Raw genomic sequence first — 61,251 nt, 5'->3', positions numbered from 1 at the left:
CTGTCTGTCCCCTGGGAAGGGGGGCATATTCTGATCCTTAGCTCCTCTTCCCCCTCACACCTCCACTCTCCCCCCTGTCCCCTTGATAATTTAGAAATTATTCTATTTTTTTCATGTCTTACACCGACTGCTGTCTCATATCACCCACTTTTCTGCTATCCATCCCCCTGGGATGAGGGCCATACGTCAATCATTGTGATTGGTTCCCCTTACCCTTACCCTCCTAGTATCTCTGCTCCTCTTATTGGTCCTGAGGGGTTATCTGTTCTGGATTCCCTGTGTTGGGAGCTCTTATCTGTACCAGTGTACATGCTCTGGTCTAGCCAGATGTGTAAGATGGAATTGGGGTCATGGTAGTGGGGGGGGTGAGCATTAAAGAACTAGAGGAAGGTTGTGTGTTTCATCGGTGCTATACTACACCCTGACTGGCTCTTCTCTTCCTTGTGACCGTTCTGACAGGGGGTATCCAACTTACTAGTGATGGGCTTTAGGTCTCCATCTGCCCTCTCCTTCATTCCCATTGATATGCTTTTTGTTTGTGTGTTTGTTTGTTTTGTTTGGGGTCTTTGATGCCTGATACTTGATCCCATTGACACCTCATGATTACATGGGCTGGTGTGCTTCTTCGATGTGGACTTTGTTGCTTCTCAGCTAGATGATGGTTGCTTGTTTATCTTCAATCCTTTAAGACCCCAGGTGCTATATATTTTGATAGTCAGGCACCATCAACTTTCTTCACCACATTTGCTTATGCACTCATTTTGTCTTCAGCGATCGTGTCAGGGAAGGTGAACATCATAAAGTGTCGTGCTAGTAGAACAAATTGTTCTTGCATTGAGGGAGTACTTGAGTGGATGTCCATATGCTACTGTAATACTTTATAAATAAATATATGTACATAACTCTATTCCCATCCTTGTATATAAATATATTTACGTATATTCATGCCTGCATTTAGACCTCTATAAATGTCCTATGCCTCCCAGTTCTTTCCCCTATTTCTGCTTACTTTCCTCCTGTCCCACTATCATGTTCAGCCTTCATTTGGGTTTTGGTAATTCCTCTCAGCTACATTGCCCTTAATCAAGCCCCACCCCACCAAGCATCCTATACCCTCCTTGCCATCAATTTTAGACCACTTATTCTTCCTTTGTCCCTGGCTTTGTTGGCACCTCCCTCCATTCCCCTCATCTTTCCCTCTCCCGTGTCCCCCCGGAACCGTCAATCCCATTGTTCTCTCCTCCAGATTTTTCATCACGCCTATCTTGTCCAGATAGACATGCATAGACAATAATACTCACAAAAACAAAACAGAGCAAATCATAAAAAAAGAAGACAAAAAATAAATCAACAACAGCTAATACAACAAAAAAGAAATAAAGAGAAAAGGAAAAACCAGCAACCAAAACTGAAAATCCCTCAAGCAGTTCCAGGTCTGTCCGTTGACCTTTATGATTGTTTTCCAGTTGAGTCCGCTGGGGTGCCACATCCTGGGCCCCAAGGCCACCTTTGGCATTCCTCGGGGACTTCGTTGCTTTGCTCCCCTTGCTGCTCCTCGGTACACCCTTCGTGTCCACCCTGGCGTGGTGGGGTCAGATCAGGCACATCTCCCACACTGTGTCCCCAGTGCTGTCCCCCTCAGCGCTATGTGTCAGTGAGGGACATGCCGTCTTGTCTCTTACTTGTGATGTGGCCGACCCTGTGATCCTTTCTCTGCATTGGCTGCTCTGAGCTGGAGTATTGTCCTCAGGGCTTGGTGGGCCGGGGTGTGTTCCACTCTCTCCTTCCCTCTTCGTTTGCTCCTGATCAGACACATCCCACTTCCTGAGCTGCAGCTTCAGTGCTGTCCTCTGAAGTGCATTCCTATGAGATGGTGGTGGTGGTGGGGTGCCCACATATCCCTGGGTTGGGATTGGCACCTGCCAGTACCTGGACCTCACCCCGGACATGGATGTATTTAGTAGCTTTCCCTGTATGTCCTTTTTTGCATTGTTGAACTTACGTCACTGGACTCATGTTGTACTTGTCCTTTTGTGCTTGGCTTACTTCGATTAGCATAATTTCCTCCAGTTCTTCCCATGGGGTGGTGTGCTTCATGCATTCATCGCTGCTTTTTAGGGATGCGTAGTACTCCATTGTATGTATGTACCATTTTTTAATCCATTCTTCCATTGATGGAAATCTGGGTTGTTTCCAACTCCTTGTGATTGTGAACTGTGCCATGATGAGCATTGGAGCACAGACGTCTGAGCATGGTTTGTTTCTTGCCTCTTTTGGGTATATGCCCAGTAGGGGATTGCTGGGTCGTATGGTAGCTCAATTTCCATCTGTTTTAGAAATCACCAAATCACTTTTCATAGTGGCTCTACATACCTACAGGTCCATCAGCATTGGATGAGAGTTCCTATCTCTCCACAGCCCCTCTAACACTTGTTAGTTTCTGATTTTTTGAATTGGGCTATCTTTGAGGTTGTTAGGTGATATCTCTCGGTTGTTTTAATTTGCATTTCTCTTATGGATAGGGGTCTAGAACATTTTACCATATGTTTATTGGCCATTTGGATTTCTGCCTTTGAGAAACTTCTTTTCAGGTCCTTTGCCCATCTCCTCAGTGGGCAATTGGTTTTTTTCTTGTTGTAGGTTAGCAGAGTATTGTAAATTTTAGTAATAAGGCCTTTGTCGGATGTGTCATTGCTAAAGATGTTTTCCCAGTCTGTGGTCCCTCTTATTACTCTTGGTGAATTTTTTCGATGTACACAAGTGTTTTATCTTCAGTATACCCCACTTGTCAATTTGTGCCTCCTCTGTGTTTATGTCCTTCCCTATTTCAGATAGCCTATGTATTCACTGAGTCAAAGTTCTTGGGTTTGTCCCAATTCTCTCATTGGTGGCCCTAAGAATTATTTGGGTTTTTACCTCGAAGTCTGTGATCCACCTGGAGTTTATTCTTGTGCACGGAGAGGTAAGGGTCTTGCTTTATTTTTCTGCAGGTAGATATCCATTTTTTTTCCAGCATCACTTAAGGAAGAGGGCATTCGCTTCCCATTTGATATATTTTGGGCCCTTATGGAAGATCAGTTGTCTATATGCTGATGACTTTATTTTCGGGTTTCGATCCTTTTCCATTGGTCTGAGTACCTGTCATTATACCAATACCACACTGTATTGACCACTGTGGCTGTATAATAGGTGCTGAAGTCAGGTAAAGCAAGCCCTCCCACACTGTCCTTCTTCTTGAGGAGTTCTCTGCTAATTCTGGGTTTCTTCCCTTTCCACATGAAGTTGGTAAACAGTTTTTCCAATTCTTTGAAGAAAGATGATGGTATTTGTATCGGGATAGCATTGAACTTATCTAGTGAGTGCCTTGGGCCACATAACATTTCTTGCACGAAGCTCTTCCTTAGTCATCCCAACACGTATTCAGTGTCACATTATCCATTAAGAAAGGTAAGCATGAGCTGATGTGCTTACTTACTAATCTGTAGTGAGCAATTTCACGTTTTTTCACTGGTCTGCTTCCAGGTCTGGCTGGCACTTGTCTCTCTGATCCCACCACACCTACCTACAGAATCAAAGCCTCTTCAAATTTATAGTCCCTAACAGGGTACCCTGCCTCAGCCTATATGCCTTATTTGCTCTAGCAGTCTATCAGATGCGATGTCAAATTTAAATAAGCAGTACAGTGGACCCTCGTTTATCGCGGTTAATCGGTTCTAGACCCTACCGTGATAAATGAAATTCCGCGAAGTAGGATTCCTTATTTGTAAATCAAATATTTTCGTAGTTAGAGCATAGAGGACATGAAAAAACACCCTTTAGTCACCATTACACTCGTATTACCCAATTTATTAAACAAAAAAGGGAAAATACAGTAAAAATTTTGGACGTTACAATTATCATTTATTATTTATTATATTATTTATGGCATCTAGTTTACAGTATTACATATTTCACATACAGTATTATTATACATAGTTCTTACAAATACTGTAATCAATAGCCTATGAAATGACTTAAGGGATGTACTCTACAGGTGGGTCGCCGTCTTTTTCCTCTGAAGGAGCGGGTGCTGTTACGCAAAAACCGCGATAGAGTGAAGCCGCAGAAGTCGAAGCGCGAAGTGGCGAGGGTTCACTGTACATGTCATCTCCCTAACTAGACAGTCACCAATTCACCACTTTCAACTTTCCTAGCACCCAAAGCCCTTTGCAATACAGTTCAAGTGACAAGTGCTCAATAAATACATGTTAAATCAACATGTAACCTAACCTAAATCTTCAGGGGGAAAAAGCATGTTTGGCACGGAGTTGCTCATTGGCATAAAGGGTTAATGCACTGGGATGCTAACTGAAAATGTGGTGGCTTGAGCCTATGCAGAGTGCCTCATAAGAAAGGCCTGGCAATCCACTTCCATTAAAAACCCAAAGAATCACAGTTCTATTTTGACACACATGCACGAGTCACCACGTGTTGAAACTGATTCCATAGCAACTGGCTGTATCTTTTGCATACAGCCAAAAAATCATTTCCAATCTAACCTACATTTTAGATGTGAAAACAAAATAAAAAACTACTCCCCACGTCATGAAACGCTGCATAAGATTTCTCTTAAGCACAGAAACCACAATAGGAGACGGACTTCAGCAACTGGCACAACATCCAGGGGACAGACCTGCACAATATAAAAGTAATATCAAGAAAAATTGAGACCTGAGTGACTTCTTGTTCTAAATAGGGGTTGGGTGGGGCAAGTGGCAGCAATGTGTATAAAAACTAAGGTTTATTCCGGATCTGGACTCCGACCTATGGAAAGATTGGAAGTGGACTAAATCCTATAGGCTTAGTCTTTAGCTAGTGGCTAAAACGGAAAAAAAATTAAGTGTGGTGTTCTATCCTTGCTGTGTGAGGTGCCGTTAAGAGTTCCTATCATGAAAACAACGACTGAACTAGCCCTAACAGCCAACCCAAACCGATCCATCAGTCGCTGTTTGGACAGCTTTCCAAGCTCTCTCAAGTCAGAGAGCTGTCAACGCCAGAATCTGCTGTCCTGGGCCGGGGTCCCAGCAAACCTGCAGCTCGCGCATGCGTAAATCGATCCAGGTCCTCCTTAGAGCATTTCATTGTGCGGTCCAATCACAAGGCGGCATTGATTGCGACGCCTGCGCAGTCAGCCTGCGATCGGGGTTTTTGGCTCTTTGCTAAAACACGCTGTCAGGATCTGGCCAATGCCGACGCAGAGCCTGGAGGCGGGGCCTGCGTAATGTACGTAGGAAGGGGGGGTGGCGCGAGTAGGCGCCCATGGTGTTTGACCCGGCGGCTGGTGAGTGAGAAGAAAGGGAAGGAGGAAAAGATCGGAGGAGCTGTAGCCGAAATGTTCCGGTGTGGAGGCTTGGCGGCGGGTGCCTTAAGGCAGAAACTTGCTCCCTTGGTGACATCAGGCTGCATCAGAAGCCCGAGGCAGAGGAATCAGCTCCCAGGTGACTGACCCATTGCGGGCACCCCCACCTCTGGCGATCCAGGCCTGGGTGTCCTGGGCTCCCCTGTCTCTCAGCCCTCCCCCGCCTCCTCCCCATTCACCTCCCCCCCCCTCCCAAAGAAAGACCCTCACAGCTTGAACACACCTACAGTTGCAGAAATCCTAACTTGAGATCCAAGCTATAGATTTCAGAAAGCAGAAGGATCCGCTGGCCCTGCGGAGTTGACCTTCATGGGAATTGTATGCCAAGTAGTTGGCGTGCGGAAGGCGCAGGACCCGGTGATGTTGCCTTGTGTTGTCCAGAGTCAGTTTGAGTCGGAACCAACTCAAAGGCACCTGGCCACCAGGCAGTGGGCGTCAGGCCCCTTCTGGGAGGGTTTAGTGCTCAGGGATGATAGAACAGCTGGTTATCTTGTCTTGTCCAATGCTGCCCCTCCCTTTGAGAGCCCTGATCAAGTCGAAAGAATTTCTGGTGCAGTGGCCAGGAGACCTGAAACCGGACATTTAAGCCCTGTGCCTCTGTTCTGCTCTGCCTTCCAAACCCCAGCAGATCCCTAGATCTGAGTGGCCTTTGACACAGACACAAGTCAGTTGTGACTTCAGAGTGGGTTGGCTCAGGATCAATTGAAGGTGCCTTGTTGGTGTAACTCTTGGTGGCCTTTCATACTTTTTAAATATAAAAATCATTTTATTGGGGGCTCTTACAGCTCTTATAACAGTCCGTATGTCCAGCACATTTGTACATAGTTGCCATCATCATTTTCAAAGCATTTTTTTCTACTTGAGCCCTTGGTATCAGCTCCTCTTTTCTCCCTCCCTCCCCCATCCTCCCACTCTCCTGACGTCTTGATACATTATAAATTATTATTGTTTTCATATCTTACACTCACCGCTGTCTCCCTTCACCCACGTTTCTGTTGTTCATCCCCGGGGGTGGGGAGCGGGGGATATACATCAATCATTGTGATCAGTTCCCCCTTTCTCCCCCTTCTGCCCCCACCTGCCCCCTACCCTCATGGTATCACTACTCCCATTATTGTTCCTAAGGGTTTTATCTGTCCTGGATTCCATGTGTCAAGAGCTCTTATCTGTACCAGTGCACATGCTCTGGTCTAGCCAGATTTGTAAGGTAGAACTAGGATCCTGATAGTGGGGGTGGGGTGGATTAAAGAACTGGAGGAATGTTGTGTGTTTCATCGGTGCTATATTGCACCCTGGCTGGCTTGTCCCTTCTGTGTGACTCTTTTGTGAGGGGATGTACAATTGTCTACAGATGGGCTTTGGGTCTGCACTCCACCACCCCCCACCCCCCGCCCTCGTTCACATTGACATGATCGTTTATTTTGAATCTTCTGATGCTTTATACCTGATCCCTTCGACACCTCGTGATCATGCAGGCTGGTGTGCTTTTCCCATATGGACTTTGTTGCTTCCCTGCTAGATGGCAGCTTGTTTAACTTCAAGCCTTTAAGACCCCAGACACTATATCTTGTAATAAACAGGCACTATCAGCTTTCTTCATCACATTTGCTTATGTACCCTTTTTGACTTCAGCGATTGTGTTGGGGAGGTGAGCATCACAGAAAATCAAGTTATTGGAATAAGGTGTTCTTCCATTGAGGGAGCACTTGAGTAGAGGCCCAATGTCTGTCTGCTACCTTGACGCTTAACATATGTGCATAGACCTCTAATCCTATCATTAGATATTAATATATTTACCTATATACATGCCTATATTGATACCTCTATGAATGCCTTTTGCCTCTTAGTTCTTTCCTTTATTTCCTTTTACTTCACTCCTGTCCCACTACCCTGTTCAACCTTTATTCAGCTCTCAGTAATTCCTCTTGGCTACAATGCATTTGATGGAACCCCACCCAGTGGCCTTTTATACTTTAAAGGAATGAATTGCAGAATGAATTGTGTTCGCCCTCCCTAAATTGTATCAGTGGTGTAGTGGTTATGGGTTGGGCTGCCACAATTCAGAACCACTAGCAGCTCCATAGGAGAAAGACTGGGCTCTCTACTCCCTCAAACAGTTACAGTCTCCGAGACCCGCAAGTGGGTTGCTTTGAGTCAGTTTTGGTTGGATGGCAGTGAGTCAAGTTGTCTCATCCAACTTTATAGCTGGAAGTGTTCTGCTTCTCACTCATTTTATAGATAATAATTCAAGGCACAGCAGACTAAACTTTTTTGCCTGAGGACACCTAACTAATTAGTAGGTGGAGCAAAGGTTAGTTTGCCAGCCTCTAGGTTCATGAATTCCCATGCCACAACTCCACACTGCTAGCTAACGTTTGACATCAAAGGATAAGAAGAATTTCTTGGTGCCGCTTCTTGGTAATCAGCCGCAGGTACATCAGCTATCCATGAATTTATCTGAGCGTGGCTTGAACTGACTGATATTTTTCAACTCCACAACTTCATAATGTAGTGAATTATCCACTTAGAAGAGGCATATTTTTTTCCCTAAATTTAAATTTTCTGTTGAAACTATGTACAACAAAACATAGACCCATCCAGCAGTTTCTACATGTACAATGTAGTGAGGTTGATTACATTCTTGGCGTTGTACAACCATTCTCACCCTACGTTTGAGTTGTTCCTGCCTCATCAGCTGAACTCACTGCCCACCTACGGTTCCCATCCAATCCTCCTTGTTATGGTTCATTTGATCCTGTATAGGTTGATCTTCAAAGAGCATAAGACTCTAGGCCAACCTTTTTTACTACTTAAGCTAAACTATTGGTTTTAAGATGACTCCAGTAGATGATTCTGGCTTAAGGTTTAAAGTTGATCTCCAGGCAACAGTTTCAGGGCTTCATCCACCCTCAACGACTCCATGATGCCTGGAGTCTACTCGAATTTGAAACTCTGTTTTGCATTTCTACACTTTGATCAGGATTCTTCCATGTAATCTTTGATCAGAATTTTCAGTTGTGGTATGCTTCCATAAAAGGTTTCCCAGTGGATGTGTCTGAAGTACATCCTAAGACAGATGACTGCTGGAGATTACAATTCTATGTTGGCTTTCTTACTCATGACACAGCCTATGGATGTCACCTGTATGGGCTTTGTGCATTGAATGGAAGGTGCTCTGTGCACATTGCCCAGAAATTTGAGAAGTATCCATGAATGAGAAGATCTTCATTCACGCTGCTCTTTCACATTTTGTATACTTGTTTTGTTTAAGACTCATAACTTTTTACTAGCATTGTGAGGTCCGACCCTAAGTTCTCATAAGTGAAACATGGATTTGCAAAGCTCCGTTGATTTAGGTGGTTGGTGCTATTAAAAACCAAAGCACCATTTGTCAGTCAGCTCCAACTTATGGTAATCCGCTACATGCAAAGTTGAACTGCACTCCATAGAGATTGTTTTTTGCGAACAACAGGTTTCAACCTGTCTTTGCCAACAGTGGTTGCCCCCCCCCAAAAAAAAATTATATCTTGGACATAAACTTGTTAGTCCCATTAGAGTACCTTCAAAAATTGTTTTAAAGTGGGATACCTTTGTGCCAGTGTGGGAGAAATACCAGGTTTTCTACTCCCTGAAAGAGTTACCGTCTGGGAAACCGAAAGGGGCAGTTTCAGCCTGTCCCATAGGGTCACTGTGAATTGGCAGTGAGGGTTTGTGTGTGTGTGTGTGTGTGTGTGCCTGTAGAAGAAAGATGTTGACGCCAGGGCTAATACCACATTTTTAACAAGACTCAGGTGACCATGGACATGTCCCCAAATAATTGAAGCTTTGTAATAAGTGTATGGAAATGCCGCCTCCCATAAAACAACAGTTCTTAGATGGCTCCAAGTGTTGGAGGCAGGTCGGGAAGATCTCAAAGATGACCCAAGAGAGGGAAGACCGGCAGCCTTCACGGACAAAGACACTGTGACTAAATTCGGGAAAGCGGTGGAAGGAGACCACACTGTTAGCACTGACAGGATAACTACAGAAGTCGGGATCTTAAACGGTGTGGTTCCGCATTTAAATTTGTGTACATGAGAGGTGCCTAGGTGTTTCCTATCACATTTCAAATGCAAAACATCTCAGAAGGTCTGTCTGAATGTCTCAGAAGGTCTGTCTGAATGTTTTGTTGTCCCTTTGAGAAGAGCTTTTCTATTGTGAACGGGGTGAAGGTTTACAGAGCAGGTGGAGCTTTCTGTTCAAGGATTCATGGTTTCCGCTAGTTGATTGCAGCCCCCACCAGGGAGCATAACATAACGGTCCTGTCTCCAACCTTCCTGGTCTCCTAGCCTTCCTGTACGGCAAAGCAAACCTCTCTAAAGTGCCTGTACTGACTGCTAGCTCCCAATAAAGGCTCTACTTCGTTTCAAGAGCCATAGCCGTCAATTAGTGGCCACAATCACCTTTTCTTTGAGAACTGAAACAGGGCCTTGGGACCATGATTCAGAACCTGAGTTTCTCTTGGCCGAGATGCTGGAAGGCGGGAAGGCCAGAGAGGAGGCTGCTGAGTAGGTGTTGACCCCAGAGCCTCTCCAGGGAGTGGTTTCTTTGGAGATGTTGCTGCTAGCAGCTTTTCGGTCCTCCTAGCCTGGCCTTTCTCCCCCAAGCTGTGATGCACACGGAAATGCAGCCAGCCAGCAACAGTACCTCTTCCAAACCAGTGAAATGCCCTTAGCCATTGAGCGCAAAGGTGCGACGTGAACACCAGCTTGCGCTCTTTTCTCTAGAATGAGATGTAAACAAAACAAAGCCAAAAATAAAGGCACGCATGCTCGCCGCAGAAAAAGAATGAAACTGTCGGGCAGTGTAGCAGAAAACCAATGTCGTGTGCGGTGGGCTCGCCTCCTAGAAATAGCCATTGGTGTGCTGGGGAAAATGCTTGCGGTCTCTTTCCTCTGTGCTTGCTACGGTTCCTGCATTGTCAGAGTGGAGACCCCGCCCTGGGACATTGCGTGTGTCCTGCGTTTTTCCTCTTGTCTTTTGTGAGCCTCTGCCTTTGATTTTTCCTCCCACACGGTCTGCCTGGGAAGTGGGTGAAAGCTCGCTGGGTGGCTAATCAGTTTTCCACCCCGCAGTGGAGACACAGTTTGTCTCTTCCCGTGTATCATTGCTTATCTCAGTGTCTTCTCGGTGCTTCCTGTCTCTGGTCTTCCTCCGCTCTTCCCCTGCTGAAGGTCACCCTTGAGTAGATTCTGTTCCAGTGCTGGACTGCTGTGAGGTGTGCCTCCCTCCCTCCCTTCCTCCCTCCCTCCCTCGGGTCAGCGGTCCCTGAACAGACCTGCCTGTGGTTTGGCTGAAAGCCGAGCCTTGGGGCTGAGTTCCAGTCCAGGCCGGAAGGGTGACTGTGGCCCATAGTCTCAGGAGTTCCACCAGTCTCTCTCCAACCAGTAAGCCTGGTCTTGGGATGATTTTGAATTTTATTCCACTCTTCCCCCCGCCCCCCACCCTATGCAGGACCTTCTACTGTGATCCCTTCCAGAGCGGTCAGTAGCGGTGGCCAGGCACCATCTAGTTCTTCTGGTCTCAGGGTCCTGGAGACTGATGTGGGTATGGCCCGTTGGACTGATTGTTTCTGTGTGTGTGATTTTCTTCACAGTTTGTTCCTCCAGGCACAGAGAGGCCAATGGCTGCCCCTCAGGCGGGCGGCCGCTCTCAAGCTTTGACGACCCCAGTTGCTGCTCACCAAAGTAGGATGTCGAGCCTAGTCTTTGTGTGCACTGCCGTGCCAGTTGACCTGGGTACCCCCTGAGCCTAGCATCCTGATCCCCCTAAGTATTTGGCTATGTTTCATCAGTTTTTAATAATGTTGCTTCCTGTATGCTCCACCACATTCAGAGAAAGAAAGACCCATGTTTTGTCAAACCTATATAAAAAAAATTTTAAGATTACATTTTATTGGGGGTTTGTGCATCTCTTATTACAATCCATGCATACATCCATTGTGTCAAGCACATTTGTCCATTTGTTGCCATCATCTTTCTCAAAATATTTGCTTTCTACTTGAGCCCTTGATATCAGCTCCTCATTTTTCGCCCTCCCTCCCCACTCCCCACTCTCTAATGAACCTTTGATAATTTATAAATTATTATTATTTTGTCCTATCCTACACTGTCTGACATCTCCTTTCACCCACTTTTCTGTTGTCCATCCCCTAGGGAGGAGGTTATATGTAGATCCTTGTCATCGGTTCCCCTTTTCTACCCCACCTTCCCTCCACCCTCCTGGTATCGCCACTCTCACCACTGGTCCTGAAGGGGTCATCTGTCCTGGATTCCCTGTGTTTCCAGTTCCTATCTGTACCAGTGTATATCCGCTGGTCTAGCCAGATTTGTAAAGTAGAATTGGGATCATGATAGCGGGTACAGGGGAAACATTTAAGAACTAGCTGAAAGTTGTATGTTTCATCGTTGCTACACTTCACCCTGACTGGCTCATCAACTCCCCACGACCCTTCTGTGAGGGATGTCCAATTGCCTACAGATAGGCTTTGGGTCCCCACTCTGCACTGCCCCTCATTCACAATGATATGATTTTATGTTCTTTGATGCTTGATACCTGATCCCTTCGGCAACTCGTGATCACACAGGCTGGTGTGCTTCTTCCATGTGGCCTTTGGCCTTTGTTGTTTCTCTGTTAGATGGCTGCTTGTTTATCTTCAAGCCTTAAAGACCCAGACCCTATATCTTTTGCTAGCCGGGCACCATCAGTGTTCTTCACCACATTTGCTTATGCACACATTTGTTTTCTGCAATCATGTCAGGAAGGTGAGCATATCAGCGTGCCAGATTATGTGAACAAAGTGTTCTTGTGTTGATGGAATACTTGAGTGGAGGCCCAATGTCCATCTGCTACCTTAATACTAAACCTATAAATATATGCACATAGATCTATTTCCCCATCATCATATATAAATATATTTACATATGTATATGCCTCTGTTTAGATCTCTATAAATGTCCTTTTCCTTGTAGTTCTTTCCTCTATTTCTTTTTACTTTCCTTTTGTCCCACTATCATGTTTAGCTTCCATTTGGGTTTCAGGAATTTTCTCTGTTACATTGTCCTTGATCTAGCCCTGCCAGACATCCTACACCTTCCTTGCCATCGATTTTCGGTCATTTGTTGTTCCCTTGTCCCTGGGTTTGTTAACACCCACTTCCTTTCCCCTACCTCCCACTCTCTGATGTCCCCCTGGAACTGTCATCCCATTGTTTTCTCCTCTGGCTTGTTTATCCCACCTATCTCATCCAGATAGACGCACAGCGACAATATGCACAAACACAAGACCGAGCACAACAAAGCAACAATAGAAAACAATAGCTACAACAACAGCAAAAACCTATAAATAGTTCAAGGTCTATTTGTTGTCCTTAAAGAGTGCTTTCCAGTGGAATCTGATGGGGCACCATGCCCTGGCCCCACAGTCTATTTTTGATATTCCCTGAGGACTTCATTGCTCTGCTCCTCTTGCTGCTCTGTTGCATGCCCCCAGTGTCTGACTTCGGCGTGGTGGGCTCACGGAGGGCACAATGCCTGCCATGTGTCTCCATTGTTGTCCCCCCTGGTGCTAAGGGTCAGTGAGGAACGTTTTCTCTCCTGGTGGGCCCAGCCCTATGGTTCCCTCTGTGCACTGGCTGCTCTGAGCAGAAATAGTGTCCTTAGAGCTTGGTGGGCCAGGATGTGCTTCACTCTTTTGTCTCTCCCCCCTCGTTCGCTCCTGTGTGCTCTGATCAGACAAGTCCCTCTCCTTGACCTGTAGCTTCAGTGCTGCCCTCTGAAGTGAATTCTTCTGGGGGGGGGTACTGCCCACTTAATTGGTAATGTTGCCAGCCTCTCTATTGGTTCCCTGCTTCATGTCAGTGTGTTGTGTTCTTGTCTTGGAGCACCGGGTTGAAATCTGGTCGGTCTCTCTTTCCCTTGCTTGCTTACTCTCTTGGTTTTTGTTTTCTTTTTAAATGGTTTTATTGGCATGTGATTCACATATCATAAAATAATTCAATCTTATTAAGCAGGGTTATGCAGTCCTCGCCCCAATCAGTTTCAGAACATTTTCTTGGTTCTCCTACTCATTGTTGTTAGCCCCCCACTTCCCCCCTTTCCTTTCCTTTCCATAGTCGTGCTTGGTTAATTTCCCTCAGCCAACTGTTCTTCAGGTTCACCCAGGCTATACAGTGTTTTGCACCTTCTTTGTAATGGTTGGAGTAATCCATTGTGTGTAAAGACCATGGTTTGCTTGCCCACTCTTCCAATGATGGGCATTGAGGTTGTTTCCATCTTTTTGCGACTGTGAGTTCTTCTGCGATGAGCATGGGTGGGTGGGGGTAGTGGGTGCATATGAATGTGTTCCAGGCGTTTTCCAATTTATTGAACATCTTGGCCCCAGCAAGCTTTCATCTACAGTTCGCATCAAAACTGTTGTGTGAAGATCAGCTTGCCGATCTTTCCATGAGGCTCAGAATCAAGATCGCAGCTAATGAAGATGATTTTATAGAAGGAATAGTCACTGAGGACAAGTCTCAGATTTACCAAAATGACCCAGCGAACCAACCAAGCGGTGGCTTCTGAGAGGGTCTGCTGGGCCACTTACTTTCCAGGCAGAGAGGTCAGCTCAGAAGTTTATGGTGAGTGTTTGTGGGCATTCCAAACTCTGGATCAATTTTCTCCAAGGACACAGGATGATTTCGTGAAGGCTCGCTTAGGAATTCTTTCTCATTGTGCCAATGTACTTGCTTTTTACTTCAAAGGTAGCAAGGGCTGTCCTATGGAAATTTCGTTGGGAAGTAAATATTGTCCATTCTTTCGTATTTTATTTGGTCACCATACATTGCACTGCTGCCCATGTGATCAAACTGATCACCAATCCCTACAGTTCAAATATTTGCGCATTTTTCTTGACTTGGGATCTCTTCTATCCTTCTAACCTCTTTGAAAAGAAAGCTCGCCTCCTTGTGGGCAAGGATCCAGACTTCCTGGATACTGCCAAAGGAGGCGGGTTTTTTTTTCTTGCTTTTTTTTTTTTTGAAGCTTAGAATGTCAGCCTGCCCTCACTCTTTCTGCTGAGGCCAAGCTTTCCTGAAGAAAATATTTGGCAAGTCAGCTTTTTGTTTCCGTCACTGGCTAATAAATTATATTTTCTAGAAACAGTTTAACGTTTTGAGGAAATGTATGCGTAGCTGAACGTTCTTCTAGATTGCCTTTCCCAAGGTTGCCTAGTCACAGCAATCAAGGGGTGGGCCGCCCCTGACCCTCCTGAATGCGCATCTCCAGGAGAAGGCCCCAAGATCAGTCTTATTTTATAATGTGGCTAGTCAGGCGAATTTGGGAAATATCTGAGGGCATCCAAAAGTTCATGGACAACTGGAATGAAAAGCTAACAGAACCTCACCCACACTCTGTTGGATCCTCCAGTTCTGTCTCAGATGCATAGTGATTCTTCCCCCTCAGTTCCACTGGCTGGCGAATCACAAAACCGAACTGAAGGCCCTGTGCTCTTGTCCAAGCCGCTTTTCTGATATTCAAAGGAGTAGCAGCCATTCGCTACTGCCCCCACCCCCCAGCCCCAACGCTACACAGAGGGGACAAGAATTGTGTCCTTAGCATCTTGTACCACATACTCTCTGGGAACGCTTACAGAAGCCAACAGAAGGCCAGTGCTTGGATGGACAACTTTGCAAACCATAGCACTTTCTTGACATGTGAATCGGCTTTCCTGCAGTGGTGTTCAGCCGAGTGGTCCATACTGTACTTGGCTCTGCTCCAACTATTCCCAAGAAGAGTTGTGGGATTCCTTGGAGACACAGGCGACAGCAGCTGGCCCTCCGAGGCTGGTCATCCTGTGGGGAAAAACAAGCTGACAGCCAGGAAACCAATCTCAGGAGCACATAGACCTTACCACACCAGCAAAAAAAAAAAGAAAAGAAATAAAACGTTTCAAACAAACAAAACTGAAAACAGCCCTTGGGACTCCTAGGTGCCTCCGTTGTGTGGCTACGTACAGTTCTGAAAAAGGCCTTTCAGGGTAATGTCGCACCCAGAGATTATGGGATCTACCGAGATGAGCTTGCTAGCTCAGTACTGTTCTAGTGGCAGCCTGTGGTAGTGGGGGTTACCAGCTTCTTGTCCAGCAACCAGCCTCCAACGGGAACTGGCTAGACCTTGTCAAAGGATTCAGGACATGCAGTCCTTTTCAGGAGAATTGGGAAGACTTTGTTTCCTTCCGTCAACAAATTACCTTTTGGCAGCGAGTCAGCGCTGAGCGCTGTTACACACGGCAAGTTGACAGATAAGGATTCGAATCCCAAGATTGAGGACAGACTGCTTGCCTTTGCTGTGTGCAGCCTGGTACTCTATTGAGGTCAGGAGCATGGTTGGTGGCCCCATGTGAGGCAGACAAGTGTTGCCATCCTTATAGAATAACCTCGAATCTTGGAGCTGTGAGAAGGGTAGGCAAGAGTATAAACAGGGAGGGACTTCTGAAGGTTCGTAGGGAAAAGTTATGGAAAGATAATGGAATTTTTCTAAGAAAATTTTAAGCCCCCCCTCCAAAAGTATATCCACAAGAGCCCTGGTGGTGTAGTGGTTATGCATTGGGCTGTGATCCTCAAGGTCAGCAGTTCAAAACTACCAGCCGCTCTGTGGGAGAAAAACAAGCTTTTCTATTCCCATAAAGAGTTCCAGTCTCAGAAACCCCAGGGGCAGTTTTATCCTGCCCCAGAGGATCACTATGAGTAGGCATTGACTCAATGACAGTGAGTTTGGGTTTGGAAAGTAGGCCCACATAACACACTGCGACCACCAAACAAACAACAACTTGAGTTTGAACTTAAAGCAATTTAAAAAAATCATTTTATTGGGGGCTCGTACAACCCTTATCACAATCCATACATCCATCCATTCTGTCAAGCACATTTATACATGGGTTGCCGTCATCATTCTCAAAATGCTTTCTTTCTACTTGAGCCCTTGGTATCAGCTCTTCATTCCCCCCTTCCCCGCTCCCCCCTCCCTCATGAACACTTGATAATTTAGAAATGATTATTATTTAATTTTTTTAACATTGTGTGAAGCAAAATATCTCTGCTGGAGGACTCACTGCTCCAGCAGGGCAGGAAAAAGTGATCCCCCATGGTTGTGGAGTTTTCTTGCTGTTGCATGCGATGCCTTAAATCACACCACCAGACTCAAAGCACCCCCCCCCCCAACCCAAAGGCAGAGAAAAGTGACGTGTGACCAGCAACATGAAGTTGCTTGATGTGCACCGTAGACAGCTCTGCTGCGGTTGCTGCCATTTCCAGATCAGTAGATCCAGCCCAAGGACCATTGTTTAAAAAAGAAAAGGAAATTTGTGAAGCTGCTGCTGCAGCTACACCACTAGACACAAAAAGCTTGCACTTTGTGCAAAATACCTTGTCGTCACATTCAAAGATGCAGATTTATGTGGAGGCAGTATATAATCACTCCTTGCCATCGAGTCAATGCTGACTCCTAGCGACCCTATAGGATAGGGTAGAACTGCCCCTGTGGGTTTCTGAGGCTATAACGCTTTACAGGAGGAGAAATCCTCATCTTTCTCCTGAGGAGCAGCTGGTGGTTTTGAACTGCCAATCTTGAGGTTAACCCAGTGCATAACCAGTACACCACCAAGGCCCTAGCAGTATATAATACACGTGGCAAACTATATGTTCATAGACGGTTTATGTTATTGGTAAGGTCAACAGTTTGTTATTATTAGCTTAGGGGGAGTCAAAAGTTATACATTGAATTTTTACTTTGTTGGGGTATGGTCAGTACCCTTAACCACCAAGTTGTTCAAGGATCAACTATACTTTTAACTACCTTTGAGGAGTGGGGGCAAATTAAGCCAAAAACTACTGAACTTTTCTAAACATATACCATACCTCCCAAATTGATTTGACCTACCACCCCCTTTTCAAAAAAAATAGTAACTCAGCACCTTCCTGGCAATGAAACAATTTTTGTACCATAGCCTATAATCCAGGATAAAGCATAGGTATCTGCTTTTGTAGTCCTCTTGGGTTTTTGTCCAGTACCCATGAGGGGGCAGTAACCTTTACTTTGGGAAATACTCATCTACACTTGGTTTTCTCAGTCTGAAAAGCAGGCCAAAATAGAACAAACATTATCCGTGTTATGTATTTTAAAAATCATGTTATGATGTCTGGATTTAGGATCTCTTGGCACCCTGATGGTGTGGTGGGTTATTCACTGGGCTGCTAACCACCAGTCAACCCCTCCATAGGGGAAAGACGAGGCTTTCTCCTCCCGTGAAACCCACAGGGGTAGTTCGACTTTGTCCTATGAGTCGGAATCGACTCACTGGATGGCAAGGAGTTGGGTTTGGGGAGTGGGATAGCCAGAAGTTTTTGAAACATTATGTTCTGGGAATTCATTTGGGATGGAAGTGGGGCACAAAACCCACTTAACTAAATGAACACAGGCAGTGACCTAAACAAAAATACAAAACAAAACTCCTAGTATTCAACCTCATGGAACTTTTTCTGACCAGCTTAATTTTTCTGTGTTCTGCCACTTGCGCGTTTCTGCTGCTCCTTCATCACATATGTGGACTTCTGGAAATCCAAGGCTTGCCCAGATTGAGGTCAACTTCTCCTTCCTTCTGCATTGTCTTTGCGTGCCCTTTGGTGCTTCCCATTATAAACCATTGTCTTTCATGTGGTGCAGAAGGGTTCTTTCTATAGCAGGTAGGAGAAGAGAACAGTCAGGGAAATAACTTTTCCTGCTCTAAAAGTGTATAGGTCTCTCGTTATGATCTGTGTTCCAGAAATCCAAATATGCCTCGAGTGAACTTTTGCTAACTCACTTGGCCATAAAACCTGACTTTATCCCACAGAGTGGGGTGGGTCATAGAAGTAGTGACGAATTTGCCCCTTCATGTGACCGGTGTTACTCAACCATCAGCCACTCTTGGAGAAAGATAATGCTCTCTACTCTCATAAACAGAGCCAGTCTTGGAAACCCGCTGGGCCGGGTCTACCTTGCCCTATAGGGTCACTGTGAGTCAGAATTGACTTGACGACAGTGAGTTTGAGGTAGGTGGTTTTTTGGGGTTTTTTGAGGCACTATATACTTAGATTGGCCAGACTGTTATGAACGCTCTTAACACACAGATTCTCGGTAAGAAGATTGCATACCTGTGTTGGGGGGCTCATGTTTACCCCTCTGCTCAGTGCACTTGTGAAATCTCCCTCCATGCACATGGGCTGCCCTTCCCAGTGCCCAACCTATCAGTCCCGACTGAAAGGGATCTATCAACCTCGAGCCCATTGGGTCTCTGAGTGTGAGCCCCAGGCCAGCAGCAGCACCACCTGAGAAATTGTGCGAGCTGCACATGCTTGAGCTCCACCCCAAATCAATGGAGCCACTGGGAGGTGGGACCTGGCTGGGTGGGTTTTACCAGGCCCTCCAGGTGATTTAAGCTCAAGTCTGAGAACTGCTTTAGATTGGGTTGACAAGCGAGCTGTGGCCAACAAGTCGAGTAGTGAGGGTGCTATCCAGTATGAAAGGGAGCTGCTGGTGAGTATGTAAGCACAGCAAAGTCCCTGTGTACCAGTACCCCTGAGTCCACTGCGTTTTTGTATCCCCAGTAAGTTGAGAGTGGTTTTTCTTCTTTTTCTTTTAAGAATGGAAAGAAATCAAAAATAGTATTTTGTGACACACAGCCATTATATAAAGTTCAGCTTTCAATATTTGTGAGTAAAGTTACATTGGCATACAAACACGCTCATTCATTGATAGCATCTTTATGGTTGCTTTAGGCAGCCTGGTGGTGCATTGGCTACAGCACTTGTCTGCTGATCAAAAGGGCAATGATTTGAACCCACCAAATGGCACTGTGGTTACACATTGGGCTGCTGGTTACACATGGTCAGCCGTTTGAAACCACCAGCCACTCCTCAGGAGAAAGATGGGACTTTCTACTCCCATAGAGAGGTACAGTCTTGGAAAGGTACCCGTTCTACTTTGCTCTCTAAGGTCACTATGAGTCGGCAGCGACTCATTGGCAGTGAGAATAAGTGACTCCCCGGGAGAAAGGTGGGGTAGTCTGCTTCCCTAAAGATTGCAGCCTAGGAAACGCTACAGGGCAGTTCTGCTCAGGGCTCCGTGCATTAGCACACGTTTACTTTTGCTCAACAGCACAGCAGCAAAAGCTGTAGGGCTACAAAGCTGAGCACTATGTACCCTCTGGCTCTGGGCCCTCTCCTCCCACCCCCCAATCCTAGGTCAATGAGGACTACTAGGGGCAGAGAAGGTCCACAGACTTTCCTGCTTCTGAACATGCCTGCCTCCCTTGAAGAAAGAAGCCTATAACACTTCCATTTCGGTGTGCGAAACTTACTGTGCTCATTAGATCACAGCTGCCGTGGGTTGGTGGCAGAACCATCTCTGTGCTGTTGGGGAGGAGTAAGAGCCAGTGGTTGGGAGACATTAAACATTTTGTGATTCGGAAATACTTCGTAGTCTTATAGTTTTCCCTCTTTGGGAGTGAAGGGAAGTCCATGTTTGATGGGTTTGAATTTTTCTGAACCCTGGGCACATTTGTATTCACAGAAGACAGAACCTGGTCTGGGTTAGTGGTGTTCCCGGTTCTTTTTGTATAAGGGTTGGACCATTTGGGTTCCTTCAGAATCCAATTGTAGTCATGGCCCAGGTCACCCTGTTTATCTGTGTTTTTAGTCATCTCTTCGAGATGAGTCCGGTGGCCACAGAGATGTACAGGGGGGATTCTGAACTACCCATATGGTTTGCATTATCATTCCATTTTCTCAGCGCACAGCCTTAAATTTTGCTCAAAAAGAAAACCCCCAACAACTTAAGCACGTATATTAAGCTATCTGTACTGTTTGTATGTGTGTGCAATGTTGATGATATTTTTCTTGGCCATTTACCAGTTAACACCGCACAGCCCAAGGGCAGTAAATCTTTTACATTGCATTGACATTGAGTCATAAATATGTATTAACTCTTATCTCTCTCTCTCTCTCTCTCTCTGGTGTGTGTCTTAATACATTGTGTTCCTTAGGCAACTTGTTCCAGCGATGGCACGTTCCCCTAGAACTCCAGATGACAAGACAAATGGCCAGCTCCGGTGCTTCAGGGGGCAAAATCGATAATTCTGTGTTAGTCCTCATTGTGGGCTTATCAACCCTAGGAGCTGGCGCGTATGTAAGTAGAAAAGCAGCTTGCAGAAAGAAGCTGCCGAACAGCTTCCCTTAGTGGACTCACACACTGCTCTGCTTTCAAACCTTTGCAATGCATTCTTTCTCCTCTGGGGAGAAAACAATCTGCAAAGCCTTCTTTAAAATGCCTACTATCTAATACCCTAAGAGAGCCAGTGTGTGTGGTGGGGGATGGGGAACAGGGGGAAGGTGACAGCCATTTAATCTCACGTTGGTGGAGCCTCTACTCTCTGCAGTTGTCGGTTCACTATTTCTTTGGAAGCCATTGGGGTTTTTTTAGACTCAACTAACCCACAAAATTGTATGTTCTCTTGGGTACGACACATGACCCTGGAAACAAGGTCAGAATTCATTGCAGCTCCCTAGCACAATATTGCCTTTTGAGCCCATTCTTGGCCAGAGTGTCTCTCTCTGTCTCTCTGTCTCTCTCTCTCACACACACACACACACACACACACACACACACACACACAGATACACCCTAGTAATCATGCCAAAACAGCCATCTCCAATCCAAACTGTTACACGTCTTCCTAAGAGGAAAAGTCTTGCCCCAGGACTCAAAGGTAGAACAGCAGATCCAGTAACTCTCAGTAATTTCAGAATGGCGTTGGCACGCGGTGGCGGACGCGCCTTTTAATTGGCTGCATAGTTGTAGCACAATCACAGCTGCTTCAGCAGACTCTGAGCGACTGGGTTGGTTACAGGGGAATTATTCTGTGGGGTTTTCTTTTTGTTCTTTTTTTTTCCCCCCAAGTTGGCAGGGTTTACCGTGACTAAGCAGATCAGGATAAAGTTGGATCGTGTGAGGTTGAGTGAACCAACTTAGATAACACCTAGTCAGTAACACTCCGGATTAAAGGGAGCTTTTTGTATTCTCTCGTAGGAACAGATGCTTGAAAGCCATGATGATTTTATATCTTCCTAAAAGCTCTAAGGTCTTTGTAGATTGTATCACTAGGTGACCCAGAAGGGGTCACAGGCATGCTTGCTCCTTACCTTCCTTCTCATGCCCCCACAACCCGACTCCCACAAGCGGGAGGAGAGTAGCCATCTCTGGGCAGTTGGGAGTGGAATCAGAGTAAAAGCGGGCGGGACAAGCCGTCTGCTGATGTCCGTGGGGGAAACACACAGTTTTCCTGCTCAGCCCTAGGTCTCCTCCAAATGCCTCCCTGTCTCTCTATTGTTTGTTCCACCGTGAATACTTCGTGTTTTCTCCAGCTTCTTTTGGTTTCTCTCATGACCTCATCTCTATCTGCAGTTGGGCGGGGTCCTCCTCTAGGCCCCTCTTCTAGCACACTCCCGTCTAGTGTGCAGCTGAATTTTCGGAGCAGCATTCCCTGGAGCCGGAGTTGGTTCTGTGTGATGTTACACTAAAACCAAATGGACGGGGTAGGGTGGGTGGCACCTTGGCACTAATGAGAAGTGGAGCCATGTGGATTCCATCCAATCCTCACAGCATGTGTTTCCTAGGCATTTATAAAGGGACATTGTCAGTCACTAGGCAGCCCCCAGAGCTCGCTCCTATAACGGCTCCAAGCCCTTGGGGAGATAGCTAACACCAGACGTGTCATCCTGCTGACAAATGACAGTAGTAACCCCTTTCAACACTTTAGCCAGTTCGATGCCCCAGTCACTCATTCTGGTGCCAAGTGATATTGTACTTACATATTGCCTCGTGAACAGGACGCTCTCCAATTGGAACCTCGAACCAGTGATGAAAGGGAACTTGATACCCCAGCCAATGCTGAGCCATTTTAGGTCAGCCAGAAACTTGGTATTTTGTGGGACCGTTCAATTAGCCTGGCTTGTATCATGTAAAGGCATTTTATTGAGTGCTTTTGAGGACTTCTGAAAATTTCAGTAGTTCCGCCCCTGCCCCAGCCTCTGTTTCACAGTACCTCTATTTGGCAGCTGTCCCTTCTGTAACCCCTGCTTTGAGCCAGCTAGTGGTTCCAGTGATCCAAGGGAACATGCCATGCAGTCGCCTTTCCTCAGTGCCGCTACGTCCTAATTCAGACACCACCCTGGAGCCTCAGTCCTCCCATTTCATCACTGTCCCAGATACTCCCGCCCATCCCACCCCCAGCCTTTCCAAATCCACCGTCAAGTTTACTGTGCCAGAGTTGCAGGGCTCCACAGGGGTGGGCAGGCGAATCCTCTTGATGCCAGACCACAAGACAGGGCTGTTGCTCGCTTCACTCCCTTCCCTGGCTATTTCTCAGGAGTGCAGGCCCTCTCCAGCCATTCACTTTAATGCCCTGTGTGCCCTCTGTGGTGATCCAACACTAGGAAGAATGAAGCCACTGTGGTGTCCTGGGGTCAGGTTCACTGATACGCTTTTGTCTATTTCCAGTTGTTACCGAACTGTTGTGGTACTGCCTCGTTATTAGCACTTCGGTCCTACAAATAACTTGATCTGAAGTCGTGTTGACTTTTTTTTTTAATCCCCCTCTTAGGTTGGTATTTGTCTCCAGAGAACTAGTCCTTTCGAACCAGCCCTGATGGCTGGGCAGTAAGTAGGGTAGCCTTACTTACACGAGGATGTGCCCTGATGGAAGCACAAATACAAACGCGCTGCTGATGCAGCAGTTCCTCTCGGCAGCTCTTCACCGCCTCCCTCCAGCCCCTTCCCAAAGAAGGGGACAACTCTAAGAACAGGACACGTTTTCAGAAGTGTCGCCTGGAGGGCTCTATTTTAAACTTCCTCTCCCCAACGTCAGCATACAAAACTGAAAAGAAACTTTATCACATCGTCATCTTACTGTGTATTATACTTTCTCTTGTATTTTCCCTTCTCTTCTGTTTTGTTTTGTTTTTTATTTCAAATATTGACCACAGCCTACCACATGGATTCCACAACCCACTGATAGGCTGGGAAGGGCAGTTTGAAAAACACTGATTTGCAAAACAGCTCCTGCTGCCCTGGTGGCACAGTGGGTTACACACTGGGCTACTAACTATAGGGTCAGTCGTTCGAATTCACCAGTTGCTCTGTGGGGGAAAGATGAGAGTCAGACTGCCGACTCCCGCAAGGATTTATCACCTCAGAATCCAATAAGGACGGATCTACCCTGTCCTGTAGGGTCCCTGTGAGGTGGAATTGACTTGATGGCAGTGAGTTTGGTTTTTTGGTTTGGTTTTGTGCTTACTGCTGCGATTTCCAGCAGGGGCCCTAATTGGCATGCACGGAAGAGATTCTCTTCTTTTGTTGTTAACTTTCACTGTAACCGGGCATAGCAGATCCCCGAATCAGTTTCCTGTCATTCCAATGGCACGGCGGTTAAAGCGCTCAGCCATGTACAACGTGGCAGCCAGCTTCCATAAAGGTTACAGTCTTGGAAACCCTAGGGGCAGTTCTGCTCTGTTCTTTGTGGCCACTATGTGTCAGAATCGACTTGGTGGCGGTGACTGTCATCATTCAACTGGCAAGGATGATACTCTTCCAGAAAATGGCCTGTAAGTTCCATAAACATCACCATGTTCCACTGTTAAACAAAATTGTTTCTCATATTTTTCATCAATCTGTGGGTTTTCTTAGGCTGACATGCATTCATTTCACGCACTCGTTGGAAATCTATGCAAATGGGATAGAGGCACACTGGGGTTTGGAAATGCACGTTCTCATCTCATATGTCAAGAAGCTTAGTTTTATATTTGAGCATTGATCCTAAAAGCTAAAGTGTGTGTGTGTGTGTGTGTGTGTGTGCGCGTATGTATACATGTATAAATGTTCTGGTATAAAAATGAACCTTACTGACAATAGACGACATAGTTAAAAACAATTGCTACTGAGTCACCTCTGACTCATGGCAGCTCCAGGTGTGTCCAGAGTAGAACTGTGCTCCGTAGAATGTTCGAGGCTATGAGCTTTCTGAAGTAGATCACCAGGCCTTGCTTCTGAGACTCCAGCCTTTGGGTTAGCAGAAGAGTGCTAACCCTTTGCAGCACTCAGGAACTCGTTACACACACACACACACAACACCCATTCGTACCCAACAAACCTCATTCTAGCCCTTTCCTCCCTCACTCAGGAACGTCTTGGTGTGCTTTTCCCCTCCGCTATGAAGCCAGCCATTAGAAGGTTGAAGCAAGCTGTTTGGGGGTATCCCTCTAAATGTGTACATGGCCCCATCGCATTTCTCAGTTTGCTCATGTTGACCGGAGTGAGCCATCTTTTCGGTAAAGGTTCCTTTCTTAAAAGAAATGTTTTTAGGTATGGGAGAATACTGGACTGCTCCAGACCAAGATAAGGGAGCCCTGTTGGCATAGTGGTTATGACTTGGGGTGTTATCAGAAGTTCAAAACCACCAGCCATTCCATGGGAGAAAGACGGGGCTTTCTACTACTCCCATAAAAAGCTACACTCTTGGAAACCCACAGGGAAACCCTATGTGGTCACTATGAGTCAGAATCAACTTGATGGTAGGGAGTTTGTGTGAATATGTGTGTGTGTGTGTGTGTGTGTGTGTGTGTATTTTGAGGCCAAGAGAAGACTGTCTTTCTGAAATGAATGGGAATTGAGTCATATTTCTTTAAATTCATAAGTTGAATAGTAAATTCTTGGGATAGTTACTATCTTTTAAATGAACAGCACTTGGCTTTCTATTCCAACCATCTCCTAGAAAATGTGTGTGCTGATTTACTGTGGGGCCCAGCGTCCCCATTGCCTAATGGGCTGCTCAGTAAGGCGGGGCCCGGGGAGAGTAATAGAAATATTCTTAGAGTAGGTCTTGTGGTCCTCCTTCAGATGGGAGTTTTATTCTTCCTGCAGTGAATAATCTGGGATTTCACCTGACAGTTAGTCATTGAAGTCCCAGTCTTGTTGATCCCAGGGAGACAAAGAGATCAAAGGTGTTGTAATCAAAACAAGTCATTCTTACCTGTTGCGTTTTAAGAAATCTCTAATAAATAAATAAACTCAAAACAAAACAAGTAACCACATGGTTAGGGGTCCTGCTTCAATCTGAAAGCATAGAGAAGGTGATATATTTGAAAGACAGCAGGGCTGAAGCAGAGTGCTGCCTCTTAATGAATAGCTCTGTATAGTGTTTCTTCATAAGACCCCTTGTGCTCTGTGCATATAAAGGCACCTTGCTGGTGATCTTGGGTAAGGGTTGGGTTGCTAGCCGCAGGTTTGGTGGTTCAAACCCACCAGCTGCTCTGCCAAAGAAAGATAGGCGGTTTGTGCCCGTAAGATTTAGGAAGCCTTGGAAAGTGGATCTTGGGTCACGCCAAGTCAGACGATGGCAGTGGGTTTGGGGTTTGGCTTGCCTCTTCCGTTCAGAAAAAGGGTATACCCCTGAAGGAAAGAGGACTCCCTCTGTGAGAATAGGATTCAGACAGCCATGTTTCCATAATCTGAATAGATTGTAGTTTTCTGGGCTCTTGGTCATTTAATGCTGCGCTAACAAAAGTATCACACGGGGTTGGCTGTAAGGCTCAGAAGTGTGTTTTCTCCCAGTTCGGGAGGCTAGGGGTCCAAATTCCAGGTGCCAGCTCTCAGGGAAGGCGCTCTGTCAGCTCTGGGGCCAGCTCGTGGCCCTCCCCGTTTCTCGAGGCTTGGCTTTCCTCCAAGATCTTCCCATGGCGGCTGCCTCCCCCCTCTTGTGCTTGCTGGTCCCTGAGTCTCTGCTGCTCATTAAACTCCAAAGTGATGAGGACTAGGGCCTGGCTTCTATTGACAGGGCCTCATCAACACAAAGAAAACCCTGTTTCCAACCGGCATTACACAGAGGTTAGCATCCTCCTTACGTAAATCTGTGACACCCGGTGAAACTGGGACCGGGAACTTGACAGCCCAGCTGCCCATCACATGTGGCAGGACCAGGACCACAGGTAGATTGCACCTGGAGCAGACAGAGTTGGCTTTCACAGCTAGGGAGTCCCGCAATATCTCAACCCCCTTCTTCCTTGAGCGAATTCAGCTTGCTCCTTCCTAGCACTTTGCCTCCTCGAATCAAAGCTTTTCATGTTCTCCTCTGGCTGTACCCTCAGAAGTAAATGTGAAGAAAGGCGTTCCTTCCAAGAGCCTCAGCAAACCGGGAACAGCAACATTTCCATTTGCAAACCTTATTTTTGTTCATACTAATCATACATTATTGTAAGTATTATAGATAATATCTATGTATTATTTCTGAAGAAAGCAACTTTATACCTCAGTGGCTTTAGCAGAGGGGAATTAAACCTCATGTAGACAGAAGCTTATCATCTAACTCGGTGGTTCTCAACCTTCCTAATGTTGTGGTGACCCCCCAACCATAACATTATTTTCATTGCTGCTTCATCACTGTCATTTTGCTACTGTTATGAATCGGGCAACCCCTGTGAAAGAGTCATTCAACCCCCAAAGGAGTTGAGACTCACAGGTTGAGAACCCCTGATCTAACTGGAAGGTAGCTCACATCTAAATGGTGTGAGCTCGCTGAGTGGCAAGGTCAGTCTGTGTGTACTTGGATCCACAGGCCTACAAGACCATCAGAGAGGACAAAGAAAGGTACAATGAGAGAATCTCAAGCTTAGGGCTGACGCCAGAAGAGAAGAAGAAAAGGGCGGCGGTGCCTGGTGAGTACGTACCTCCCCACTCCCTGTCGGGATGTAATGCTCTGTTTCGGAAGGAAACCATGAACCACATGGATGCCGTTTTGTTTTGTTTCTTCCAGCAGTTTTATTGACATATCATACAATTCTATAGTTCAGTCATCAGGGATCTCTCGGACAAACTGTGGGGTTGGAAACTTCCAGAAACAGCAGTGGTACCTCTGAAGCGGGCAACATTTGTCAAAGCTGTCAGCTACAGTGTGGGTTGCTGGGCACAATGAGCAACGGGAACTTTTCTTTCTCCTTTTTTTTTAAATCGTTTTATTGGGGGCTCATACAACTCTTATCACAATCCATACATACATCAATCGTGTAAAGCGCATTTGCACATTCATTGCCCTCATTCTCAAAACATTTCCTCTCCACTTAAGCCCCCGGCATTAGGTCCTCATTTTGCCCCTCCCTCCCCCTCCCCCTCCCTCATGATTCTCCTTATGAGCGTTCCAAAGGCCAACTTTTTAACAAAGGCCAGCTTGGTGCTGACAGCTCTTGGGAGAGAGCCGAGAGTGGTTTTTCCTGGGAGGGGCTGCCATGGATCTGTGGGGTGCCCTATGGAGTCTCTGCAGAGTCACATTGCTAATCATTGATTGGTTTCCCTGACACCAGAAGCCTATTCATTGATTGGTTGCCATTCCAAAGAAGAATGTTCGAATCCTTTTGTGAGCTCCACCTCTCAGTGGACCGTTTAGGTTGCTCTCCTCAGGAGCGCCTCCCTATTTAGGAACACTGTAACAATCCTCAGCAGACCTCATGTCTCCCCGCTTCCTCCCTCACCCAACGTGACACCCACTTGGTGTGCTCCTGTTGGTCATTAGGAAATGCATAGGAGGGGCAGGAGCTGGATGGAGCCTGTCCCCTCAACAGGAAGAGCCATGACCAGGTGAAAGGGACCCTGGTAGTGCAGTACTTACACATGAAGATGCTCACCTCAAGGTTAGCAGTTTGAACTCATTTGCCCCATGGCAGAAAGGTGAGGCTTTCAACTTCTGTAAAGAAACCAACAAGAGTAATTTGACCCTGTCATTAGGGTCGTTGTGTGTAGACATTGACTGGAGGGCAGTGAATGTTTGTTTGTTTGGGATAACTAGGTGAACTAGGCTCCCGTTCTGGTTCAGATATAATGGATCAATGCTATCAATCAAATCATTCTCCCCCCACCCCCCACCCTGTGTGGTTTCTCACTCAAATAGTGAAAGGACCACCTGGCCTGCGCCCCGCCCCCCTCTTCCCTTCAGGAGATCACTGGGCTAGCTTTACGGAAAAGATTCAGACCAGCGCTGGGTCGTCTTTCCTTCGGGTTGTTGTTGGTACTAGTGATGAGGAGTCTGCAGGACTGTCCGAACTCTCATCCTGTCTGCTCGACTGTTTACAGCATCCGCAGGAGAGCCGACTCCTCAAGCCAGGGCACCAAGCCACGTCCCTTTCCTGCTCATCGGTGGAGGCACTGCTGCCTTTGCGGCTGCCAGATCCATCCGGGCTCGGGACCCTGGGGCCAGGGTAAGGTGCACCTGACCGGGCTGGGCCCAGGGGGTGTCGATTGGAAGCATTGGCCAAGGTGAGCCCTTTGCCACCGGCCTCTTGAATGCCTGGGCTCTGGTCAGGATCACTCTCTGTGTGTCACAAACAGGTTCTCATTGTATCCGAAGACCCCGAGCTGCCATACATGCGGCCACCGTTGTCCAAAGAACTGTGGTTTTCAGATGATCCAAACGTCACCAGGACCCTGCGATTCAAACAGTGGAATGGAAAAGAGCGAAGGTGAGTGTGCTTCTGTAAAATGGGGGTGGGGGTGGGCCTGTGCGTGCGAGGGGCAGTCAAGCTATGGTGCCCATGTGCTGGAGGCCTGGCTCTGGAGACCAGGTCCTCCCATAGCAGAAGGCCCAATGCCACACCCTCAAGTGGCCGTGCTCCCGTTGCCAGGACCTCTAGATTCCCTTTTGGTAGCGAAAATCAGCCTGGGTGGTGGCGTCACCCCTTTTCCCTTGCCCAAGTGTGTCACTGAAATAGCCCCAGAGCAGTCTGGGCGTGCAGAATCGTGGAGGTGGTGCAGAACCCCTGCCAGAAAGTTTCTCTCTGTTGCACCAGAGACAGGAAGCTTCTTGAGTCCAATGCCGTGGTCTTTGGACTCCCATCTGTCATTTTCCCAGTCGCGGTCTCTTCGACACTGGACGGATCCTCTGCCCCCCCCCCCATCATGGTGCCTATTGTAAGCAGACTGCTCACAGCTAAACCTCCCTGAATCACTGTTCTGTACTTAGTGCTGGCCACTAGAGGCGGACTCCTCTAGGTGGTCAACTTAGTCTTTCCATTGACTAAGCCCAATCCTGGACAAGGCCTTCGGTAGGTAGGGGAGTTCCAGCTCCTTGGTTAGAGCTGGCCTTATTTTGAAGCAGACTGAAGTTCAGGGCAGGGTTGCTTGGCCAGGAGCCAGAATACTGATGTTCAGCATCCTTGCCCTCCATCACCCACGCAATGTCGGCAATCCGTCTCGCCATTGCTACAGTGAAAAACATGCTCCCAGATTCTAACGGCCACATGTGTCCCTTGGGGACCAAGAGGAGAATCCCTGACGCAGTATCTCGCTGCATCAGCCAGATCAAGCCATCACTTTGGGGAAGGGTTCTAACCTGCTTCTCACTGAGGAGCCACCTCAGGGGAGCTGGTCAGCAGGGTGGCTTCCTAATCTACTTTCCCCTCCTCTCTGTCCAGCATCTACTTCCAACCACCTTCCTTCTATGTCTCGGCTCAGGACCTGCCTCACATTGAGAATGGTGGCGTGGCTGTCCTCACGGGGAAGAAGGTGAGCTACTGAGGGGCTTCCTGGGGCTGGCGCTGTTGGTGTGCACGCAGGACAGCATGGACCCGGGCTCCTGTCTTTGCTTGGCCCTCGCATCTGTCCTGCCAGTGTGGTTTCTCAGCAAAGGCTGTTGCCAGCGGCCCTCTTCGGCTTACTGTGACCAGTCCAAAGATTCCCGGCTCAGAAGCCCCATGGAGCGGCTCAGTTCTGTCCTACAGGAGCACTTGATGGCAGCGGGTATGGTGCTTCTCTGTGGTTTATGGCCAGTCTACACGGCTTAGCGTGTCCTGCTCGGGAATGCGCTGTGGTCCAAGCCTCTTGAGTGCTCGTGGAGCAATGCCAGAATGCCAGGTTGCTGGAGAGAGGAACTCAGTATGTGGTTACATCTCCAGGTGTGCTTTCGTCCCCCGGCCTGCTGTGTTCCCACACTGATTTCTCGGGCAGTAGGTCCGGATGACAGGAGCTTGACAAAATGTATGTTATTTGGGACAGTAAAGTGAGCCAGGCCTTGCTCCTCACTGAGACAATTATTAATCGTTAGCTAGGTGAGGACTCAAGTCATGGGCCATTCGGATAGGAGGCCACCTGCGGGGTCAAGACAGGAAGTATGTCTCCTGTTCTGTGTGGTTTTTTACCAAAGGGAGGGACTAGAGTACTTGGAAATGAGCAGAAATGTTCCAGAAGAGAGGGAGGGGTTATCTGGAGGGAGCCCAAGCCAGGGTAGCTGGGATTCGAAGGACACATGTGAGGGGCTGGCCTTGGAGAGGCACTGTAAGCTGACAGTAAGCAGAGGCATTAGAGAGAGGTTGGCGAGTTAGGCTGGCGATGAGATGTTAAAATGTTAAGTATCCCCCAAGTGTCAATAGCTCAGGCTTTTAGAGGCTCGTAGAAACTCAGGCAGATCATCATGAAACATGGGCGTGTGGTAGGAGAGAGCTGCACTGGGGAGGGGAGGAATAACTGCAAGGCCCGGCCTAGCGAGGGCTTCCAGGAGGAGGAGGTCTTACAGAACAAGCAAAGCATCTGAGGAAGCATTGGCTGCAATGAGAGAGTAATGAAGAGCATGCAGGTGACCAGCAAACAACCACTCAAAGGTACAGAGAGGCGGCAAAGCCCAGGTGGTGCCCACCGACAGGGCACAAGAGATCATTCCGGTTGGCCACGTGCATTGGGCAGCTGCTGAGTTTTAGGGGAGGATGTCAAACAGATTGGATTTAAATGATCACTTTACTGACTGTGAAGGAATCCGGGGTTGTGGAGTGGGGGCAGGGGTTAGCAGCCACCAGGGGAGAAATATCCAGAAACCAAACTCCCTGCTGTCAAATTGATGCTGCCATCAAGTCACTGTCAACTTATAGCCATCCTATCTATAGGACAGCGTAGAACTGCCTCTGTGGGTTTCTGAGACTAATTCTCTGTGGGAGTAGAAAGCCTCATCCTTCTTCTTGGGGAGAAAAATGGGGAAATTCTATTCTGTTCGAGGAGCCCTGGGGTGTACTGGGCTGTGCATTGGGCTGCTAACCACAAGATCAGCAGTTCAAAACCAGCAGCCACCCCAGAGGAGAAAGATGAGAGGCTGTCTGCTTCCTTAACGAGTTAGTCTCGGAAACCCACAGGGGCAGTTCTACTCAGTTTTATAGATAGGGTCGCTATAAGTTGACATTGACTCGATGGCATTGAACCTGATTTTTTTGGTCTGTTCTGTTCTGCAGGGTTGCTCTGAGTCAGAACTGACTCAACAGAAATGGGTTATTGCTGTGAGGAGGTTGGATTTCAGCGAGACAAAAGCTGAAACCATTTCAAAGATGATTGGAGTTCTTATCCAGGCCGAAGATGAGCATCCAAGTTAGAATCGTTCTAGTAGTGAGCACACCATGAAAGTAAGAACTAAAAAGTACATGCAGTGCCTTGTGTCATCCGATCTACACAGTTCTTAGGCATGTCCTCTCATTTTATCCTCATCGTCACCCTTGACAGCACACCAACCCACCCCCACTGCTGTTGAGTCGTTTCTGACTCTCAGCCACCCTGCACGACAAAGCAGAACTGCCCCCTAGTCTTTCCAAGGTGGCTATCTATGAAAGCAGACTGCCGGGCCTTCTGCTGTAGAGTGGCTGGCGGATTCTAACAGCCAGCCTAGAGGTTGGCAGCCAGGTGCTCAAACCAGGTGCCACCGGGGCGCTTCATGCTTACGGAGTCCATAGATGTTATTATCATTCCCGTTGGGTAAACATGAACGGGGGATGGAAAAGAGCTCATACATATCACCTGGCCAGGATCACACAGCAAATAAGTAGTTACACCCAGGGCTGACTAATTTCGGAATTGAATCCCAGACTTGTGGAGTCCGGAGCTCAAGCCCTTCATGATGGCATCTCTTGTGTTGAGACAGGCTTATCTCATTGGGATGAATTGAGTGAGTGAGTGAGTGAGTGAGTGAGTGAGTGAGTGAGTGAAGGCAAAAGATGAGGAAGAAGTGGGTGGCAAGGATGGTATTAAAGAAGGAAGCTAAAAATTCCACATGGGATGATTATGTTGGACATGAAGGTATATCTTAAAGGTTTGTGGCTCTGTGGCTGCCACATCCAGGAAAGGTTCTGGAATGGAGGTGGTGGTTGTGTGCCATCAAGTAGCTCTGACCCACAGTGACCTGGTAGGACAGAGCAGGGCTGCCTATCAACTTTCCTCATCTGTCATTTTTTAAGAGCCAACTGCCAGGTCTTTGGTCCCCCAGAGTTACTGGTGGATTTGAACTGCTGGCCTTTGGTTCCCAGCCAAGAGCTTTACTTTGCGCCCACAGAACTCCTCTGGGCTAGAATGAATGCTTGGGAAATGTCCTGCATGTGAACAGTAGTAGGAATTGAAACTGAGAGAGTGAATGCAGTTGCTTAGGGCGAATGTATCTTGTGACAGGAGCGGTGAGGCTAGGATGCAACCTCGGGGAGCCGGAGGGAGGTTTCAGAAGAAGAGCCCTCAAAGGGTACAAGGAAAACAATCCAGGGAAATCTGAACTGCACCAGGGTGGGGTGGTGTTGCTGGAAGCCAGTCATCCCGAGTATTTCAAGGAGGGCATGCTCCAGAGTTCTGCCACAGAGGAGCCTGCTAAGGAAAGGCTGACCACATGTCATGCCAGCCTGGACGGTTTAGAAGTCATTATGAAATGAGAGAGGAAGAAGGAAGTGCTCTTTCCAAGCATTTCCACGAGAAAGGAGGCTAGTGGTTGGAAGGGAAGTAGAATTGGCGGTGGGACTTCTAGGGTAGGATAGAGGGAAGGCGGAAGAAGTCAGGAGAAAGGAGGTAGGGGGAATGGGTGGGTGGCTAGCTGGTAGAGCAAGGTGCCAGAGGGGAAGGCAGGCATGGGCATCAGGCACGCATGGAAGGGCTGCCCTTAACAAAAGGTAACCCTCATCCCAGAAGCTGGGAGAAAGGCAAAGGAAACATGGACGGCCCTGAAGTTGGGGGTGGTAGTTAGGGGGGCTGCCAGCCCCTATGGAAAACTGAGGAAGAGTGACCTCTTGGCCTCTTCCCTTGTCTTCAGGGATGTTCTCTTAAGCGTGAGTGGGGTACAGCTGGCGAGGAACGGGTGCTGGCCAAGGACAAAACCAAAGAGGCTGAAGAAGCAAGTCTTCCAGCCAACCTCCATTGTCCTTGGTGCACACTTGCCTTAGGTTCCCAGGACCACTTGTATGGCCCCATCATTGCCTTTCTGAATATGCTCAGCACTTGGTATTACTGTCTGCCACCGGGTCGCTTCCAACCCACAGTGACCCTGCGAGGCTGTCACGGGTACGAAAGCACACTGACACATACTTTTCTTCCATGGAGCAGCTGATGGGTTCAAACGGCGGACCTTGCAGCTAGCATCCAAGTGCTTTACCACTGTGCCACCAGGACTCTTGGTTAGGGCTTGTTAAATCATCTGCCTGGGCTATTAAACTCAGTCCTCCTCAGGGAAGTCACCTGTCTCTGTCACCAGTGTGTCTCCTCCACTTAATATAGCACTGGGCATGTAGTACCCAGACCAAATTTACGGCCATCAGGTTGGTTGAAGGAGCCTTGGTAGTGCTGTGGTTAAAGTGCTCAGTGCAGCTAAAAGGTGTTAGTCGTTTGAAAACACCCACCCGGCCCCCACCATCTCCAAGGGAGAAGGATGAGACAGTCTTATTTTGTAAAGATGTATAGCCTCAGAAACCTTATGGAGTAGCTCTGTTCTCTCCTATAGGGTCACTGTGAGTTGGGTTGGCAAACAGTAGGTGTAATCAATTTTTCTTGAATGAAGGATTTCCTAGCTAATCCTTTTTGTTCCTAGTGGAATAAAGCTGGAACTGTGGTCTCTCTGGCTCCAAAGCCGAAGCTCTCTGCCATACGGAGGAGTAGAGTACAAGGGAACTAAGGGTGCTGATAAGGGACCATGTGGACGGGCTGCCGTTGGACCGTTGACCTAGATTCATTAGAAGGAGCAAGCAGCTAGTGGCTGGAAGTATAGAAAGCTGTCATCCAAGAGTGGGGTGGTTGAGGTTTTAGATGTCAAACTTAAGGGCATTAGGTATTCTGGGTGTGGCTCAGAGCAAAAGTCTGAGCCAGGTTCCAAGGCCTTTGGTGAACAGGGGGGAATTTGTGTCCAAAGCACGCCCCTAACAGATGACTCTTCAAAACTGGGGCCCAGGGCCTGGGGGAAGGAGGGAGTGGCTTGCTCCTGGGTACAGCCCTATTTCTTTCTGAGGAAATAAAAATGTTTTGGAATTAGATACTGGGGAGGCTTACACAGCACAGTGAATACACTCAAATCCACCCATTTTGTCCTCTTTAAATGGATGGACTTTATGTTATGTGGATTAAAGTGCAATAACAATGCCTCTTTTACAGGTCAGCTCATTTCTCTCTCTCTCTCTCTGATGATACCAGGTAGTGCATCTGGATGTGAGAGGCAACATGGTGAAACTGAATGATGGCTCCCAGATAACCTATGAGAAATGCCTGATTGCAACAGGTGAGGCTTTGAGCCTGGATACAGCCCCTCCTCCTCAGAAGGCATTGCTCACCCAGAAGAGACTGGAAGTATAGCCCCAAGGGAGCATCTTCTCTCGGGTACCCCATCCTAGCTCCCTGCCCTTCTAGGTCACTCCTGCCACTCCTTCTGGTGGCAGCATGGCTGTGTACTGGAGAAGGCTGTCCTATGCCCTGAAAAATCAGGGCGTCCATGGCTTCATGACCAGTTCCAGTCAGGATCAAAGACTGCAAAGAAGAAAACTAAGCCAGTTGTTCTGTAGCAGAGGAGAAGTGAACTCTGCTTGCTCAGGGGCTAGATTTAGGAAGGGAAGTACATTGCTAGGCCTTTCTTCCCAGGTGCCTTGGGTGAGTTTGAACTGTCACCCTTTTGGCTGGTAGCCTACCACTAACTCTTCCATGCCACCCAAGGACTCCTAGGGGACCAGAAACACTCACTGCCATCAAGTCGATTCTGACTCATAGTAACCCTATAGGGCAGAGAAGAACTACCCCATGGGTTTCGGAGGCTGTCGCTATTAACAGTAGAGCCTCATCTTTTTCTTGTAGAGTCAGCTGTCTTCGAACTGCTAACCTTGTAGCTAGCAGCTCAATGTGTAACCACTGCTCCACCAGGGCTCTTCAGCTGTTTCTTAACCAGAGCCCTGACAAGTAGTCAGTACTCATGGCAACACGGAGCTCCCTGTGAGCAGGACGGGGCCCTTGACGAGAGACTCTCAAATCTGCTTCTCAAAGGAAGTTGGTCAGAGCTGCTGTGTGGCGGTCACATCCTGTTGACACTGCGGTGGCACTTGCAGGGAGCACCCCCTGCCATTCCTCCTCTGCCCTTGGGGTGGGGGTTTGGCTCATCCTGCATTGGCTCCCTGGGCTGAAGAGGGTTTCCTCCTTTGGTTTCCAGGGGGCACGCCAAGGAATCTGTCTGCTATCGATAGGGCTGGGGCTGAGGTGAGGAGTCGGACAACACTCTTCAGGAAGGTAAGTTGGAGCTGCAAATGTGTTGTTTCAGAAGAAGTGGAGTGTCATCTCGGGGAACCCAGGGGCCCGGCTGGGATTGGAGCCAGCCCAGGTCTGTGTCTAGCCCTGGCCTGGAGCCCATCCATCCCTTCCCCTAGCCTAGCCTCCCCTCCCATGCCTCGCTCAAGTGCTGCGCCTGCCCTTGCACGGCCGCTGCTTCCCAGTGCATTCCGGCGGTGGGCCTTCTAGGCTCTTGGCGTTTTCCCCTCACAAGTCCGCAAGTGCTCTCGTCGAAGCGCTGAGGAGAAAAGTTAGAAGTACCCGAGTGAACGGGGCTGAGGGCTTTTGCTTCTTCACACCACGCTTTGCTTACAAAGCAAAGGAGCTGGCTCTCTGCAGCTGCCGGGGTGGAGAGCTGGTAAGAGTTATGCTTGATTGAACAGGCTGTCCTCTGCCTTGGCACCATGGAGGGCCAACTGTGGGGCCGGGCTGGGCATTGTAGCCTGCCGGGCAGCATCCTCAGCCTCCTCCCACTAGACGCCCGTAGTACGGCCCCAGCCCCCACCCCAGTCTGACCACGAAAATGATCTCCAAACAGTGACATAAGTGCCCTAGGCAGGGAGGGTTAGATTGAAGGGGCATGAAACCCCACCACTAGTTGAGGATCACCATTGAGAGAAAGAATGTTGCGATAGTATTGGAGAAAAAAACCCGGCTGCCCCTGATAAGGAGAGGCACCGAGGGATAAAGACTGGGCCTTATCCTCCTGTACAGAGTGACAGTCTCTGAAACCCAAAGGGGTTGTTCTACCCTGTCCTATAGGGCCGCTGTGAGGTGGGACTGACTTGAGGGCTGTGAGTTTGGTTTCGTTTTCATATAAGGAAAAGATTTTATCCGCAAATTTCCATCAAAGATGTCGAAGCAAAGCACTCCTCGAGTTATCCTCCTCCACCCCTTTGGGGACTCGTGGGGCTCAATCGCTGTGCTCTTGCAGATTGGAGACTTCAGGGCCTTGGAGAAGATCTCACGAGAAGTCAAATCCATCACGATTATTGGTGGGGGCTTCCTGGGCAGCGAGCTGGCCTGTGCTCTTGGGAGAAAGGGTGAGTATTGGGGAGCAGGTACTCTTGACTCCTCTAGCCACCCCTCACACACTCTTGGGTGGGGGCCTTCCCATTCCAGAGATAGATCTGCCAGCTCCGGAGAAAGCATTGGGTCAGGCCTCTATGGTGACATTAGTTGTAAGACAGGATGCCTTCCTGACTGAAAAGCTGTCACCGCAGCCACTTAGTGGGGTGCTTACTTTCTCCTGTCCAGCCTCTAGGACAGGAGTCTTTGGGTTTGGTTCATATGGCAAAGACACTGTAAACTGCAGAAAGGTCACAACTTTTCCTCAGACATGGGACCTTCAAGTTTGACTGTTCCTTGGCAACCATTTTTCTTTGGGTCTTATTTGTTTGTTTTTCTTTTTTGCTCTTGTTGAAAGACACACAGCAAAACAAAACTAAACAAACTCAACTGTTTCCACCTGCACAATTCCATGCCTCACTTACCACCTTCAAGTTCAGTAGCTCTCCTGCCTTTTCAGAGTTGTTCTTCTAGCCGATTAACATCAACTTCTCCGCTGAGCTTCCCGTCTAACCTTTCGAGATGCTCTTGTCGGACGTGAGGCCGTTCCATTGCAAGCGTTCTTTCAGAGACTGCAATGCTCAGGGCAGACATTCTTGACTTAGCCCACTGAAGGATTGGCCGGCTGCCTTGTTTCTTAAGGGGATTTTTCAGCTCTGTGGAGCCCTGGCATCCACTCCAGAGGGTACTAACTAGTTAGAGATTCCCAAAGCACTTGCATAAGCCTGAGGGGGGTCACATGAGTATAAGGGATAGCAGTCCTGGCATTTGTCACAGTTGCCTGATGAATGAACTCCCAACACCAAGGCCCTCAGGCCCCAGGGCCCAATGGGAGCTCAGGCTTGGGCTGTAGCTTCGCCCTGTGTTTAGTCAGTGGCCGTCATCTGCTGCTTGTACTTCTCATCCTGTCTCCCTAGGGTGGCCTCCTGCTACACCAACTCTGTTTCTTCTTTGCAGCTCAAGTCTTGGGCACAGAAGTGATTCAGCTCTTCCCTGAGAAAGGGAACATGGGGAAGATTCTCCCTGAATACCTCAGCAACTGGACCATGGACAAAGTCAGACGAGGTAGAGAGCCTTTCCCACAGTCCTTCTCTGCTCCCAGTTCAGACTAAGGCAGTGTATGCTTCCTGGCCTAAGCTCTATCACCCAGCCAAAGAAATGCTTCCCCCACTCTAATGAAGTGCTCTCTGAGCTGACTACGTCCTAGCCGGTCTGGAATTTGCCATGAGATGCCTCTGGTTGGCATCCCTCCTTTGTGCAAAGGAGGTAGGCTGAGAGACTCAGCCTCAGGTCTCATTTACCTTTACAGAAGGAGTTCAGGTGATGCCCAATGCAATCGTGCAGTCAGTGGGGGTCAGTGGCGGCAAATTACTCATCAAGCTGAAAGATGGCAGGAAGGTAAGGAGGCAGGATGATAAGGAGGGGCCGAGAGGCTGCCAGCAGACCTGCACACTCTCCCCTCCCCTGTCCATTGGCCCTCCTTGGTTTGCAACCAGTACACTAATTTCTTGGCAGCTGCCATTCACCCATCATAATTCCGAGAATTAACTGTTCCCCACCCGCCCTCGTTGCATGGCTCATCACCAACTGTGGATACATGGAGCACAAATGGGAATCCCCGCACACTTGCTCGTGTGAATCTCAACAAGGACCAAAGTGGAACTTTTGCTTTCTGCCCCCAACCACCCCAGGTAGAAACTGACCACATAGTGGCAGCTGTGGGCCTGGAGCCCAACGTGGATTTGGCCAAGGCTGGCGGGTTAGAAATCGACTCGGACTTTGGTGGCTTCCGGGTAAATGCAGAGCTCCAAGCTCGCTCCAACATCTGGGTGGTAAGTGTGACCCTGCCCCACCTCCCCTCACCCCAACTCCGGGGCCGCTCATGACAGCTGCCCCATGGCCTGACAGCATAGGGAGAGGAGAAGCAGGGAACTGCTGCAGGCGAGGGGAAAATGAACACAGCATGGCACGGTGGCAGAATTGTCCCCTATGGGCCGCCAAATCCTGGCTTCCAGCCGCCCTGCCCACCCCTTGCTCCAGTCTGAGCCCAGGGAATGGAGGGCGCAGCCGTTCTGTACCAGATTCCCTCGAAAGGAAAAGCCCCGGCTTTCATTTTCCTTGTAGTACTATTTTTAGTTGTTTTTAAAAATGACACAAACAAGACTAGCACCCGTAGGAACCATGAGGTAATTCCCCCCATTGTTAGGTCGTCACAAGTGTATTGTGTTTAATTTGGGGCTCTCCGACTTAGGGTGCAGGAACGCAGGAGGGCTGGTGGTTGGGTTTTTTGTTTTGTTTTGTTTACCTTGAAAGTTTTTTTTTTTTAAGGTAACTCGTCCTAGTTCTAAATGCACACTCAGGCGCAGGGAAAGGGGCCCAGCCACCTACAGCCACCTAGACAATCTTAGTATTGTCTCCTGCTCTTTGCTTTTAAGGGCCGGGGTTTCACCTTTGTTTCCCATGGGTCTGTGGTAAATGCCACTTAGACACATTATTAGTAGCCTGCTTTTTTGTTGTCCCATGTACTAATATAATAACAATGTTTTCTGTGTGATTTGGGGCTGTGTCAGGAGGCCAAACCGAAACCAAACTCACTACCATTGAGTCCATTCCAACACATCACAACCCTATAGGACTGAGTAGAACTGCCCCTCTGAGTGTCTGAGACTGTAACTCTTTACCGGAAGTAGAAAGCCGCATCTTTCTTCCATAGAGTGGCTGATGGCTTCGAACGCTGACCTTGCAGATCACAGCCCAATGGGTAACAACTCTGCCACCAGGGCTCCTGTTTGCAGCCCAGTGACTGGCTAATATTCCACTGAGTGGATTTCACTTGGTAGGCTGTCAAGGTGCTTTCAAGGAGGGAGTTTGGATAGACACAAAGATGAACAAAAGGCTGGAGATGTCAAAGACCACATCCTTCTCAAAGCTGGTCCTGTTACACACACACACACACACACACACACACACACACACACACACACACACACACACACACGATGGCTGGCCCACTCTCTGCCAGTCACACTTGGCTCAGCTCGGCTGTGCGTTTGTAATTATGGCCAGGACTGAAGCTTTCTCTAAGGGGCCATGCACCCATGGTCGACAAAGGCCATGTCAGTTTATCCCCGCAATTCCCATGACGTAGTAGTGCTTTGACAACACCATGTCCTCAGCAAGTAGCTGTTAAGTGAAGACTGAGCAACCATAAAGGAAAGAAAGAAAATGTGCCCTTCAAAAGGTATATACGTGAGAGGCAATCACATGTCAAAGTGGGGCTGCATGTGGTAGAATAGTCTGTCAATTGCGGTGTTCACTAGTTTGTCCCTGAGAAGGACCAAATGAGGAGCCCCGGGTCTCCATTGAAATCAAGAAGGCTCAGGTAGACTTGGGGGAATCCTCAAATAAATCCTCATAGATGGTCTCACCACCAGTTTTGACAGTTGGGGTATGTCTTTTCTGTAGCATAGAGGGAAGCATTTATTCATGAATGCTACAGGGGTTCTTTGAGCACCTCCCCTCTCCCCCGCTGTTGTTCTGACTTTTGAACTCGTATCTTTTCCCTCTTCTGCCTCGTGTTCTGCTTGGGTTCCCCAAGGCAGGAGATGCCGCGTGCTTCTATGACATCAAACTGGGCAGGAGGCGAGTAGAGCACCACGACCATGCTGTTGTCAGTGGACGCCTGGCTGGAGAAAACATGACCGGCGCTGCCAAGCCCTACTGGCACCAGTCAATGTTCTGGTAACCGTCTTGCTCCTTGGGCCCTGAATTCGTTTGAACACAGATTTAATGGGACTAGGGTTTGGGAGGAGGCGGCAGTTCCATCTCAACATCTTCGTGCATTCTAACCCAGCGAGGGCATCTGGTCACAGTCCTGCAGGCGGAGGGGGGTGTTTCTAAGGTCTAGATTCTATTCTGTTTTGTTCTGTGCTGCTGACCCTACTGAGCCCAACCTACTGGGGGAGGCAGTGCATCCCACTTTCATCTATAACCCTCCATGCAGATAGCCATTCAGACCCTTGCTCAGTGCTGAGGGAGGTGCGGGGCACAACCCATTCATCTGCCGCTCTTCCTGTAGATGGCCCTTCAGAGCCTCGCTGAGTACTGTGGTGGGGGACACACAGCCCACTTGTCTGTAACCCTCCCTGTAGGTAGCCCTTTAGAGCCTCGCTGAGTGCTGGGGCCGGCCCTAGTTGAGTCTTTTGGGCTTTGTTGATTTGAAAGAGGTGCTACATAAAAAAAGTCAAGGTTTCGGGGCCTCTCTCGCTATTCCTGTCGGTGGACTTCTCAGCGGATGGGAGTACATTGTAGGAGATCACAGGCAGCTTGATGAGTGGCCAACAAAGAAATAACAGATGAGTTTCAGGGTCAGCTCATGGAAGAGACTGACATTAGGAAAACAATGGTCCTGAGCTATACAGTTATCAGCTAGGGCCCTGAAGATACCCAGCCAGCGAGCTGCTGTGACCAGAAAGATAACAGGACTGTAGATACCAGAAACAAAGTGGCTACAGCATCCTCAATTAGGACAAAACTGGGGGTTGGGGGCAGGGGGGGGGCTGTCTGCACCCAAAATAATCAGTGAGGTTCCCAGCACAGTGGAAGGCATGAGGACGACCTTCTGACAACATTTTCAAGAAGTTAAGAGAAAATGACCAAGTGGATGAAGGTTCCCCTTTACAAGAAAGCATTCCAGGCTTGGAAAGGGAAGGCTTCGGGGAAAGCACTTGGCAGTTGGGGGTGCAGGCTGGCAAAATGTGATCGAGGGAGGACAGGCACTGTGAGGTTGGTAAGAACTAAAGGCCACAGAGGCCAGTGTTCTGTCTCCAGCCCTGTGCTGCCAGTCTTCCAGAAGCAGATGTCTGTGTAGCCTGGCAGGCTGCACAGGTGTGGGAGCGAGGGTAGGAGCAAGACCCAGTGATACATACCTAGGTCTTTACCTTTGTTGCGACGATATCCATGAATCTGGTGGAGCAGATGGGGGCAAAGTAATAGGAACGATTTTGAAAGCTTAAAAAAAAAACCCGAAAAACCGAAGGCCCAGAGGAAATATTGCCAGTTGATGGTGCCCTCAAGCACCTCAATCCCAGATTCTGTAAACATGGGGGCCCCCTTTGAAGTTCCAAAAAAGCCATTTCCAGACAAGTGCACAGGAAGGGAGTGAGTAGCGAAAGCCTGGCACGCGTCACCACCACCACCCCTCCCCAAATGTGCCCTGGGCTCCAAGGCTAAGAAGGGTGCCATATATGGTATGTGACTTGTGACACAGGGCTAGCACACCTTTCTCCTGGTTGCCCCCTGCTGCCCTTGTGGGAGGCGGACACGTTTGGCATGTGTCTTTTTGTTCTTTGTTTGGTGTAACAAGGCCGTGCCTGAGAGAGCCCGTTGACCATGCTGCTGCTTACGCTGCCCACCCCTCTCTTCTCTTTTTCCTCTTAAGGAGCGACTTGGGCCCAGATGTTGGCTATGAAGCTATTGGCCTTGTGGATAGTAGTTTGCCCACTGTTGGTGTATTTGCAAAAGCAACTGCGGAAGACAATCCCAAATCTGCCACCGAGCAGTCTGGTAAGGAAGTCCTGCTGTCATCCCTGTTCTCCCCAACGAGGTGGGGGTGGGGGTGTCTGCATTGGCTCCACCAATAAAACCCTCCCTTTATGTGCTTGTAAAGAAACCAAGGCCAGAGCGCCATCCCCCACCCCCCCACTGGAGGGCTAAGAGAGCCGACTCCTGTGCCCCAGCCTCCGGACAGTAACTGACTGGGCAGCCCTGTGCCTGCGTGTGTCTCTAGGGAAAAGGAAGAAGCTCGCTTCATGTTTTCCTTTGGTTTCCTGCTAGTCCTGGGCCAGCGCTCTCTGCAGAAGGGAGGCAGCGCTCCTGGAATGGGCCCCTTGTGCTCCCACTCACATCTTTTTCATTAACTCCAAGGTCTCTAGCGCTCTGCCTCCTCTGACCTTGGCTCAAGTTATTTCACCCCTGTGTCTTTTCGCCAGAGGTGTTTCAAGGGCAAATAACTCTTTAAGAAGAAGAAAAACAAGATAGATGCCCACGTCACTCCTGTTCCTAAATTATTGCAGTGCCAGGCATGTACCCGCTCCTTAGTTCTGATTTCTTGCCTGGGAGTGGGATCCCAGGAGAGGGGCCAGGTAGCTTGGCTGCTGTCAGATAGCCAGCGGGCCACCTCCCACACCACCATGCACCCACCCCCACCCCCATCCGCCAGCAGGACTGTCCTTGCCGAGAGTCTCTTGTGCCTTTGCCTGCTTTGGCTGACATGTCTGTGTCGCAGTGTGGCCCAAGAGAACTTTCTGTGGTGCTGAGTTGGTCTATCTCTGCTCTGTCCAATGCACTAGCTTCTGGTGGCGGGGAGGGGACAGGCCGAAGAGTGTTTGAAATGTGTCTGGTGCACTTCAGGAGCTCCCTCTTTAATAGGGCTCACCTGTAAAGAATGTGAAGCTGGATCGCTCCATGTGGCTAAGTGTGTTGGGTCATTTACTCCTTTCACAGTGGGCAGCAGTTGCCTCCATAGGCACTATCTTTTAATTCTCCCTTTCCACAAACTTTTTGAAGCCTCCTGGCACACAGTTTGTTTTGTGCCAGTAGTTCCCATGCCCTCAGCACTTTTCCCCCTTCCTCCCTGGGCTCCCCGTTTCCATCGCCTCTCTCTCCTGACCCTTCCTGCCTTCTGAATGCTGCATGGGGGCAAATGCTGCCCCTTTGGGTCTCATTTGGTCTCGCGGTTTATTGTTGTGAGGAACATGTTCCTTCCGGGGTGTCTGTCCAACTTTACAGGCCTGGTTATTGTTTGGCTGACAGGTAATGACTGGCTGGGAATGAATTCTGTTTCTGGTTTGAAGGTTGCCTCAAAACTACAGTCTTGGGGTCCCACCAAGTTCTATTGGACCAAGAAATCTGCTCTTTTTATGATTTTGAATTTTGTTCTGCATTTTGGGGGGTCCACTCTCCTCGGAACTCTCGATTGTGATTCCAACCAGAGTGGGTAGTTATGCTTGGTGCTAGGTAGCATGGACACTCCCGCCCCCACCTTCCAGCCCAGGAAATGAAAGCCCAACAAGAAACTAAGCTCTCAGGAAAGATCTCTATCGTATATTGAGAATGTAAAAGCTGGGCCTGAGGTGCAGGGGGGGGAGGCGGTAGTTTGGGGTCAGACTGACCCAGTGCCCAAGAACTGGCAAGGAAGAACTTTCCTTGGCTTTGTTGGTGGGGAGAGGCTGGAAGAAGCCCGTGTTTAATGAAGGGGCGTAGAAAAGCTCATGATCTTGAAGCAGGTTTCGAAAGCCACTGGCCTTCCAGAGTTTTCCAGTCTCATAAAGGAGATGTTGGGCCAATGTGTCTGTCTGTTTGTCTGTCTGTCTTTTCGGGGTGGCTGGCTACAGGGACTGGTATCCGATCGGAGAGCGAGACAGAGTCTGAGGCCTCAAGCATCGTTATCCCTCCAAGTAACCCGGCAACACCTCAGGTCCCCACCGAAGGCGAGGACTACGGCAAAGGCGTCATCTTCTACCTCAGGGAGAAGGTGGTGGTGGGGATTGTGCTCTGGAACATCTTTAACCGAATGCCAATCGCAAGGAAGGTAGGTGCCTGTCCACGGTGCTTGGAGAGGAAGCAGGGAGGTGCAGGCTGGGATGGGCCTCGTCCTTCTGGGTCACGTTGTGCCCAGCCAGAACAAAAGCCTCACCTTGGCTCGGGCACTTGTCTTTTTATTACTAAGGACTTGGCTGGGTGGCCGGGAGTCGTCAGCCCACTGCTCGCTTGGGGTCGATAGAAAGCTGTCATCAGTGGTGGGGGGGGGCATGGAATGGAGACCCAATGCCCATTTGTAGACAATTGGACATCTCCCTACAGAGGGGTCACAGAGAAGAGATGAGCCACTCAGGGTGCAGCAGAGCCCCGATGAAATACAACCTTCATCTAGTTCTTTGGTGCTTCCTTCCCCCCACTATCATGACCACAATTCTACCTTATAAATTGGATTAGACCAGAACATGCACACGGCGACAGAAAAGAGCCCCAAACACAGGGAATCCAGGATAGATAAACCCCTCAGGGGCAACAATGAGAGTAGAGATACCAGGAGGATTAGGGGAGGGAAGGGGGAGAAGGGGAATCAATCATAAGGATCAACCTAAAATCCCCTCTCAGGGACAAACAACAGAAATGTGGGTGAGGGGCAATGGAGGACGATGTAAGATATAAAAATAATAATCTATAACTTATCAAGGGTTCGTGAGGGAGAGAGGAAGCGGGAAGAAATGGGGAGCTGATATCAGGGGCTCAAGTGGGAAGAGAATGCTTTGAAAATGATGATGGCGGCATATGTGCAAATGTGCTTGACACACTGGATGAACGTATGGATTGTGAAAAGAGATGTAAGAGCCCCCACTAAAAGTATTTAATTTAAAAAAAGAAAAAAGAAAGAAAGCTGTCATCCCCCCACTCCCTCAGAGTGTGCTGAGGGGTCTGGCCCAGGCTGCCCGACTGAGTGGGTGGGTGACTCCTGGTTCCTCTCTCCCTCAGATTATTAAGGATGGGGAGCAACATGAAGATCTCAATGAAGTAGCCAAGCTCTTCAACATTCATGAAGACTGAAGCCTCACGTCGGGCAGGCGGCCAGGCGAGCGGGCCAGTGCCTCGCCCACTGTCCCTGACAGCGACTAGAATGGGTACGGGAGCCCCTTTTTTTATAGAACCAGTGTCCTCTGTACGTCTGAGTGTGAATGATCAAGCCCTTCATGAATGTTTTCAACCATGTAGTCATATTCTTAATGTTCACTTCTCTAAATAAAGTCAGATTCTTCTAAATGAATGTGTGTTCTCTCTGAAAGGCGGGGGTGAGGAGGAGGAAAGCCCTTACACATTCAGGAACCATTGCCAAGGGTATGGCTCCTCAGCCCCATGGTCCCCACCATGCCCACTTGGCCTCTGGCACCCCCTACCCCTCCAGGGAAGCTCACGACCTCTATGAAGGCTTTGAGCTCCGGCTCGCCCTGGGCCTCCCTGCTGGCAGAGACTTCCTGAGAGCAGTGGGCCTTCTTGTCACAGTCATAGAGCTTAGGATGGGGTCTGGCTCCTACTAGGTGCTTGCTAAACCACTGTGGACAAAGACCCACGTGGGACCCATGTGTCTTTACGTGGAATCAGGGAGCCAGCTAGCTGCTCCATGGGAGAGAGATGACGCTGTCTATTCCCAAACCGCAAGGTTTTGCACTTGGCCCTGTACAGTCATTGTGAGTCCAGGTCCACCTGATGGCAGTGGGTTGGGTCAGGTTGGGTTTGCCACTCTTGGCTGGGGCCTCTTGTCCCACAGGGTTGAGGGGTGGCTGGAGACAGCAGACTACACTAGCCTGGAGTGGGGCCAAGCCCAGAGGTCCACCCTTTATGAGATCCCAATGAGTGACTCCCCTGTCCGCTGTCTCCCAAACTAGCTGTCGCCCCTCCCCTAACTCCTTGCATCTAAATCACAAGAAAGGCACCCGGGCTTTACAGATGGTGTCCCAGGTGAGGAAGACTGCAGTGCCGATCACGTCTCAGCTTGTGCATTTTTGATCACTGAGGAGTTTCCAAATCCAGTCGCATTTCAGAGGAAACGTTTACAACTTTCAAGAGCCCTATGATTAATCTTTTGATAAATGATTCCCAGCCAGTGGTGGGGGTGGGGGCCGGATTTGTTTTGGTTTTCCTACTGGGTTTGTTTAAAGGGAGTTGCCAGCTAGCCAATGACTGTCCTTCCTCATACGAGGGGAACCGGCTGCTCGCCACGCTGCAGGTTCTGACTGTGGACAGTTAGGAGGGTCCAGTCTGGTGCACACTAACAGCCAACTCCTCTAGCAGAGACTCCACTGCCGCCAACACAGAGACCCCGGCGTGTCCCACAAGGCGTTTTTAAAAAGATGCAGTTGGCCCCGTGTGAGTGTGCACCTGGGCTGAATTCTTTAACAGTTGTCCTTGTGGACAGGTCAGCAATACCACAAGGGAGGTGCCATCACACCTGGTTCACAGCCATCTTTAAATGTCTATCCACTCATCTTTCACGGCCCAGTGCTTGCTGCATTGCGATGGTGTCATACCCGTTGGACAAGGCCCCATGATGACCTCTCTGAACTCCAGTTGCACTCAATGTCAGGGAACATAGCTGTCTTTCCATTCGTTCTCTGGACATGTGTGTTTCTGGCAACAACAACCCCCACCCTCTTCTGCCAAAACCCTGGCAAAGTACTGAACAAGTCCTTGGTTGGTGGTGGGATGATGCTTCCTATACAAATGAGCTTTCATTTTGAAAGCTCTATTCTCTGATGTTCAGGCTGTTTGTGGGAGGACACCCCTACCCCCACCACATGCCACTTAGTCCTGGAGGCTGAATGTTTGGTCAGGCCAGCAGGTAACGTTTCTGCCTACACAGAGGAGCAGCTGGGCCACCCCACAGGCACTTCACAACCGGTCACACCCTGAAAGGACGCGCTGGGGCTTTGCCCAAATCGCCAGCATTTGTAGCCCACCCACTTGTCCCCAGCCGAGCTTTTCCTTGCCACGTTACAAGCGGTTTAAGGTTAGCACCCTGACACCACTTCTTAACAGTCCTGGAGTTTTCTGGTCACCTGGGAGACACACTGGGAGGTGCCGGCCTGGAGAGATGGAGCCGAGGGAAGGAAAGAGGTCAGCTTAAGCCTCTGCGTGGCCGATGAGGTCAATATACGTGATTTGATTCAAATCAACAGGGCCTGTTTGGGAGACTAGAGGCTGAGAGCAGAAAGGGGCGGGGTAGGGGAATGCACAGTGACCTAAGGCAGCCCATTTCCTTGAAGGAAAACCAGCAGCTTCTCAAGAGACCCATTTATACAAAACAACTCTCCCTTCCCTTCCACCCCAACCCCTTCCCCTTCCCGCTCCTCTGGAGTTTGGCGTTCCCTGCCTCCACCTAGAGCTCAGTCAGCCCCCACCCCCCACCCCACCAACTGCCTTTCTGGACAGATGGGCCAGCCTGCTGGGCCCCTGAGTCAAAGTGGAACCGCCTCTGGCCTCTTTTCCCATCTTATCAGGGAACTGCTGGCGACCACAGACACATGTACACAAAACCACACACAGATACACACTAGTCCAAGCCAGTGATGACGTGCTCCTGCCTGGCTGGTTCCACATGGGTGTGACTGGGTCAGAGTACAGGGAGGGTCTGAATATTTAGATACTGGACAGCCAAGCCCAAGCTGGAAAGCAGGGATCATCTCAAAATGGACATGTTGCGAAGGAGAGAGGCAGCCCCTGCCATCCGGAAGTTGGCCTGGTGTCGCTACAAACTCACCAGCCCTCGCAGCTAGGTCTTGGCATTCTGTAGATGATAAACAGATTCGGAGGACATGATCATCCTACGAGGACATTCTGTGACCATGTTAGATCAAGACGGAACAAGGCCACTGCATAATCCTGTGTAAACACAGATGAAAACATGAGTCTTACCCAAGCCACAGAAATGGCCACATCCGTCGCCTGCTGGCCCCCCGCCCCGCCCCCCCAATCACTGCTAATATCAGTGACTGCTTCTCACTTTTAGCTTTGGTCTAGTCCAGTATTTCCAAAAGTGGGTGATACTGGCCCCCTGGGAGGAGCTGGAATGATCCTGGGGGTTGCAAAAGCAGATATCTACACTTTCTCTTGGATGATGGACAAAAATCTTTCATTATTAAGGTGGATACTGGGTATTTTTCTTTTTTCTCTTTTTTCTGAAAAGGGGGCGGTAGACCGAATAAGTGTGGGAACTCATGGTCTAGTCTTCCTGCCTACTAGATAAGGTTTATTGAGTCAGATATTCAGAGAATTATCCCTGCTTCATCACCTCCTCTCCCAAATCACCCAACATGAGCCCGACTCCTCCAAGTCCTTTCACTCTGCCCTGTGGTGGGTGTTCTCCCTCGCTGCACCCAGAGATAAACCCAATTTGTTCAAGGACGAGGGTGTCCTGGAGGGTATTGACAATTTGGAGACAAATAGCCCAAGTATCTCCTGGAGTCCTGCTGTCCCAGCGAATCTGTCCTAGTTCCAGTTGAAGCTCTAGGTTCTGTGTCTGAATCCGTGAAGGCCCAGGAGGCCTTGCTGGTGTCGGCAGACAGAGGTGCCGGATTTCCCAGGCAAGGTCCCACCCAGGACATCGTGACAGGGGCAGGGGAACATATACAGCAGAACCAAACACCTCCTGCTCCCCACCCTCTCGACACACACACACACACACACACACACACACACACACACACACACACACACCCTTGCAATCATTCAGATGCCTGAGCCCATCGTTAACAGCTACTGTGTCAACCCATCTCCTTGAGGGGCTTCCTCTCTTTCACTGCCCCTCCACTTTATGATGTCCTTCTCCAGGCCAAAGTCCTACACAAAATAGGATCCTATGTACCTGTGCTGCAAATAGGAGTGTACTCGGGTATACTGTAGAGCATGCAGCGGACAAAGTTATGCAAACCTTTTAGCTGAAACCAAACTGGTCCTGGAGCTTGAGGGCGAGCAGCTATAGCCTCAGGGACATCTAGGTCAAATGGCGTGACACAGGCAATGCTCTACATCCCACTTTGGTGACTAGTGACAAGGGTCTTAAAAGCTCGGGAGCACAGCTATGAGACTCTTTCAATTAGAGCAAGGAGCCCTGGTGGCACAGTGGTTAGGTGCTGGGCTGTGATCCACAAGGTCCGAGGTTGGAAATCACCAACTGCTCCGAGCACGACAGGTCTTTCTACTTGGATCAAGAGTTCCAGTCTCCAAGACTCACAGGGGCAGTTCTACTCTGTCCTACAGGACTGCTATGAGTTGGCATGGACTCAATGGCCGTGATTGTGGTCATTGCTTTAGAGCAGGGGTGGCAAAGCTTAGAGATGGAAGAGCGAGTCCTGCCCCTCACAACAATTTAAAAATCATTCCGGAGCCATAAATGTTTTTGTTTTTACAAACAAATGAAACCACCACGACCTGAATAAGATCCTTGAACAAATTTCAATTTCCCTTCAGAACCACGTGGACGTTCTGCAAGAGCAGCATAACGGCTCGTGAGCCACAGTTTGCCAAACCCCATCTAGAGCAAAGCAGAGGCAGACTAACCCTCAGCTCCTATGTGTGAAAAAGTCTCTCAAGGCACACACAGGACTTTTTGCAACTTTCCACGACCTCAGTTACTTCTTATCCCTAAGGTCTAGAGCAGATGGTGGAAGCCAAAGCACTTGGCAAATGTGTCCCTACCAGGTCGCTGCTGTCCTCTAGAGTAAACAGGATTTCCAGGTGTGTTTTTGTTTATAGTTTACGAGATGGCATAGCAAATGACAACTGGACCCACGTTTCCCTAGAAACTGCACCTGGTCTTAGTGCCTGCCCACAGAGAAAGGGCCAGCCTCAAAACTGGGCCCGAGAAAAAGTGGTGACCCGTTTCCCCCTAGAAGGTTCTCTTCAAACCTACAATGTCTTCAACCGCAGACTCGATACATCCATTTTGTGACTCTCAGTTCCCAACAGAGGAGCCCTAGGAGCATAGCGGATTTCAAATTTGGTTGCTAACCCAAGGAAAAGATTAACAGCCTTGGAAGCCTACAGGAGCAGTTCAACTCTGTCCTATAGGGTTGCTGAATCTCCTCAATGACAGTGAGTTCGGATTAGTATTTAATGGTTGTTAGGTGCCATTGAGTCATTTCAGACCCATCGCAACCCTAGGCACAATAGGATAAAACACTGTCTGGTCCTGCACCATCCTCACGATGGTTCCTACTCCTGAGCCCATTATTAGTCCCCAGCAAAGACATCCTACAGAGCTGATGGACACCGAGACCATGACCCAAGGCAGTGAACGCTCAGCTGAATGCCACAGTGTAAGTTCAGAAAACTTCCACGTGTCATATAAGCCCAAGGCCCTCTTGCCCTACTTGCTGGCCATTTCCATATTGACCATGGCCTTGGCACAGTCCTACCCCAGAGGGCAGTGACAAGAGAGCAGAGAAAGCTTGCAAACTGCAACCAGCCCTGTCTGAAAGAAAGACAAGCCTGCACCATGCTGCCCTGGTGGGAAAGGTTGCCAAGGGAGCATCCCCCCTCTGGAGGGAAAGACACCCTCCGATGCTTCTGAGGAGGCCGGCAGAAGTCTTGCAGGACCTGGCTTGAGTCAAGGCCCTCAGCTACCTGATGATATGAATTTTTGAAGCCATTGCTGGTGGTGAGACAAGTCTCTCCTCTCTTCTCTCCATATTCCTGACATAATGGTGGGGGGGGGCGGTGACTGGAGCTCTGGTGGCCTCGTGATTAAGAGTTGGCCTACTATCTGCAAGGTCAGCAGTTTGAAATCACCAGTCAGCTGCTCCTTGGGAGGATGGGGCTTTCCACTCCTAAAATGAGTTACAGTCTGGGAAACCCTCAAGGGCAGCTTCACCCTGCCCTATAGGGTTGTTTCGATTGGACAACGACTCCATGGCAGTGGGTGGGGTGGAGTTTCACGGAGGTAAGTGGTGAGAACTGGGTATATTTAGCTGTAAAATTGCCTCAGCACAGCCTAGACCAGCCCCAGGAGGAGGGGCCACAGAGACCACTCAGATACCACTGGGGCTTGATGCAAGAGACCAAGGGCAGCCCAGCGCAGCCATCGCACACCGGGCCATGTGTAAATGGTTCCAGAGAAGCACTCTCAGCTTCTTGTTAAACTCCCCAGCCAGTCCTGAGGTCTGGAGGGCAGATGACATTCCCCAGATGACAAACCCTCCGCAGGTGCTCCTTTGGTGAAAGCGGCTTCCTTAGTGACATGAATCCCAGCGTGGTATACGTGGTTTAGCCCCAAGGTTAGCAGTTCAAACCTACCCAGAGACACCACAGAGGAGAGACCTGGCGATCTTTTTGCCTAGAGGACACAGCCTTGAAAATTCCGTGGAGCAGTTCCGTTCAGTACACTTAGGGTCGCCATGACGACAACTAACAACCGCCACTTCGGGAGAACTTTGGACCAAGGGACAAGCAGGCAGTTGCCTCTCTCCCAGGCATGCCCGAGGACTGGAAGAGAAGCACAAGGGGGCCTCCACGGGACCCGCTCCACCACTTCCCTCCCAGAGCCGACCCGAGAGAGAAAGAGCCGGGAGTTGGAGGGCTGTGCCTGAGGGGGGTGGGGAGGATTCTCATGAGTCAGCAGATTTGGCTTGGGTGTGAGTTCATCCTTCCCCGAATCAAGGCTCCCACCCACCCACCCAGAGCAGGAGTGGCAAGTCCCGCTTTCAGGACTGGGCAGGTGGGGGGCAAAGAGATGGCGCCGTAGGCTCAGTAGGCTCCCCTCCCCGACGGCTGCCTGTTGATGGCGCCCCGCTTGGGTGGGGGGCACTGAGTCCTATATGATGTCTGGGCACTGGCGAAATTCCAGAGCTCAGAAAGAGGGGCAAGGCATTGGGGGAGGGTGAGAAATCCCAGGAGCCCAGGAGCAGGGGACATGTTTGCTTGCACGCAGTACTTCAAAGCGCCTGGGGCCACCACTCAGGCCCCCCGCAGAGCTCTGTACTGTACTGTCCTGTCCTTAACGTCAGCAAAGGAATTGTGGTTTCTGGGCCGGCTTTTCTCTCCGGGGATGGCGCTCTTGCCCTGCGGCAGTAGACTGGAAATGCGGATTCCTGGCTAAGGCATTGGGGGTGGGTTTCCCTCACTGGCGCGGCTCTCCTGAGACTAGGAGCGCAGTCAGGGACACTGACAGAGGCCGGGGTTGGGCCTAGGTGAGCATCTAGGGAGAAGATTTCTGGGTCCCCCGGGTGTCCACCCTATCTTCTGGAGCTCTTTAAAAAAAAATGGCAAAAAAGAGGCCCACGTGGGGCTCAAACTTGCAACCTTGGCCTCCTAGACCGCCTTGCAGGCCCGGAACTGGAGGCGGGGTGCTGCTGACCCCGTGGTGGTTCAGGGTTCTGCGTTCTGCGGTGACTGCTTCAAGGACAAAGAGTATGGGGCAGTGTCCAAAATAACTTATGGCCAGCCCCTGATGAACAACAAAATGCATGCGCCCCTTTCCTTTCCTTTTTTTAAAAAAAATTCTCCTGCAAGTGCTACGAATTGACTGCGGAAGACAAATTCGCACTGCAGATATGCTGAAAGAAAGAAATGTTCCCATAATCTCACCAGCCGTGATAACCGGCGTTAGCATTTTCTGGAAATGTTGCCAAGTTTTCTTGAGAAGGAAAACGTCGATTGGCACACATAAGTGGAACTATTGGGTTGTTTTATATCTTGTTTGTCTGTTAGTTTGTTCCCTTAGGAAGGTAAATGTATGGAATCGACTCGATGGGGGCCCTGCGTTTGGGAACAGACTGAATGTTTCATATCTCAATAAACCAGTTGCTGTCAAGTCATTAAAGACTCATGGGGCCGTAGAAAGCAAATGTTTTGAGAATGATGATGGCAACAGGTGTACAAGTGTGCTTGACACAATGGATGTATGAATGGAATGTGATAAGAATTGTATGAGCCCCCAATAAAATGATTTAAAAATAAAGACTCATGGGGCCCCCATCTGGGCCAGAGTAAAACTGAGCCCTTTGTGGCTTTTACAATTTTAAATTTCCTGTTGTTGAACATATACAATGTGCGCTATATGCCAGTCCAGCAGTTTCTACATGTATGAGGTTTGAGCATTGCTATTAGGGTCTGTGTTCATACATGCATGGATTTATGCCAAACAAGGCATGTTTAAATATGTCTCTACAGTCAGCAGATGGCTGTGGTAAGTTCTTGAACGAACACACTTGTCTTAGTTCCATGAGGGTGCCTCCCCACCCCCAGCCCCCCCCAAAGTTCCAAAATTGAATTACAAGAGTGGCTTTCTAGTTCAAGTCCAGGCAGGGCAGTCAGCTCAGATGGCTATGGAGAACTGTAGGGGAGGGTCACAAAGGGTGTTCCTGAGGGACACAGGATGATTACAGCGACTTAGCATGGAAAAGCTTTAAGAAAATGAAAAATTGCACTAGTGAGATTCACCAGCTAGGATTGTTTTTTTCCTTCATGACAATGCTCCTTCTCTGAGGGAGCCTATCAGAGGGCTATCCTACAAGAATTTCGTTGAGAAACCTTGTCCCATCCACCTAACAGCCCTGATCTTGTCCCTTCAGACTTCTTTTGTCCCCCAAACTCCAAGAACATGATTTGAGTCCAGGGTGAATGCCAAAGAACTGCCGTTTTGACGTAAATCAAAGAGTACAGACTCTTCAGATAAGGATTCAAGAAATGAAAACTATCTGCAGAAGCATGCAGACAGAGGTGGAGGGCAATGGCCAAGAGGCGAGAGCTTCACATTTGGGTATTTTTGATTAATAAAGGTTTCTCTAAATTTGTAGCAATATATTTTTTATTTGCCTTGGTACTCTTCAGTGACATCGATTATATTCTCTGAGTTGTACAACCATTCTATGCTTATTTTCTGAGTTTTGCCTCTCCCTCAGGTTCTTACCTATTTTCAAGTTTCTGTTGTCAATTTGATTCCATAGAGATCGTTCTTTTTTTTAATCATTTTATTGGGGGCTCATACAACTCTTATCACAATCCATACATACACCAATTGTGTAAAGCACATTTGTACATTCATTGCCCTCATCATTCTCAAACATTTGCTCTCCACATAAGCCCCTGGCATCAGCTCCCCATTTTTCCCCTCCTTCCCCGCTCCCCCATCCCTCATGCATCCTTGATAATTTATAAATGATTATTTTGTCATATCTTACACTGTCCGACGTCTCCCTTCCCCCACTTTTCTGTTGTCCTTAAAAGAGTACAATGCTCCAGGCAAACTTTAAGAAAGAAAAAAAACTAGAGCTAAGCTGTTGTTTTACTAGTTGAGCTAAAGTGTTGTTTGGTTTTAAGAAGACTTCGGGGAATGGATCATCTTTGTTTAAAGGTTTAAAGATTATAGCAAGTAGCTCGGGGCAATAATTTCAGGGACTCATCCAACTTTCAAGGCTTCAGGACATCTGGAGTCCTGGAGATTTTGAAATTCTCCTCTGTATCCTCCCCCACTTTTGAACAGAATTCTATGGAATCTTGGCTCAAAAGGTTCAGTTATGGTAGTTGGGCACCATTCACTTCTTCTGGTCTCATGGCACAGAAGGTATTTAGCCGAGCATGCCAAATCTTCCTTCTATCCCTGACTCTCCTTGTTCCTTCATTGCTCCAGGTGACTAGAAACCAATTGTGGTACCTTGGATGGCCACTTGCCAGCTTTTAAAACCTCAAGCGCTATACAACGAAGTAGGAGGCACAAATGAAGCACTGGACAGGCCACCATGTGTGGCCAGCAGATACTTTCGAGCTGAAAGAAAGGTAAAGAAACAAGCAAACAATGTTGGGGGCTGTAACTGTACCCTTTCCAGAGGCGACAGCGTGACACCTTTTTTCTTCTTTTTTTAATCATTTTATTGGGGGCTTGTACAGCTCTTATTACAATTCGTACATACATCCATTGTGTCATGCACATTTGTATATTTGTTGCCATCATCATTCTCAAAACATTTGCTTTCTACTTGAGCCTTTGGTATCAGATTCTCATTTTTCCCCTCTCCCTCCCACTCCCACCCCCCCTCACAAACCCTTGATAATTTATAAATTATTACTATTTTGTCATGTCTTACACTTGTCCGATGTCTCCCTTCACCCACTTTTGTGTTGTCCACCCCCCAGGGAGGGGGTTATATGTAGATCCTTGTGATTGGTTCCCCCTTTCTACCCCCACCTTCCCTCCACCCTCCCAGTAACGCCACTCTCACCACTGGTCCTGAGGGCTTCATCTGTCCTGGATTCCCTGTGTTTCTAGTTCCTATCTCTACCAGTGTACATTCTCTGATCTAGCCGGATTTGTAAGTTAGAATTGGGATCATGATAGTGGGAGTGGGGAGGGGTGGGGAGAAAGCATTTAAGAACTAGAGGAAAGTTGTATGTTTAATCGTTGCTACACTGCACCCTGACTGGCTCATCTCCTCCCTGTGATCCTTCTGTAAGGGGATGTCCAGTTGCCTACAGATTGGCTTTGGGTCCCCACTCCACACTCCCCATCATTCACAATGATATGATTTTTTTTATTCTTTGATGCCTGATACCTGATGCCGTCGACATCCCGTGATCACACAGGCTGGTGTGCTTCTTCAATGTGGGCTTTGTTGCTTCTCAGCTAGATGGCCGCTTGTTTATCTTCAAGCCTTTAAGACCCCAGGTGCTGTATCTTTTGCTAGCCGGGCACCATCAGCTTTCCTCACCGCATTTGCTTATGCACACCCGCTCTGTCTTCAGCGATCATGTCAGGAAGGTGAGCATCATGGAATGCCAGTTTAGTAGAATAAAGTATTGTTGCATTAAGGGAGTCCTTGAGTGGAGGCCCAATGTCACTCTGCTACCTTAATATTAAACCCATAAATATATGCACATAGATCTCTTTCTCCTTCATCATATGTAAATTTATTTACATGTGTACATGCCTGTATTCAGAGCTCTATACATGCCCTTTGCCTCCTAGTTCTTTCCTCTATTTCCTTTTACTCTCCTCTGTGGCACTTTTCTTGAAACCCAGAAAGAAAAGCTGTGTTTTGGGCTAATACTCCAGGCACTCTTTTCCTTAGATAGCCATCCCAACAACTCCTGCTTTCAGGGTGCCCAAAGCCATCTGAGAATGCTATCTAGAGATTTTTTTTTCCCATAGAGAAAAGGAAAGGGGAGAAACTCATCTAAACCCCAACCCCAAGGGATCCTAAGCACTCCCCAGTTTTGCTGCGTGCCAGGAGAAATACCAGCCGTCTCCTGCCCAAACCTCAGAGCCCAGCCTGGGGCCTCCTTCCTCCCGGGGCCGTGCCTGACTATTCCTGGAAAGCCCCGCCTTGCTATTCACCCTCTCTCCAAGGTGTCTCCTCCTACAGCACAAGGATCCAATGGGCCCCCCTCCCTTTCTGTCCCCAAACTGCCCCACAGGCCTCAGCCTGTCCCCTTGCTTGATGCCCTGGTGCTGACTTCTCAGAAGCAGGCCCTGGGCCGCCCAGGAGCTACCCCTCTGGCCTGGTGTGCCTGGCTAGGTGACCTGGAGTGGATCTGATATACTCATTTGTGTTAATGTGATAATGAGAGCTAATGGGATCTCACGCTAGCCTCAGCCAAGTTCTAGCTGCCCCCGAAACAGCCCCCACCCCACCCACTGCTCTAGCCTCTAGCCTCAAGTCTGGGCTGTAGGGATGGGAATTTTCAGGCTGACTAAACGCACTGCCTGCAGAGGGGGCGGGGAAATGAAGGAACCTCGCAGCCCCAGCCGATCCCAGGGTGCTGGTGCTTTCCCTGGAGGAGCTGCTGCCGCCTCGGTTTCAGTTTCATCCTTGGCTGACACTGATCTCGCTGAGCGGAGTGGAGTTGCTTCAGTTTCTAAACTCCAGCCTCTCCCTTCTCCCCAGCAGGTCTCCTCTGGACTCCTAGCATTTCTCAGCCAGGACTTCACGTGGTGAGGGGAGAGATGGGAAGATAATTTGGCAGCCATGAGGAAAAGAAAAGTACACGTAGACAACCTCGGACTCACAGGCTCACATACCATGCGGCCTTGGAGAGACACACACACGCCCATGCCCTCGGCAAGGACACACGCACGCTGGAGGGGACAGGTTACATCCACGACTTAGGCCTCCCTGGACACGAGTGGGCACACACGTCCATGTGGGCTCACACGGGCCTGACAGAGAGCACATCTCCCCCACCCCGCCTGCTGCCAGCCCCACACGCACACTCTCACACTCGCTCACACAGAGGCCAAAGCAGCCGAGTTGGATGGCTTCCTCAAAAGAGGGTTGGAAAGTTTGGTTGCTGCCAGAGAAGGGGCCTAGACATTCCACGAAATGACTCATGCTGCACCTTTATAGACATGAAATGCTGCATTTTCCTCCATTCCCCAACAACAACAACAACAACAACAATGCCCCTCAAACCCCTGCCCCACGGGGACTTGGCCCACTGGGCTTGGCCCATGCTCTGTGGCTGGGCAGAATGGGCATCATCTGCTGCCTTGAGCGAACCTCCTCGGGTCAGGGGTGCCCTGAGGCGGAACCTCAGCCTTAGTCCTTGGGCTCTGGGGTTAGGCCTGGGCCTCCACTGTTATCCCCACCCCCTCCAGAGACTCTCCCCCAAATCTCTCAGGTCTCAGGGCACTGTCCTGGACAACTCCAAGGGTGCTGTTGACATTGTCCCTAGGAGAGCCCCACACAACATGAGCCGAGGAGGGAGTCCCAGCTGGATTGCTGCATGTGTCCTCTGTCTTCGTCCCCCGCCCTCCCGCCCCCATCTTCACACACTTAAGGACCTACAGCAAGCACTTGGTGGCCCCTCCAGCACGGCCTCTTCATCCAGCAACCTGGTACACCTGCACTGGTGCTTCTGATGATGGCCAGCCCTCTGCTCCCCATTCCGAGCAGCAGCGGGCAAGCAGTTAATAGCTCTTTTGGAATCTCCATGGGGCTGTGGGACACAGTGAAGTTGCTGCCCCTTGCCACCTAAGTAAGGGAGGTGTTAGGCCAGTGGAAGCTGAGTGCTGAGGGGTTAACTCAGGCTCCATTGGATGGTGGCCTGGAAGGACCAGACATTAGCCCCACTGCCCTGTTCCCAGGGATTTTGCCTGGCTGAGTGCCACTTCAGGCCAGTGGGATCTGAGACTGCTGGGGGCCTGCCATTGCTTGCTGAACTCTATCCAAAGCCACTCTTCCTTACTGTTTTTTAATGAAGCACAGGTTTGAGTCCTTACCCGCAACACTCTCTCTCTCCCACCAACCAGCCAGTTTTCTAAGTACCAGGTTCACTCTCCGGCTGTGTCTGCCCAGCAGTCACTGGGCCCAGGACTGACCATGCACCATTCAGTCTTCTTCCTCCAGTGAGCCTTCCTGTGCTGTTCTCCAGCCCCCTCAAGAAGTAAAATGTGACGATTTCCCGGGGACTCTCATGGCCCCACTCAGCCAGGGCCTACAGATAAGAAAATGCACACACATACACACAAACGAAAAACTCACTGCCATCAATGAGATGCTGACTCCTAGCAAACCTATAGGACAGGGTGGAAGTGCCTCTCTGTAATTCTTTTTTTTTTTTTTGGCTGTAACTCTGAAGGAGTACAAAATCCCATCTGTCTTCTGTGGAGTGGCTGGTGGTTTTGAATGTCTGACCCTATGATTAGCAGCCCAGCACACAGCAACTCAATCACCAGGCCTCCTATGGACATCAAGGAAAAAAAATATATATATACATATACATATATATCACCATAGATGTTGGGTGCCATCAAGTCAGTTTTGACACATAGCGACTCTATGCACAACAGCAGGAAACACTGCCCGGTCCTGTGCCAGCCTCACAAGTGTTGTGTCGGAGCCCATTGTTACAGCCACTGTGTCAATCCATCACGTTGAGGGCCTTCATCTTTTTCACGGACCCTCTCCCAAGCTTGAGGCTTATATGTATGTATGTATGTATTAATGAGAATTAACAGAGCAGGAGCCCTGGGGGTGTAGTGGATTATGCCTTAGGGCTGCTAACCATAAGGTCAACAGTTAAAACTCACCAGCCACCTCCCAGGAGAAAGATGAGGTTTTCTACTCCCCAAAAGATATAGCCTCAGAAACCCACAGGGGCAGTTCTACTTTGTCCTGGAAGGTCGCTATGAGTCAGAAGTGACTCGGTGGCGGTCAAGTTCTATGCTCCTCAGCCAGGAAGGTCACTGACCAGATGAAAGTCATGACCTGAAAAATTGCTCACTCGGCACTCCTAACTTCACAGCCTCACTTCTAGTGGGAGCTGGGCCCGGGGCTCTCCTGTCAGGAGAACTCTGCAGTCCCTCCAGCCTTGCCCAGGGAGTTCTGTGTGGTAACCACCCAACAAGCTTCTGAGAACAAACCCTCCTTTTGCTGCCCAGCCTCAGCCCTGGACTTAGAGATGCCTTTCCCCATCTCCTACCTCCCACCCCCGCCCCTGTCCCTGTATTTGACAATCTAGGGGTTCGTCTCTTATACTTAACAGATGCAAATCTGGAGTTCTTGAACACATCTGCAAAGGAGCATTGCCTGCTTCACAGAGAAAATTACAAGGGGCTTGTCAGCCGCAGTGCGCTGGGGTGGAGGTGGGGGGATTCCTTCTGAACCCAACCTTTTCTCTCATCTTTTAACTATGCTTCTCGCTCCCACAGTTTCATCTTGAGACAACTTTTTGTTTGTTTGTTTTTGAGACCATTTTTCTGATATGTGCCTGTCGTGGAAGCTCTGGACTTGTGGTATCTTGTTCTGGCCACAGGTTTGAATAGAATGTATTGAGGCCAAATGGGTAAGTGTGGGGGATAGCAATCAGTCGCCTTGTCGCCCAAGAATGAGGGTCACGTGTGAAGGATCATGGGCTATTTTAAAAAGAGAGACAAAGAGGGGCTCTGAAAGAAGCCCCAACGGAAGGGCTGCCTAAAGAGTGCAGCATATGGAGGTGGTCCCCTAGAGACCACGCATCTTGGAGGCCTGAGAGGACCAAGCCCAAGAGTGAGGAAGAAGGGCGTCTGGCAGGGGAGGCCGGGAGGTCTGCAATGCTGGGTGGTGCATCTGGGCATCCAGGGACAACTCGAGAAGGGGGATTCTTGCCAAGTCAGAGGATGCGCCACTGGCAGAGATGGCATGGCTGTCACCAGGAGAGTGGTGAGCTCAGTCTGGCAGGCTCCACCTGGCTGGGGCTTCCCAATAAGTAGGTGGAGGAGCAGGGAGCCAAGCCAGGATGGGGGTAGGATGTGGACCAGCTGGCTTATTGAATGGATGTGGAGTGGCTGAGGAGACAGGAGGGCCACAGGGACCCGAGCCCATGACCCATGCAGCTCCAAAGCGAGAAAAGTGGGGCCTATTTTTAGCTGTGCCTCCCAGTTCCTGGCGTTCTGGTCTAAGAGGGAATTTGGGATTCCCACAAGCCATGGGTTCTAGGTCATTGGCAGGCCTCAGTACCAGCTATCAGGAACAGACAGGTGCAGTGTCAGCTCCTCTCCCTGTCTTTCTCAGGAGGTAGACCTCCAAGAGAGTTGAGGGTAGACCCTCACAGTGAGGACGCAGACAGAGAGCACTGTTTGAGGGC

At 49.0% G+C, this 61,251-nt stretch overlaps 1 protein-coding gene across 1 annotated transcript; it reads left to right on the top strand.

Annotated features, from left to right (window-relative positions):
• The first annotated feature begins 5,289 nt into the window (after nucleotides 1–5,289).
• Nucleotides 5,290–45,960, top strand: AIFM1 (apoptosis inducing factor mitochondria associated 1). Its single transcript, XM_004717790.3, has 16 exons — nucleotides 5,290–5,477; nucleotides 20,498–20,640; nucleotides 27,119–27,218; nucleotides 28,627–28,751; nucleotides 28,882–29,012; nucleotides 29,964–30,054; nucleotides 34,957–35,041; nucleotides 35,957–36,033; nucleotides 37,007–37,115; nucleotides 38,098–38,205; nucleotides 38,450–38,538; nucleotides 38,832–38,972; nucleotides 40,739–40,881; nucleotides 42,581–42,705; nucleotides 44,535–44,731; nucleotides 45,676–45,960. The coding sequence occupies exons 1-16, from the start codon at nucleotides 5,372–5,374 to the stop codon at nucleotides 45,745–45,747; spliced, it is 1,842 nt and encodes a 613-aa protein (XP_004717847.2). The 5' UTR covers nucleotides 5,290–5,371; the 3' UTR covers nucleotides 45,748–45,960.
• Nucleotides 45,961–61,251: the final 15,291 nt, after the last annotated feature.

This window comes from Echinops telfairi, unplaced genomic scaffold (genome assembly GCF_000313985.2).
Source record: "Echinops telfairi isolate 266 unplaced genomic scaffold, ASM31398v2 ScPeMD7_6681;HRSCAF=7622, whole genome shotgun sequence".
NCBI classification, from domain to species: domain Eukaryota; kingdom Metazoa; phylum Chordata; class Mammalia; order Afrosoricida; family Tenrecidae; genus Echinops; species Echinops telfairi.
The sequence above is the reverse complement of the archived record's forward strand: the minus strand, read 5'-3'. Positions and strand labels throughout refer to the sequence as shown.

Excerpts from the sequence above, each read along its gene's own strand:
- AIFM1 (XM_004717790.3), top strand. The coding sequence starts at position 5,372 with ATGTTCCGGTGTGGAGGCTTGGCGGCGGGTGCCTTAAGGCAGAAACTT. Across the intron at positions 35,042-35,956 it reads GAAATGCCTGATTGCAACAG|GGGGCACGCCAAGGAATCTG; the intron begins GTGAGGCTTTGA and ends TTTGGTTTCCAG. Across the intron at positions 44,732-45,675 it reads GAATGCCAATCGCAAGGAAG|ATTATTAAGGATGGGGAGCA; the intron begins GTAGGTGCCTGT and ends TCTCTCCCTCAG.